Here is a 72089-nt window from a genome sequence, read left to right on the forward strand (position 1 = left end):
ATATATTACATTAAAAAAATTTCTAAAATTGTTGTTGACATCTACGAAAGGTTCTTCTATCCTTTCGGGTGGTTCTTTAGAATGTCGTGTGGAAACCGTCTATTGGAACACTAGTAGATGATGACGCCTGGCACGACCGAGGAGGAGAAGTATGACAGACAGGTCTCCTTCGTTGACCCGTATGTCGAAACACACGCAGCTGACGACAAACAAGACCGAGGAGGAGAAGTACGATAAGCTGGTTTTCCTCCGTTTACCTATCTCTCGGAACACCAGTAGATGACTGCTGGAACCACCGAGGAGGAGAAGTACGTCAGACAGGTCCCCTCCGTTGACCTGTCTGTCACAACATTAGTAGATGTTGCTCTGGCACAACCGAGGAGGAGAAGTATGATAGACAAGTCTCCTCCGTTGGTAGCATTACTAGTTGAGATCTACAACGACCTCAATTTTTCTGCTACGTTAGGCCACAACAACCCTCACCACCACATGTAACTACAAAATAGCGTCTACACGGCCAACATCTGCCTTTAATAGTAACCGACTTCATGAGTTAAACATGAAGGTGTAATGAACAATTTTGGTGTGCTGACAGAAATGTATAGAGGAAACATGGAGGAGGGGTTTATGATAAACATGGAGTATGGTGTGTTTTATGTTTATGTTTTGTGTTAGAAAAAATAGTGAATCGGAGGGTGTGTTTGCAGCCAAAATTGTTTAGTGTTTGAAAAAATGGTGAAACCTAGTGTGGTTTTTGTAGACAACAATTTTGGTTCACAAAACACCGCGTTAACACCATAATGGGACGTATATATGCGCCACGGTTGTAGTTGACTATAAAATTACAATTGTTGCCTAACGGTTGTGACCTACCGACAATAACATTCTACGCCACAGTTGTGACATAACGCAACGGTTGTCACCGACATTATTTGCGAAGGCTTTTCAGGCTTTGCAGGCTTTTCAGGCTTGTCAGGCCATATACGCCGAGGTAATGCCTCAACGTAGCGGTAAGACCGACTTTAATTTTTGCATGCTTTGCAGAGAGGTTGAATACACTTCCGACACTTTGTAGATTTCCATGTTACCCTTATACGCCGAGGTGAGTTCTTAACGCAGAGGTAAATGCCGATAGAAACCATCTATAAAACATTTAATAAACTACAAGCTAGGTGCAAAACCAGTCAATCCCATACATCACCACACCCATACAACACGATTTAATTCCTTATCCTAGACATAATACCATGCCAAAAATAATACAGAATATGGTTTCGTTGCTCAATATAGCCCGGTTGGTCCAGCGGATATTGGTGGCTGTGTAGATGTTATTTTGGAGCCTTTCTTCAAACACGGACATGATGAACATGTTTGTTCGTCATTTATAGTCCCGAGACTGAGATTGAAGGCATGCTGAGAACATTCTCGGTCAGCGAGAAGCATCGATTGGTGTGTACGTCGATTTCGAAATTGGAGCAGTGGCCGTTGTCTTCAAATTTGTGTAGATGCTATTTTGAAGTCGTTCTTAATTCTCATTTAGTTGTTTACTGTAACACTTTTAAAATATTTTGTAATTTAAAGATTAGATCTGTATTGTTTAAATTTTAAATAAAGAAATTATTTTTTATATTGTCAAACACTCTTAAAAAAAACACAACAATTATTAATAAAAAACAATCAAGGAAAGAAGGTGGCGGGACAAGGCTGCGTAGATGCTATTTTAAACAACAATATGTTTTAATATCTTGTTGTACTAGTTTTGTCTATTGTAATCGTTTGTAAATTTTAAGCAACGATTTTGATGTTTTTTTTCATGCCGTAATGATATATAAATTTTTAACAATAGTATTTTCTAATGTAATCGTTTAGAAATTTAAAACAAATGTTTTTGCCGAGCCCGTTCTATTCAATATTGGAGTAAGCGTTAAACGCCGCGTCAATAGCTTACCGCAACCGGTAACACGCTCCTGCTGCAGCCTTTTCAGACTTTGTCGATATCGAGTTACCCTCATACTTCACGTTAAAGCCTTAACGTGGCGGATAAGGGACTCAGAGACCAACTATATAACAACCGATAATCTATGGCTCAATACCACAATAAATCGTTAGTCCTCAACACCACTCAACCCATTCAATAATATAATTACTCTGCAAAATAATAACAATGTAGCCTGAAAATAGTTTCTACGCAGCCACAGAAATTTCGGCGTGAAATAAACGATAAAATTGTGGATGTGTGGATGTTATTTTGGAGTACATTATTATTAATATAAAAAACGGTCTCGTCGGTCAACTTTATGCCGGGTGTCCAGCAGATATCGGTAGCTGTGTTGATGCTATTTTGGAGTCTTTATTATTATTAATATAAAACTAGGGGATGAAGATGCCTAGATGGCCCCCTTTATAATTCACAAAAGTGTCCCAAAAACCCAAAAAGGAATTCAAATGAGGGTATCAAACATCCAAGGCCAGCTATGAATAAAGACTGGTGTCTGATATTACCATTACCTGTTGACTAGAAATTTGCAGGCGGATTTCGAAATTTAAGCAATTGTTGTTTGTCTCCGTCATGTGTAGATGCAATTTTGTTACTGCAATGTATATCTCAATGTTTAGTTTATTTGAAAACTAGTTTGCACCACCTACCCCGTTTGCTTCAATTTCATTGTTTTTTTAATTTTTTTTATTCACACAGTGAAACAAACTACTCAAAGTTTGCTAATGGGAGTATTCTATAGATTACAGTATCGTTATATATTACGTAAAAGTGGCATCTTCAAACGAGGTCATGTTTATCGGCATTTATTATTGGAATACAATGTATAGGGTTAAAAATAGGGTTAAAAATACCCAACAAATATCATATTCAAAATAATATGTTGTCATACATATTTTTAAAGACAGAACTCAGCAACCTATATCGTCTCCACTGTCATCAAATCTGAACTACAAATTTAGAAAAATATCTTTCTTTGCAACTTTTTATAGGGGTCAAAAATTTTATTATTATTTCACCCCGCGTTTATGTCTAAACAGGATGGTTAAGACCTACATTATTTTCCACATGCAAACACAGGGTTTCTCTTCAAAGTGAATAGGTGAGTTACAGGCTTTTCAGAGTTTGTAGATTTGCCCCTTACCTAAAAACGGGACGTTAAGTGCTTAATGCACCGGTTACAGATATTTAGGCAATCAATATACGCAAAGTTAAGAGCTTTACGCAGAGGTAAAGGCCGACAATATTGCATGCAAAGGCTTTTACAGGCTTATCACAGTTTCTAGAGATCCACGTTACCATTATACGGTCCTTGAAGATATTACCGTGGCGGTTAACAATTTAAAACCCAAGTTAGGATTGGCAATGGGTCGGGTTTTGGTATTCCCAAACCCATACCCGGTTATGAAAGTCTATCCCAAACCAACCCAACTAATCGGGTATATGTTACCAGGTACTCAAATTTTCATACTCATTCACAAACCAACCCAACTAATTATTTTTTAATATACCTATATGTAATATGATTAGTTTTTATCTCATATAAGAAATATAAAACAAAACTGTATATTCAGATTTTTTAGAAATGTTAAATATTACAAATTATAGACAAAATATCAATTTATAGGTGAAATATAAAAAATTATTGCCAAACAATAATTTTTTATTTTTATTTAAGTACATGTGCCAACCAAACTACTAAAAGGTTCACGAACGAGAATGGTCTTATAAATGACCTCCGTAGCAACAACATCCATCCTTATTTTCATCAACGCAATAGATTCAACATAGAGATGATTACACAATAACATTCGTCACGTGGATTAAAAGACAAAAAATCATTATTAATTAAAAATTATAAATTCCTTTTTTCTCACAGCCACTTCGTTTCACTACCCTGTTTGCAAACGGTTGATGATTGTTTTAATATAAATACGATACCTAGAAAATCATACAAACATTACAACACATTTAATCGTGCAGAATTTAAGTAACACACTACAGTACATAAAGCATCACAAACCAAGTACAATACTACTTCCAATGACAATCATCGTTTGACCTGTCAGAATCCCACACCGGATCATTTTCATATGGATCATGATAGTAATCTTCCTCCTGCTCACTGGTGTAGTCGAAAGCTGCTTTCAAAACCTCAGGGTCATAGTCATCACCCGGATCTATTTCATGCTCCTCACTTGGTCTAAATAATTCATCCTCTTGCACCAAATAAGCAATCAACTCATCTTCTCCCAATTGACATTCTTTGTCTTCCATTTGACTTGCTTCATTGTCAAACTGAACTACATTCACAACATTCTCAACATTCTCAATTTGATCCTTCTAATTTTCATCATGGCTGCAACATGACTGATAATGTGGAAAGTAAATAGATGAAACATGAAAATCTAAACATTAAACAACAACAACAAAGATTACAGTGTCCCATACTACAAATACGATGTTATCAGCTACTCCATAAACACAAACATAAACAAAGAACAAAAACCAACTAATAGCTAGCAACATCTACAACCTTGTTACTTCTTTGGTTATCATTCTTGCAAACTCATCTTTCTTGTTCATCATATTCACCATTGCTTGAATTACCTTTTCACAACTAGGGCATGTGGGATCATCGGCCCATTTTAGCCATCCACAACTCCCCTTCTGTAATGGACTTAATATATCAACAAACAAAAACCCCTAATTCGATTAACAGACTAAGAACACTAACACCTAAATTTGACCTAAGCCAAATTAAAGGAATCAGCGTCGGTTAACAGACATAAACCCTAATTCGTTAGTAATTAAAGACTTACACAGCACAGGAATCGACGACCGGGGTTTGCATCGGTCCTGGATATCCGGTAACATGTGGCGGCTCCACATGGGAATCTCACACAAAGGTCATCTGCACGGGAAGGCTTCGAAGATGACCCAGAGGATTGTTGACTAGACTTGGATTGAGACATCCCTCAAACAGTCGCCGGAAGATGGAATAATACGGGGAAGAGGGGAATCAGACGGCTGAACAAAAATATAGACTGAAAGAGGGGGAAAGCATATTTGACAGGCTAAAAATAGTGGAAGACTAACACCACGTCAAGGACTATACGTAGGGTTATTGGTACGGCACCGACATGACAAGTCGGAAAATAATGGGATAAAACCGTCACGTATAACTCTTAACGTGGCGGATAGAGATTTTATTTTTTTTCCAATTTACGAAACCAATACATTTAAAGCATCTGAACAACCCCCCACCCCCACCACCTCATAAACCATATATCACCAAAAACAACATCGTATGACACCTCTCTCCCAAACTCATTCAACAAGTTTCACCAAAACAAATACCAAACGTTTTCAAATAAACTAGGTGTGAATGTTACAAGAAAACGGGTGCGAAGACTACTAATGTTGGACGTGTGGATGCTATTTTGAACGAATGTGTCATCGTGTTCGATTGTTCTTTATATTTAATGATATTCAATTAGTACATAAAATTAGATATTTTTATGTTAACTTAATCGCACAGTGCGTATAATATGTGGCTGTGATACATCGATTTAAATATTCAATCAAGCGGTTAAATCAACTGTATCACATTCGACTCGCCAACTTGACATGATTCTAAGGTAGTCGTTTATACGATTGTCATACAAGGCCCTCCAGCCGTAAGCCTCTTCTTTTGCAAATCTCGCCCAAGTAGTAACCGGCAAAGGCACCGGGAAATCCCCTTCAAGTTGTATATAGCCAATGAGTATCTGTAACATTAGCAATGGCCAGTACCGGATGACCACGAAACAGATCTGGTCCCTCTCTCATCGGGAAAAAGGTCTAGCTGCTATGCGGCTCCATGAGAATCAGCACGCAATTAAATGCTTGAGCAACGACGTATCCATGGGCGGGTAACTGAAACCAACGGTTGCGGGGCGCATCTTGAACCGTTTCTAAAAAATCTAACCGGCTACGGGTCGTCTCAAAAAACTCCGGGTGCTCCATATTTAATATTTCCCTCCACCAATCTGGGTTCCTATCCATCTCATTCTTCATGGCAACCCTAACCTCCCTCCAACAATTTTGACCCATTCCTAAACCCTCCGCAATTGCCCGAAAACCGCAGTTACCGTCAGGCTTTACGTCTATAATCCTTGAGATGTAAGGGTAACTCCAGCTTGGAACAGGCCCTTGTACCGATTTACCGCTGCAACATCTTCCGGATAAACAACTAAAGGAAAACCTATGGCAGCTCCAGTCTCCTTTTTCTTAGACGGCCGTTTTGAAGGTTTAGGAGGGGGCATCTTAAGCTGTGAATGGGACTGCGACCGCGAACGCTCCAAGAATGAGGGGGTTTGGTCAGTGTTCTGTGAGGACGAAGTGGGGTACGAGGAGGGGATATACGAGTTGTGCCTGGCGACCTCGACCTTTTTTGTTCGCTGGTTTAGGTTTGGGCGCCCTCGAGGGTCCTCCCGTTTCTCTGGCTCTTTTTTATTTGAGTTGCCAGGAAGAACGGACCAAATCTTCGATAAAAGACTTCTTTTCTGTTTTCGATCTTTACGTATCAAAACCGTATGTTTAAGCTCTTCCATTTCTGCCTCAAAGTCTTCTTCTTCTACCTGCGGGACCACTGGATCGAAGTCAAGCTTCCTCCAGAATGGGTCTATCGATTTTTAGTGGAATAGGTACCAAAGTATCAAGGTGACGCTCCACCTCACAAGCACACGGTAACCCCATAGACGTTCGCAACTGGTGTCGGCACGTATGTCCCGACTCGATCATCTTGTCAAGCTTTCCGTACTCCTTTCCTAGTAGTGTAAGAGCCTTGATCGACACTTTATAATGTAGCTTGTAGAAAACCTGAAGGTTATGGTCTCTCTTCAACGTAATCCGGGATTTTTCAAATGTTGCTCTGATTTCAATCTTCTGGGCTTCTATAAGCTCAAGGGTATAAGCCGCAAGTGCGTGGAGGGTGTCGTTGGCCCCGTTAAGGTGCCTTTTCAAGTTCGCGTGCTGACTCTCCACTCGGTTTGTTATACTCTCGCTGAAGTTTAACCGATCAGCCATCCAGCAAGATACAAACTTTTCCTTGTCTCGTGACAGCCAGCTATCATGGATATACTCCCATACCTCTGAAAACAAAACAAAAATAAACTTATCAAATGTACTACTAGATTAACACTTATTGTATATTAATAATCAGAACGACTTACTTTCTTTCCCAATTTTGAATAACATTCCTTGCAACTTTAAGCAGTTATATTCGTATTCATCGAACGTGGGTGACTCACACAAGACCGTCCATAATAGAGCGAAATCTTCTATTGCCTTGCTGTCATAGATACCCTTCCACTTTTTCTTTATATTCTCACGTATGTGCCACCGGCACAGGTTTCTGGTAGCATTCGGGAATACTTGTTTACAAGAATTCATCAGGTCCGAGTCTCTGTCGGTGACTATGACGCGCGGCTCAATAGAATCCTCGAGCATACCTTTCAGGTGCTCGAGGGCCCATGTGAAATCCGTCTGACGTTCCCTAAGTAGCACTGCGTGCCTGATACAGAAAGACTTCGACGTCGACGTCACGCCAATAAACTGAACAAACGGCTACTTGTACATGTTTGTGTTGTAAGTGGTGTCAATCAGCAGCAAATGGGGGAACGCACGCCACATTTTATGCGACGTGTCATGACAAAAGAATGCGTCCTCTACGCGGTTTGTGGCAGGGTTATCCCGTGTGTGATAAACGAACCCGTTATCAATCAGGAAGCTTTCAAATACCTGCAACCGGTTTTATTTGACGTTAATATATTTTTTTGAACATCCATTGCAACAAATCAAATTCAAAAACGTGAACCTGCATCGGGGTATCGCCAACTATATTTTGTCTTCTCCAGCTCTCTAAAAGATTGTGTATGTCCTTGTCAATAACGCAGGCTTCGGGAAACTGTCTGCGTAACAGTGGACCTATTTTTTATGTCTTCAAGCCATCCGCGTGTAACCTCGCAACCATATCAATCATCTCGTCGGTCATTCTCCTTAGATACGCGTGACCCTCCTTAAAGACGAACAGGTCGTGGTTGTGCATCTCGTTTACGACCTCAAGCTTCCAAAAATTACCAACACGGTTGTGCCTTCCTTTTAGCTTAAACGGACAGCCCTTCTTTATACTGCATGTACGCCTGATTGTGGCGGTGAGTTTTGGTTCGCCGCCGCGATTGCATCCAAGATCCACGGCTCTTGGCCTAGACCGCTGGACAACAACAACACACCCATGCTCCCGGCTTCTTTTCTTCGCCCACTCCTCCAGCTCCTCACGGGAAGAAAATAACTGAAACAGTATTAACGTCAAATTTAAAACAAGTTCAAGCCAACTACTAATTACAAAATATTTTTATTAAACAAAACAAATTGGCTCGTACGATATCCGTTTTATATGACACCCTAGCCTCGCGAATGTAATTATCACCAACGTCGTCAGAATTATGTCTGCCGTAATCTTCATCAACATTCTCGTGGGGGGTTTCAAGAATATAGTCTGGTTCTGGTTGTGACCGATACGCATCACCTACTGGTAATGGGTACGAACGTTGACTACATGAATACGGCTCCTCAGTATTAAAATGGTACGAAGGCTGGGCAACGTAATGCGGGTCTCCTGATAAATGGTATGACGGCTGACCGTAATCATGTTCAGGATGTGACAAGTACGAACTGCTGCTAGGCGCCAAATACCAATCCGGTTGATCGTGCACAAAATATTCCTAACAAAATATATTGTTAACAAATCTAATTTCAAAAATTAATGACGACGGGTAACCCAAATAAACATGTGACGATACCTGGTTCAAATTTGGTAAAGCCGCCCCCCGTCATAATCTACAAACTCCGGCGGCGCAAGATTCAAATCCGGAATACTTGCCTCGACGTTTGTCCTCGACGGGCTCGGAAAATAGCCGTCAAACATCCAAGACATTTTCTTGAGTTGGGAATTTGGACACTTTGTATGTAATGTAGCAATTAATTTATGTTTTGCATGCTAGCTAATGTATACTTTGTTTAACTTTGTATGTAATGTAGCTAATGTATACCACCACAAGTCTGGGAATCAACCTAAATAATTGATGGTTGTAAACGCAACATTAAGGTCTAAACGCGGCGTGTTTTAGGACAACGACAGACTTCACCAATCAAATCATCCGTCGACGTCGTCAAATCAATCACGTCGAATAAACCGCCATGGTAAGGGCTAAACGCAGCATGTAGTGGGGTGTGCGGTGTGGTTAGGAGGACCCTTTGTTATTTGGGTAATAAACACATAATTAAATAACCAACGTACCAAATAGGCCGTTTGATCCATTTGTTATTTGAGTTTGCGTCTTGCACCACACTCATATAATTAACATTTTAATAAGTGTGATAAATCAAGTTAAGTTAAAAGTGTGAAAAATCATCTGAACATCTCGTTTATATTTTTATTTTTAAATACTTAAAAATATGTGAAGGTGCAATATATTAGCCCAAAAATAACTTAATTTACAAACCTTATTCTTTTACGAAACAAAACTATTCTTTTTATTTTATTTTTTTTCAAAAGAACAATGGATTATGAAAATGTCATATTTTACCTGAATTACCACATATTTAAAAACCTCCTTTTAAAATAAGAATAAAACAAAAAGAAATCTTACACTAAAAAATAACATTTAATGTGAAAAAAGATTGAATTCATAGATCATATTCATGTTTTGAAAAAAAGATAATAAAAAGTAACTCGTAAATATTTAATGGAATAGTGCGATTTTTTTATTAACTTGGTTAAACTACCCTTTTTAACTATAGCAAACTGTTTGTCTTTGATTTATACCGAAACCATGTGTATAAAACCACAAGCTCGACCTTGATAACGCGACAACGTTGAGGTATGTTGGTATGTTTTAGCTAAAAACAATCCAATATGAACATTGATCACCGGAGTAATATTTGCTTTCGATCTAAACTGTGAAATTATACCAAAACCAAATCGTTAGTAACTGTTTGATTTGGTTTAACATTTATGTAGAAAACTACAGGGGTGTGAATAGTTTTTTTTTTGTTTTTATTCACAGCTAATGACTTGGTTAAACTTTTTTCACAGCTTATAAAAAGAAACACAAATAAGTAAAGAGTTTATAATTAGAGATGACACAACCGGATTAATAGAGGTTCAAGTGAATATTAACTAATTCGTTCTACGTCATCTCCCCGATCAACCGATCGAGAGTTTTCATCACCGGTAATCACCCTAAAGGGTAGGAACCACCAATACAATGTCTCACTCTTCAAAGTAAGTGAACACTTTCTTCACTAAACACACCAATTTTTTAGCTTTACAATTCTTCTTAATCTCATTATGTCAAGATAGTGAGTCTTCACGAAATCTCTAATTAGCTCTATGTCAAGATAGAGTTCCCAACCCAATACAAAACAACATTATATCAAGATTGTTTGTTCCTTTCTTGAAACATCAACAAATGAGGAACCATCATTTGTCAAAACACAAGAACAACCTCTAATGTTGACCGATTAAAGTATACGCAAGATGTAGGTTGATAGCTTCAGAAAGCTTTTCTTTTAGCTCTAACTCTTGATAATTGAAGCATGATTACTCTTGAATTGTTGAAAAGATAAACCTTTAAATTTGTGTGTAAAAGATGTAGAGCAAAGGGATGAAGACTTAGTTTGAATAAGTCTTTTATTTATAATAAGGGGCATTTACATATATTCCCTCTCTAAGTTCATTTATTACATATTTACCCAACCCATAATAATCAATTGCATATTTTCCTTGCCTAAACCACATATATTATATATTTATCAATTTCACTAAAATTGACAAATTAAATGACTATTTTGCCCTAAAAGATCTATTTAAATATATCTCATTCCTAAAAGCATCCATTACATATATGCTCAATTTAAACCAAAACTGAGTCGGTGTTAAGACGAACATATATATCGAAACTAATAAATTCAATTGAAGTCGATTTTTCAATCATTAGCAAATATAAAAATGTATTTTTTTACCTAGTTTACCGACATATGAACATATTTTATCACATAATATTGTATGTTTCAATTCTATTGTTTTTTTCAAATAAATAAATCAGATACCATATGTATTGAACAAATTTTTCTCTAATTCAATTCTTTATTGTCGTTTTCAAACAAATATGCCAAATGCGTGTTTTGAACATACCCTATAACCAATAGTCGGTGTATATCATGCATAAAAAAGAATAAACTAATAGAATTAATGACGAACAGAGAAATAAGAAGAAGAAAAGGTTACACAACCAAAAAAAAGGTACAAAGCCCTTAAAAAGAACCATACCAGGTGGCATGGAAGACGAACATGAAGCCAGGTAGCCAACGTTGAACATAGACGAGCAGGTTTCAGGCTTCCAAGAAGAAGATCGAAAAAAGAAGTCGAAGTGTTAGTTTTTCCAGTCATGTTTTTTTAATTGTTTGGTTGTGAGTGTTGTAAATTGAACAAGGGTAACCGGGTAATTTGTTATGAAAAGGGGAAATATGTAATTGTGATTTTACGCTTGAGGAAATATGTAAATTAATAGGTTTAATAAGGGGAAAGATGTAAAAACTCTTTATAATAAAGCATGTGAGATACAAGGTTACTGGATTAGATGCCCGACGATCGATCTGATGGTCGGTCCAATTGACTGTGGACGATCAGCCCACTTCACATTGGTTTTGACAATGTGAACGTTGTGTGAAGCCTTTATCTAGCTTTTTGCCTTCTTTTACAGGCGCTTCACATGTGAGAAAGTCTTCCAATTACTTCTCACTTCTCCATGTAACATAACCCAAATATTTCACTTAATGGGTTAAGCATACTTTAGTTTCTTCAACCAAATCTTCAACTTTTGTCTTCTATGTATGAGTTTGACTTACCCTTTTGATGATGATTAAGTCACCAATGCAATGTTTAAATGCAAAACATTCTCTAAGAGGAATGATTATTCCAAGTATTATTTGAATTTCAAATAACACACATTTAAACAATTGTGTTTAAATATATATTTTTTTATAAATTGATCCATGAGTTTATAAAAGCTAACAACTTTATTAATTAAAGTTGTTCATTAATCTTTAATGGATATATCTTATAATTTCTTCATCTTCATGTTAATGTAGAAATCTTCTCATAATATTCTGTATATATTTAGATTTGTTAATTTCTTCTTCTTTGATTTTGAATGTGTAGTCTTTATTATGTGCTCCATCTTACTTAGTTGTGACTATCAATCAACTGTTAACGGACATTTGTGTAAAATATAGCATCAATGATAAACTAACACTTTTTCATGTCATACGAAACTAATTATATCATTATAAAAACATTAAAGTTGATTATGTTTAAACTATTATTTTCTGAACATTTTAGCTTTGAATTTCGATAACAGAGAGTGTTATTAGTGGTTTACTTTTTGCTTTTATCAATGATTAACCTTTTTTGTCCATGATTGTATCAGCCAAGGCCCAAATGTGATGTGAAGACCCCTCATGAGCCATACAAATGAATCCCACGTTTTTCTAATTGATGATTTAAAATTAAAAATTAAAAATAAAAAAGTTAAGGCTGAGGTTGAAACAATTTTTTTTAATGATACCAATTTTAACATTTACTGTAACTTCAATCTTTTAGTCACTTTCTTCTCTGAATGTATCACCATCGTCCCCACCATTAAATCACCACAAAAAAGCCCTAAAATCGATAAAACCATATCCATAGGAATCATATCCAACTTCATATCTAGCTAAATTAAACCTACCCTCATTGCCATAGGTGTCTACTTTGTAACACGTTGCATGAAGGTACTCAGATTATGTTAGGATAACTTTTAAGGTGACTTTACTGATTATTTGAGCCTTCAATCAATTTGATAACACACAAAACTAAATTATATTAGTGATTTGATAGCAAAAATTTATGTGAATCAAATTCATTCAATACATCACGATTTTAATGATTAAATAGTACTTTTCTAGATAAATAATGTGAAAAACTATACCAAAACTCCTTAAAAAAAACCTTATGAGCTCACTTGGACTTTGGTTTCACAAAGGTTAGGTAAAAAATGAAAATTCTATTTTGACCCCGTAACCACAGCCTTTACTCCGCCATTGGTGTTACTAATGATAATTTAGTGTGTGATTGATAAATTCATTACATGTGTTGCTAGTAACATTGTGCTAGATGTGTAAGTGAAAGTAATTGCACTTCATATGATAATGATAATAGTTCATGAATGCATTGATAACTAGACTATATTTGCTGGTTAAACTTTATTGATGTGTTAGGCAATATGCGTTATTGGTGACAACCTTAATCTATATAGGCTTAGGTTCTCTATAGATATTCAAAAATATATTTTTAAAAATTTCTAACAACCAATCATTTTATTTATTATTTTTTACATTCAGTATCATTTAAGGTTGGCTTTTGGTAGTTTTTTCAGTTTAGACGCATTCACTTATCCCAGTTATTTTTATCTCAAGTGGATAAAATTAAACAAGTTAGCATGAAAATGGCTGAATAAGGGAACCGATGTGTACTTTAGGAAAAAAAATATTGTACATAACTAAAAATAAAAGTTAAAACCCAGTATGTATCAAAACCGTTAACTTATTCTGTTTTATTTAAATCCATATAAAACAAATAAACTTAAATTTCATTTAACCCGACTAAACAAACCCAATAATAAATTAAAAACCTATCTAGAAAACACAAAGATAGATAGAGATTGAATTTATTTTTAGAGTAATGTGTTATTTTCGTGGTTAGACAAATAATGCGAATTTAGCTCAAAAAGTTTATTATTATTTTTTTTGCATAGAAGCATCCACGTTTCCTGGTTCTTGCCAGTTACATCCAAATCACTAACTCCGTTAAATTTAATTGTTAATTCAGAGGTAGACATGTTTTTTCACTCTTTCTTTATTATAATACTTATTTCAGTGAACTGTGGCTTTTGTCCCTGTGGTTTGTCCAGATTTACGGTTTTAGTGCAGTAGTTTCAAATTTGCAATTTTCTTCCCTATGGTTTCATTTCACTTGCAATTAAACTCGAATTCAATAATCTCGTTAAGTCTGGTCGTTAAACCCATCAGTGTGCCCTTCACGTGAGGGGCTGTTTTGTTCCTTCTTTTTTCCCTTTTGCCCCAAATACACCCAGGCCCTCACGTGAGGGGGCTTGCCAATTAGGATTGAGGTTTATTTGAGGAGGAAAACGACACTGGTCGTCACGTGAGGAGCACGCATATGAGTCAACGACCAGACTTAACGAGGTTAATAAGTTCGTGTTTAATTGCAAGTGAAATTAAACTACAAGGACAAAAATTGCAAACTTGAAACTATTGGATTAAAACCGTAGATTTTGACAAACCATAAGAACGAAAACCGCAGTTTACTGAAATAAGTATTATAGTAAAGAAAGAGTGAAAAGACATGTCTATCCCTGACTTAACGACTAAATTTAACGGGGTTAATGATTTAGATGTAATTGACAAGAAGTGAAAAACATTGATGATCCATATGAAAAATAATAAACTTTTTGAACTAAATTCATATTATTTGTCAAACTTCAAGAACAAAAATAACACTTTACTCTTATTTTTGTTATTTATTATAAGTTTGCCACGAGCCAAGAAGTAGCCCCTGCAATTCTCAAATGCATCCAAATAATTTTTTTTTTTTTTTGTAAGTGGTCCAAATCCTTTTAAAACACGACATTTGTCCTATTTTATCTTTTTGTATACTTACTTTTGTTAACAAATATGAAAAGGAAAGGATGCTATATTTTATTTTTCAATAACTATATGTTTAAAAAGACATATAATTTAATAAAATTATAATAACTTTATATAAACGACAAAGCACTCTTCATATTTTCCTACTTTTCATGATTCAAGTGTTTCTACTTTTAGTGACTTTTAGGATCTTGGTTAAGCACATGGATCTTGGTTAGGGGTGAAAAAAACGGTTTAGAAACGTCAGAACCGAGGAACCGGAACCGAACCGGTGCCTCAGAACCGCTAATGCGTGTACCGGTTCGGTTCTCGGTTCTCAGAATTTGCATTAAACGGTTCCCGGTTAGGTTCCAGGTAAAACCGGCGATTCTATACTTGGAACCGAAGAACCGGAATATTCAAAACGTTTTAAATAAATTTACCAACCCCTAATTTTTATAGAATAACTTATTAACCGGAATCCATTCAATCATTTTTTAATTCAAATCTCCTTTCTTTATGTTCAAGAACTATCAACCATGATCAATTTTGATTTTAACTATCAAGGTAATTTAATATAAAATGATATGATCTTCCATAATCTGTCGTTGCTAATGATTTATTTAACTTAAATACTTAGGTTTTAATAACGGATGTTCATGTTGTAATCTAAATTAGTTTTACCGTGAAAGAAGACATACAATTGTATAAACTTGTTTTGCAATTTGCAAAGTTTGCATAACTCATTTGATAAATAAATGATCGAACCGGTTCTAGCCAGAACCGCTTAGCGAGAACCGGCTTTAGTGGTTCTGGAACCGAACCGGTTTACTATAATAGGTTCCGGTTCCGGTTCTACTTTTCACTCATTTTCGGTTCCGGTTTAGTTCTCGCGGTTCTGAACCGTTGCACAGCCCTAATCTTGGTTAAGCAAACACAGACAATCAATTGTAGAAAATTAAACGAACACAAGACACAAAAATATTTTACGTGATTCAGTCTAGATGTCCTATATTCACAGGCTATAATGAATTGATTATTTCTTTATGTTCATATCACCTCTAATCATATGTATTACAAATACAAGCACATGTATAAATAAATTATAGATTAGTTTTTTCTAGTTGTTCTCCCCCCAAAAAAAAATAGTTCTGGGTTAGAAAAGAAATAAATAAAACGGGCCAATCATACCTCCTTTTGATCTTCTAATTGGTTGCTCTATGGTTCTCTAAATTGTGCTCAACATAATCGAACCTTCAAACCCAACACGTTAGATCTCTCTCAACCCCCTTTGTTCCCCTCTCATTTTTCCGCTTTGCATTGTCACGACCAAGGCCGTCTACGATAATTTATATACCTTTGTCGAGCTGAAATAAAAAGGTCATAGGCGCTAACGAGTAACGAAATATATAAGCTAGTTAATTTTAAACAAGATTAACGTTATACCAATAAAAATAGCAATAATATAGTAATAAAATCAAATATAATAATAGCTAATGGCTAAATGATGATCAGTGAAGCACCAGATAGTTGTTTATGAGACATAATTAATTAATCGAATGCAAAAGCCTACAAATCAAATAAAATATTACAATATAAGCTTTTTCACAGTTGACCTAATACTAAAAATGTAAGTCTTAATAACTAATCCAAATATCCAATTGTTCAATCGAATAGCGGAACAGCCGAACAACCATAAAATCATCACATAGTTAAAACCTTAAAATCATACCTTGATGTGGTCAGTGGTGGTGGCGGTGTTCTGATCGGTGGTGGACAACTGCATAATGGTCTTCGAGATGGTGGTGACCGGTGGCAGTTAGCAAAGAACTGAAGAAAGAGGGTTGGAAGGGGAGAACGACAAAGCCAGAGGCCATATTATGATTGAAGTTCTTTTTCTTAACGGTTTATTATTTTTTTTAGTTATTGATTTTGGTTTAAGTCCAACAACCTAAATTTTATCAATTGAATTAAGAATTAAAAAATTTTTATGTGATCAAAATTCAATTATAATTACATAATATTTAGTTTTTTAATACACACACATATATATATATAATGTTTGACCTATGAAAAACGTGTCTCAGCCAAGGGTGTGGCTCGCACACCCTCTCAACTGACCCTAGCCACGACAACCATTGTCCACCTCCCTGCTCTGCTTCCTTTGATCCATCTCCTTTCCCATGATCAAAGTTAGGGGTGTTCACGGTTCGGTATTGACGGTTTTTGGCTCAAATCATGAACCAAATTGTTATTAACGGTTTTTGTAATCGAAAACCAAAGTCGGACTGCTGAAAAATAAAACCGAACCGAACCATTACCCATACTTTGATTCCGATTTGGTTATTGGTTTAAGTTTGCCTTGTTAAAGGGCTAGTATAAAACTTTTGCTATAAAGCTTATATCACTGTTGAAAGGAACACTATTTGCTGCAAAACTATAATCACAATTCTAGTTTATATTTTTGTCATAATTACAATTCCAACAACACTAGTACAAAATGTGAATAATAATTGAGTTTCTCTCACAACTATAGAATGCAATTTCTCAAATTTTAAGATCATTTGGATCAATAAAATAATTAGTAATTAAATTTAATTATTAATCACGCACTTCAGGATGCCATTTAGTAAGTATTTAAGCATTAAATAGTCAACGAACAAATAAAATGTAATATTAAACGGTTAAACCGATGGGTCATGGGTGAAAGGAATGGAGTTAAAAATAAAGGATGGGTCATAAACTCATAAGTGGAAGATATTGGCCAACGTTCATTAAATATTTAAATTAGCTTGTTGGCCCATTTAACTTCAATTAACCCAATAGGTCGGTTACTTAGCTCAGTTTGCCCAGTTCATTTATTTAAAGCCTAAATAAAATGAATACTACATAACTTATACCTAATACAATAAAATGTTTTATAGTCTGGTCTAATTTTATCCTGCTAGTATCTATAATATATATAAATGAAAACATAAAAATCCTACGTGTCGCAATATGATCGCTCCCTCTTTTTTGGAGTCACCAGATTTGCTTGCTTTTTAAATAAAGACTTCTCATGCATTTTACCCAAATTCACGGGTATGGGTCGCATCAAACCCATATATTTCCTAAACGGGTTATAACATCTCATTAAATTAAAAACTATTGATATAAAAATCCTATAAAGTAGGGATATACCCAACATTAATATATGATTTATTTAAAAAAAGTTATATATTATTTATAATTAGAAAACCAATTTTATAGTATAAAAAATAAACGGGTCTTAGGTCTCATCAAACCCATATAGCTTTTAAACCGGGTTATAACATCTCATTTATTTATAAAATAATTTATCATCAAACCATAAGTATATTATTAACTTTCATACAATAAAAAAATAAAATTCAAAAAATAAATATTATAAACAAATAAGATAAAACAACCCCCGTAATACGGGGGATAAAAACTAGTTTTATATAAACCGTAAACCAAACTGGTCACTACAGTTTGAAACTTTTGAAACCGACCGGCCGAAAGGTACAAACAAAAACCAACCGCAAACCCAAACTAATGACCAGTTTGGACGGTTTGAAACCGAACCATAAACACCCCTAATCAAAGTAATGATAAAGGAAAAATATGGAAGTAAATGGAGAAGACACACATGTATGAAGATGAAGCAAACAAAGAAACACATGTGACGAAACATCTATAAGTTGGACTGCAAATAATGGTTATGCCACCGACATAAATGTTAGGGGTGATCAACAACCGAACCATGACCAAAAGTCGAACGGGTAACCAAAATTATCAACCGATTGGTTAAGTGAATATGATTAACCAACACAACCGATTGGTTAGGCTTAATGTGTCTTCGTTAACCGATTTTACCCGTAACCGAACTGAACTTATATGTTTGTGATTTTTCAATTTTTATATCTCAATTTTCATTTTTTATGCTTCCATTTCAAGCTTCGAACATTTAAATCCATATGGCAACTATCTATAATCAAGCTTGGAACATCATAACCAACTATAAAACCAACATATTTCAGCTTCAAAACTTCATAAATTATCTTGGATAATATCATTGGAACCACGTTCAACCTAAACAAAGGTTGGACAATCGATGTTACCGTCAAGGAAACAATCATGGGCAGACTTAGGTGATGGGTTAAAGTTGGTCCCACCCTACGAAATTTCTCTTTTTTAGCATATGTACATTATATTATAGCGATCCCGAAGAAATTAGGACAATGCACCACGTGTAATTTTGACGATGACTCCAAGAAATTTTAACACCGGTCTCGAAGAAGAACAATCTAGATTTTTAAAATTTTATAAATGTTGACTTATTATACACTAATTAATAATTAACATATGTAGAATAATTGTAAGCTAATTTTGACAATCATTTATAGCTGAAATCTTATCTTCCTCTTCTAATAAAGTAAAATAATAAAGCTTATACGTAAAGCTTACGTTAAGTTATAGCCTAATTTTCCCTCATAATCTTTTAATCTTTCATTTAATTATCGTAGTTATCCATTGGTCATCGGTCAAAACCATTTTGCCAATTGGATCATGAAATAGTCAATTTCCTCTTCTAACCTACTAATCTCTCATTTCATCCATCCTTGTTATTCATGGGCCATGAGTTAAAACCATTTTGACAATATGGTTATAAAATAGTCAGGAAATTAAAAGTAAATGTGACTAGAGATTAAACAAATAGTAATATGAAATTTAAACAAGTAGAAAATAATCAAAAACAATATTTTTCTATGGCTAGTTTATTCATTCAATGTTCAGTTTTTCCCATCCAAAGTGACTAGCAGACGTGGTCTAATAATTTTTAATATTAGATGACGATGAAAACACTTGTGATAAAACAATAAATGTTGTATATAAAGAGATTTCTCAAATTTACAAATTTAATATTCAAGACTTTTTATTGTTTGGATTATATATTTCATTTATTTTTTACTTTAATTATGTTCCTTTATTTCAAATAACGGACCTTATTTATTTATATTACTAGTCTATATACCCGTGTGACACGCGGGTTTTATAAAAAAAAAATTAACTTATTATTAATTATAATCTATGATGTACCTACATATCCTAACAATAACTATATTAAAAGAATGTATAGAATAGTCAAACAAAGAAATAAAATAAAACAAGTTTCTCAATGAACCAAATATTATGGCTCTACAATACATTAAAAGATGAAAGTACGGAAGCAATGTGCCTTTCACTTCCTTTTGTAGTTCTCGTTCTTGATTTTCCGTCAACCCAATATTCAACCTCCATCGCAATTAGTTGTTATTACCAAGTTGAAATAGAAAATAGTTTCCACAAATTTCACTTGTTTTGATCACTTGAGACCACTATCAATGCACATCTAGACAACATATTGTTATGAGTAGGGGTGTTCACGGTCCGGTTTGAACGGTTTTTAGCTCAAACCGTGAGCCAAACCGTTAGTAATGGTATCTGAAATCGAAAACCAAAACCGAACCGTTGCCACCGGTTTGGTTTCAGTTTGGTTTCACGATTTGAGTTTGGCTTGTTAAAGTGTTACTATAAATTTGCGGTGCTTATAGATTTATACATGACAATATTGTTCTAATTTCAGTAATGAAAGAATTGTGAATGATAAACAATTAATCTTATTATAAGTCAAACAGGTCAATCAGCTCAAGGCTGAAAGAGATAATTATGCAAGTATTTAGATGTTAAATAGTAAACAAACAGTATGTAAATATAAAGTGATGGGTCAATAGGTCATGAGTGAAAGAGATTAGGTTGTTAGTCCATTTTAACATAAATGAACCCGGTGGTGTTAGATCCTTAGCACAGTTGACAATTCATCTATTTCATTTCAATTAAACCCAAATGCAAAGAAGAACATAATTTGTACCTACTATAAAACATCTAAAAATAAAATATATAAATACATATATATTTATTTATCATACGGTCCGGTCCGGTTTTATATGACCGGTTTTTGGTATAAACCGTAAATCAAACCGTTTGCTACGGTTTGAAATTTTTGAAACTGACCAACCAAAATATACAAACAATAACCGATAGCGAAGCCAAACCGATGACCGGTTTGGTCGGTTTCATGGTTTCAAACCGAATCGTAAACACCCCTAGTTATGAGTAATGTGAAAAAAACAATTACCTTTTTAATGACTGAAGTGAATATATAATTCTTTTTGGGGATGAGTGAGCATGCAACATACAACCTCGACTATCAGTAAATTTCTCAACATAATGCTTTTTATCAACAGAAAGATATTGCATACCTTTGGGCAAGTGATTCAGTAGCAATGCATTACTCATTGGTGAGACGAACTTACCTGATTCGTTTTTGCACTTAGTTATGTTGAACATTCATTGATGAGACGTTCCTCTTCTGCACAAATAGGGCAGCCACATTATTTAAAGAACTGTTCATAGGTCTAGAAATGAAATATGCAATGTTGATAAGATTGGTGGCATTTATGATTAATATATCATCAATAACAAATTCACATAAAGACTTAAAAAATCCCCTTAATTTTAGTGAGCCCTAGCCTTAAATCTTTATGGCGCACGTGTGTAAAATAAAGATTAAAGGAGAACAAATTATACAAGTTTATTTGTCTGCACTTTACAGTTATCTAAACATGGGGTACACAAAATCAGCTTTATTATTTTCATGCCCAATTTTCAATTTTTCGTATATAATCATTATAATTGTAAAATGTATTGATACAATGAAGATATTAGTTTTAACTAATTAAAATAAACACATATTATTGTGCACACATAATATCATCCTGTAAGCCTACTAAAAAATCACACACATAGACACACACACATATATAATAAATCAAGTCGGCTCACGAGCTCAGAGAGTGAGGGCTAGCTCGGGCTCGACCGTTTACAACCGAGCCACATGGTATTTGGACAACCCTAATATATTGAGAAAACTGCCAGTCAAACCTACAATCCTATAAAGTCAAATGAACTTCTAAGAAATCCACATAATACTCCTAGACACAAATAATCTATTTGCAACCCACCGTAAAAACTGAAAACCTAACCAAAAAGACCTTGACCGAACTGAATCCATTGTAAAAACCATTAAAAAAAATAAGTTGAACCGAACAAAACACATCTTCAAACCATACTTAAACCCGAACAAACCAAAACTTATCAACTAACAAATGCATAATATGACATGAATAATATCATAATATGTAACTATGATTTCTTAAATGAATATACTAAAAAAGAAACATAAACCTGAAGTAGTAACCAACTTGAGTAGTGTCGGTCGATTGAGTGTCAGTGATGGCCAATTGAGCAAAACCAACGGTTGATTGAGCAGCGGCTACACAAATTTATGAAAAAGTCCGTGATTAACCAAATCCACAAAAAGAATTGAATGAAAACAACTTATTTTAATGATCCGCGTATTCAAGGGAGCTTCTAACACTTATCGGCATAACACACGACGTTCATGATAAGCTTTGATGAGGTATCAGTTCCCCATTTAACCGCATCCATGAATTGTTGAAACAGTTTCCGGCTAGGAAACGGCGTGACAGATGCCGTTGTTGGCGTACTCCCTTTTCTCTCTCAAATAAGAAGGATAGAAGATAAGGGTTTTCTTGGATGTTGTGATGGAAAGGTTTGAAATTTGAATTGGCTCAAGAGCCAAAATAAACCACCTATTGCTTTAGAATTGAAACTTTCACAGGAAGGAAGCTTGTAACAAAAAACGTTATTTACTTGACACAATAGCAAATGGCTTCTATGAATGACACATCAACTCAAACAATATTGAGAGAACAAGTGGCAATAGAGATCTTCTTTTATTATATAGAGGGATTTGACAAATCCCATGCAATACACATATTCAAAAGTTAGTTAATATATATCATTACTAATCGGGCTGTTCAATTATAATTGGAAAATCAAGCTCAAATATAATCTAGAGCCCATAAAAAACTAACTTAACAACAATTAAAAATCATATTCCCGTATCCCAATTTACAAAAGCCCAACAAAATGTGTGCGACCCTATTGTTAACTCAAGTGGTGGGTAGAGGGTGAGGATTTCATTGGGTCGAGCCCATTTATCCAACGGACCTTATTGTATTTAGAGGAACCGACTTATCATTCAGACCTTAAAGTGGTTTTATGATTCACAATCACTGTGTTTTAAACACCATATACATCGACATAATTCACCTTCATTAAAAAAACATCACATGTATCGTGGAAACTTCCATGTTAGTCGATTTTAAAAAGTATTAACAACGAAATGAAAATGTGAAATTGAAAAAAGTCAACGAATGAGTCAGGCCCATAGAGAATGAGAGATTACACAAAGAAGTTTCATTTTCTCATTCTCGTTGATTTAGTACGATCGATGTTGATGTCAGGACTGATATGGGTACATGTGTCGTGATCGTGGGGCCTAATGGATCAGGAAACTCAACGCTTTTAAATTTTCTTGTGGCTAACTTAAAATCGACACACATAATGAAGTAAGACGAAGTCAAAAGTTAGACAAATAACCCCTAATTTATAAATTTAGACTAACGTTTTAGTTATCTTAACAGGATATAATGTATGGACTTATTATAAAGGGCCAAACTGCAATCAAATTTAAGCTTTAAGAACTGTTATAAACCCATCCAAGCCCAATCATAAAGCCCAATTTAGCAGCCCAATCTAATGGTCCAACAAACATTGATTCGTGATATAAGCCGGAAAATAAGAGTAAAACATTTTGAATGAATTTGTTGAAGAAAGTTTGATCTCCCATTCTCTCTATAATAGGATTTTGCTTTCCCATACCCTTTTTTAAAACCAATTTCTTATGATTCAATGAAACATGAACAATCACCTTACAGATCTTGTATTTGAGTGTTTAGCAATCAAATTTAAGCGTCAGGGATTTATTCATCCAAACGTTTTATTTATTTTACTAAAATGGCTATGACTAGTAAACAAATTTTTGCAAAAATAATAATAATAATAATAGTAATAATAATAATTTTCTCTTATATAAATAAAATTATATTATACATAAAACCTAGATGCTACAATACCATTTTAACTTTTGCATATTTCATCCCTTAATAAGATTTGAACAATGCACCTTTCGTTCTTTTTCAAATCATAAAAAGAGGAATGTTATATTGGGTCTTTGCAGTGTCAGGCCCTGTTTTTGTCTCTTTTCTCTTAATAGAGGAAAACGTCTGATTCGGTCAGACGTAATCAGACGTGGGGCTGTTTGTTTTTTTTCTGGCATTAAGAGGTTCGGCGTCTTAATAGCATCTGAACTAGTAAGAGCTTTTAGTGGGTCTGAAAACCTCTTAACCCAAAAAAACATATGTTTGTCTTCGGCCTCCATTAACTTCTAACCCGGAGACCAGGCTCCATCTCCGACGACTAGAGGTTCGTCTCTAGCCTCCACCTCTTAATGATTCAGATTTCAGACATTTGAACCACCTCTTAACATTCAGATGTGGTATTCAGATTCAAGACTTAAATATCTAAAAAAACAAACGGGGCCTTAGATAAGTTGTTATTTTTTTGCGTTACGACAGTTTGCTTTTTTAAACAGTTTTGAATAAGAAAATTTTTCCCTTTGTTGTTAATACTTGCTAATTTGTTACAAAATTTAGTTGTGTAATAATACATAATAAATGAAGCATTATCTACAAGTTATAATAAAGATGTTAAGATAACGGAATTATAAATATAGATAATTATCGGAAGCAGGGTGTCGCAAGTGAGTTTTTAGAATACTTTCTTTGATTTTTGTAACACGTGTTTTTTATATATTAATTTTTTGGATTCCGTTCTGATACTATTACGAACCTTATCGATGTTGATCAAATTCATGTCGACTAGGCACGCATTGCCGGTGTTTTACCGATTTATGTTTTTTAAATATGTTCATTTACGAATTTAACTTTTGAGCCTAGTTATGCTACCGTAACAAACCTAATCGATACTTACATCAACTAATCATCGCAACACCCAGGTTTTACCAACGCATGTTAACCGATGCCAGTCAAACTCGCGTAGCCGCAATGCTGCGGGTTTTACCTAGTTATAAACAATGTGACTTTTTTTTTTAGAAAAAATACAATAAAAACACTTTAGCATAAACCCTAAACTGCTAAACCCCACAATAGAATTGAACAAGCACACACATAACCCCAAATTAAAACCCTAATTTACTCTCCAGCAATATTAACCACAAATCGATTACCTTTAACTAACAAACCGATTCACAGGTTAGTTTGTTGTTGGATTATTAGGGTATACGATTCCAATTTCTTGTTCGATTCAATTCGTATGCAGATTTTGTTGGTTCGATTGAGTATGGGTATTTGTGGGTTTTGATTATTAGTTAACTGGGTGTTCAATTTTGTTGCTAATTTGAAGTTTTAGTTATTTACGAAAATGCCATTTTGTTGTTGAAGAGTATGGAAGTTGATAGATTGGATGGCCGGACTGCGAATCAACGAAGGCCGGTGGTTTGTAGTCTAGGCGTACTGCATCGGGCTCATGGGTCTGCTAGCTGGGCTCAAGGTAATTCAGTTATTCTATTTGGTTTCGACCAGGGGTGTAAACGAGCCGAGCCCAGGCTCAACTAGGTTCAAGAATCGCTCGTTTTGACTTACGAGAGCTTGAGCATGAGCTTGGCTCGTTTAGTATTTATTAAATAATTATATGCATTTATAGTTGTATATATATATTTTATGAAAACCTTTAATGAGCCTAAGCTTGGCTCGAGCTCGTGTGCAGTAGAGGTGCACGTAGAAACCAATTAACTGACCCGACACGAGGAACCAAATCGGCGATAGAAACCGTAGGTTCAGGATCGGTTTATAATTCTCACTGTTGAAACCCGTCAAACCGAACCAAATTGTCCAAAAACTGATCAAACTGGTCAAGAAACTGAGCATAACCCAGTCTAGAAACCGGTTTGTACTCAACTTGGATTGTTAACTTGTTAACCAACCGGGCCCGGTTTCAACTGAACCGGTTTTTGCTTCTCTAGTATGCAGTACCGTAAACGAGCTAAAGCTCATTTCGAGCTCGGCATTGCAGAGTGAAATTAAAACAAAGAAGTCCAAAAGAGGTTTAACTTAGAAATAGACCAGGCTCGTTAAGGCTCGACGAGCCTAAATGAGCTTCCGATACAAGGCTCGAGCTTGGGCAGGATAATTGTGCTTCATTTGAGGCTCGGGCTCGAACTAGAAAAAGCTCGGCTCGTTTCGAACTTTTTATCATTTCGAGCTCGAGTAGCTCGCGAGCAGCTCGGCTTGTTTACACACCTAGTTTCAGTTTCAAAATTAAAAAATATGTTGTGTTTTTATGGCATTAGGTGAGACAAAGGTGATTGCAGCTGTTTATGGACCGAAAGCTGGAACAAAGAAAAATGAAAATCCTGAAAAGGCTTGCATTGAAGTCATTTGGAAGCCAAAAACAGGACAAAGTGGTGAGTGTTTTGTTTAATGGTTATCTGCAACGTATGCTGATTCTTTTTGTTACCATTTATTTCGCGGGGTTAGTTTTAGAACAAAATACTAAATTGGGATTGGTTTGATTATTAGGGAAACAAGAGAGGGAATTTGAAATGGTATTAAAGAAAACCTTGCAAAGCATCATTCTTTTGAATGTTCATCCTAATACAACAACATCAGTTATAGTTCAGGTTTGTTGATTTTTAATTTCTTGCCTATATATGTGTATATATGTATCTATGTGTGTGTGCACGTATATAGGAAAAAAAGTTACGAGAAAACTACTACTAACCAATCAATTTTTTTTTCTCTTTTTATTTTAAGGTTAGAATGTTAAAAAAATATTTAAAATTGCACGCTACATATGTGCACCTCGTATGAGTTACGTTTATGTAACTTCGTGACCTACACACATGTAACTTCATGAGCTACATATTTTATTTATTTACTTTTTTTTCTTATTAATGTTACATTTCTTACCTTATAAATAAAAGAAAATTAAGTAATATTTAAGAAAGAAATGATTGCTTGGTAGTAGTTTTCTCGGTTTTCTCTGGAACCGTGTGTATATACGTATATAAAGGGATTCATACGCATTGCTCTAAATGTGACATTTAACGGTTTTATTAATGATTGTTGGTTTCTTTTTCTTTTTCTTGAAATTTATGATCAGCTTGATTATTATATATTATGTGCAGGTTGTCAATGATGATGGTGCCGTATCCTTTTAATTTAAGGTGTTTTAAGTTTTCCTTTGATCGGTTTTGGTGCTTCTTGACTATATATATGTTTAGCTACTGCGATAAATGCAGCCTGTTCTGCTCTCGTGGATGCTGGAATTCCTTTAAAACATCTTGCTGGTAAGATAAAATGATGCAAATATCTTTATTTGAATTTTGATTTTTAATATCTTTTATTATTATTAAGTTATCTCGTTTCCTAGTTTATCGTTTTCTATGTTTAGTATAAACAAGGATCCAAGTTGTTTAGATCATTAGTTTTTTTTTGAGTTTAATTTATAAGAACATTGTTCTTTGAACCTTTGGTTCGTTTTATCGTCTTTGATTAATCATGAGTCTCTCGAGTCATTGATCGCTTCCGAAACTGCATCAGTTGGTATCAGAGCTTTTGGTTCTCAAATGGCTCGACGTGGTGTTGAATACTTGCTTGATCGTAGAGTCGCCGACCGAGGCAACGATCGAAGTATTTTCTATTCACGTGCTCGTGGAGAAGATCGATGTCCTACTCGCAGAGTCGCCGGCCGAGGCAGCGGTGGAGTCTGTTCCGACCCACGGGATCTTATGAAGATCCAACGATTCCGACAAAGAGTCCGCGATCTTGAAGAGATCGAACGGCTCCGAAAACAAGTCCGCGATCTCAAATTACAATGGGAGATGCGCAAGACGGAAACCGAGTCGAGCACTGCGCCTGGGACGAAGGTGCCGACGGAGAGCAGCAGCCGTTCAGCCGTCACCCACCCCGGTTCTATGAGCCGATCCATCAAGAAGAGTGTTTATTTGCGGATCCTTCTGGCGATGATTTTAGTTATGATTCACCACCCATGTTTGATAACTACAATGATGAGGCAGAATATACAATGGTTCTAGATGGTGCGGCGGCTGCTACCGGGTCTCAAACTCCGTCAGTGGTAATCTCTACGATGGTGGCTACTGGTTGTGATGGGTTGAATATTGGTGGCGTTGAGAATTACAATGTTGGTTTGGAAGCTCCATTGGTGCCGTCAATAATTGAGGAAGGTTTGAATGTTGTGATGTGTTCTACGAAACAGAAGTTGGAAAATAAGGAAAATAATGAATTTTCAAAAATTGAAGAAATACTTTATGCAAACAATAATGGTGCTTTACGTGGAGAGCCACAGATTTTGGAACTGATTGCGAAGTCTTCGGTTCAAATTAATAACGAGAACAATGTTATTAAGTATATCGATGAGGAGTTCAATGTAGCTAATAAAGGATTTATCATGTCTCCAACAATAGAGCCGCCAATCCTGGAGGTTGTTACAAAAATAATGGGGTCCCCTAATTTAATTTTTCAAATTAAGAAGATTAAAATTAAAACAAATATGGATACGCTTTCTTCAAATATTGCTAATAATTTGATATATTCTAATACTAGAGTTTCTATAATTAATGGAAGTTTAGTTGGGGCTGAAATATATGAGCAGGTTACCTCGACAGTGAGCATGAGTCGGTCCAATGTTCCATGGGACCCAGGTGGTATAAGTTCAGATTCGCGTCAGGTGTTTTGCAAAGTTGAATTGTTTAGGCATGTCATGAAGTTAATAAATAAGGAGCGCGTTGATGTTCCTTTTGATCCGGGTGGCTTTGTTTCGAAGACAAAACTCGAGGTCGAGTTTTTTCAAAGACGGGGAGTATGATGCAAATATCTTTATTTGAATTTTGATTTTTAATATCTTTTATTATTATTAAGTTATCTCGTTTCCTAGTTTATCATTTTCTATGTTTAGTATAAATAAGGATCCAAGTTGTTTAGATCATTAGTTTTTTTTGAGTTTAATTTATAAGAACATTGTTCTTTGAACCTTTGGTTCGTTTTATCGTCTTTGATTAATCATGAGTCTCTCGAGCCATTGATCACTTCCGAAACTGCATCATAAAATTTTATAACTTAAGTTGTGATTGAAATCCACAGTTTATTTTCTGTGTATTTAACGAACTTTATATGGCGTTACTGGTTATTGTAGTTGCAATATGCTGTTGTATGGCTGAAAGTGGACATGTTTTTCTTGACCCCAGCAAGTTAGAAGAACAGGTTAGTGTAATTTTTCGTTAAACCCCACGGACATTTATGGTTTTACAGATACACCCTTTAACACTCTAGTAATGGATATGTTTGATTTTGTCTTTATATTGTCAAATGTGAAGTGGTTGCCATGCTGGCTATTTTTGCTGACATGGACTTCACAGGTTAAAGTGTTTTTTATTGTTATGACAACTAAGGGGCTTATTTGTGAAAAAACAGGAGTCTGTAGGTTTTTTCGCAATATCTTTTTGACATTTTCATCGGTTTGACATTTTTAATCGGTTTGACATTTTGTGGTGGGAAGGATTTTTCGTTGAAGATTACTTAGTAAAATAAGGGTTTTCTTGAGGATTACTTTACTAACTTTGTTAATGTAAAATAGCTATTTAATATAAACCCTATGGATTTTGTGATTTCATGTATATGTCAATTAACACTTGAACTTGTAACGTGTGTCCATTTCTATCTTTTAAACGGTCGTAATTGATGTGATTACCATTTTGGTTATTTTTGCTGACATGGGCGTAGGGGTGTTAACGAGCCAAGACCTAGCTTGATTAAGCTCGAGCTTGACTCGTTAACTTACCAGCGCTGAAGCTTGATTTCAGCCTGTAAGTAGCTTTTTCAAGCTTGTAGTGAGTAGTTTTTTTAAGCTTGAGTTCGGCTAGTGAGCAGTTTATTAAGCTTGAGCCCCGCTAGTTTTATATATATTAATTAGTTTATATACATTTAAAATTATTTTTTTATACATATGTATAATTAAAATTTGCATATATTGCATAATATATATTATTTAATTATTTTTTATAATAACTTTATATATGATAATATTTGGCTTATAAATATATATAATTAAAATTGTATAATTAATGGGCTCGTGTAAGCCGACTTGAGCTCGATAAATGAAACTTGGGCTCGGGCTTGATAACTGAAGCTCTGGCTGGCGCTCCTTGATTAAACAAGCTTATTTTAAGCTCGGCTCGATTCAAAGCTTGTAGCAAGCCGATCTTGATTATCTTATGAGCGGCTTGGCTTGTTTACATCTCTACATGGGCGTAACAAGTCAAAAGATCCATTCTTGTACAAGATGGGCTTATTTACAAAAAAAGAAAGTCTGTAGGGTTTTCCTGCAATTTTCTTTTTACATTTAAAAATCGGTTTGACTTAGTTAAAGCATCTTATTAATGTAAAATGTGAAAAAGTTATTACAATGATTTTCTTGATACTTTAACTTTCTAGTACTTTTTAGTAACATTTGGCCTTCACTTGCAGAATACAAAGGCATTTGTATATTTGGTCTTTCCAAACTCGACAATGTCTGTCCTTCCACAAGGTTCCGAGGTTAAGGAACACGGGATTATTACATCCGTCACCCATGGCGTAATTGCAGGTACCGTTCAGATACACACGCGTTACTTTAATTAATGTTTTATTAAACTTACAAATATATGTATTGTATATTGTATTAGTGGATGACTACTTTAGCTGTGTGAAGATGGGACGCGCTGCGGCAGCTGAGCTGTCTGATTATGTTAGGAACAGTTTGAAGTTGAAAGCTGGGAATGATCCATCTAAAGCCGGTTGACTGCTGACGCGATTAAGAATAAGTTGTTAACATTATTATTGCCAGTTTTATGCACTTGAATTAGATGAACAGATTACAAAAAAAGTCAGTTTTGTTGTATGTTTTCTAATTTGGTGTTCTCATCTCCTTAAAGATGAAAAAATCATTGCTTCTACAGCACATCATAATCAGTATGATTAAATGGCTGTTTTTGGGTTGACCTGTTTAGCTAAATGGGTTGTGCTTAGGTTGACTTGTTTAACCCGTAGGTCGACCCAACAACCTGTTTATGACCATTTAACGGACTCTTTTACAACCCGCCAACCTTTGCAACTTGATTACAACCGGTTAACTTTTTGACACGTTTAGATTAGTGGTTTAGACAAGGTGTGTCGGGTTACATAATTTGATATGTACACATGTTAGTGCTGATTTTTTTACAAGAAAAAATAAGGGTCGTGTTTGACTGTTCGGGTTAAAGAATTCAATCTTTAATCAACTGGTTAACACCTATAGTGATATATAAATATGTATCATTACAGAAACATCCATATTGTAACAAATTATGTTCTTAACATTAACACACCAGTCACCAAATGAATGAATGTCTATTTGGTCCATTTATGAACCTGGTAATTATTGTACACGTCGCCAACACAAATGGCTGGTATATATAAATAGTATTAATATATTTTATATTACTAATCATATAGTTGAGTGGGGGCATATTGACCTACCTAAGTTTGTAAATGGTCCATGGATATATGTCTTGTTATCAAACAATGACAACATTTGTCCTCCGAACACCATTGAAAATTTGAAATTATATGATTTTAAATTATATCATTCGTGTTAAATAAGTATAAAGTACCAACCCATTATATTAGGAAGACACAATTAGTCATTTAGAATTTTAAAAGCACTAATGTTTATTAAAATCATTTTTGGGTACCTTTGCCTTGATTATCCTTGATTAATTTAGTATTTATTGAAGCCTTAGCTTAAATTACTCTTAACTTTTTTAAGAGGTTATTTAATTAGGCTATGCGTCAAATCATGCATCCATCAAACAGTGAAATAAAACAAATAAAAGTGAATAGGACATTCTTATCAAGAACTAAAGAATTAAACTTATGCATTTAATCTGTGAAATAAACAGGAACTTAACATGTATTAAAAGTTAACTTATCAACTTAGAAAAAGAAGCAATCACAAGAACATTATTATTTTATTAAACTTTTTTGGGGCAGTTTTTTCCCTAATATATCACTATTGATTAATTTAATTTTTATTCAAGTTCTTAGGTTAGTTTACTCTTTCACGTAAAATGTTTAATGAGTTATTGGATTAGGATATGTGTCAAATCAAGCATGGGTCATCTTTGTTTTTATCCATGGTATTCTTTGTATTTGTCCTCTTATTTTTGGATCCGCTTAGTGGTCCAATTAAGTACTTGGCATTTTTTTTGGATTTTTTTCAAATACTTGAATTTGTGAATAGTAAATAAATGACCCACTTATAATTGACCTTTTTGGAAGTGGCCAACAATATTAAAACCTCAACCAACAAAACTGGCATAAGGAATATGGATAGAACCACCTTTGACTTGATCTTGACAATCACCTTCAATTTCTATGTACAATGTCGCTTGATCATCACAATACACCCATGCATTGATGAGATGACCATCAATCCCGTATTAATTGCATATGTTCATTCTAGATTCGTTTGTTTTGTAGTTTGATACTCTTGCTTATCATGGGTTAGTTATGCATCGTGTGTATTACATATGATAATCATTAGGGGCCATCTATACACACACCATCTAATATCTAATCCTACACCGTTTTAAACGGTCGCTCGAATAGAGGTGATACGATCGTTTTTACCAAATATGTTTAAAGGTTGACCTTTTATGGTCATAACGTTCGCCCGGTTGTTAGCTGAACAACCTTTCTGACCAACAATTTTAAGAGTTTGAACAACCTGTGGCTAGAACGGTTGTCCGGATATTACTCAAACATCAGTTCAGTCCAAATTCTCAAAGTTTTGACCTTTTTTTTAGTCAAAACGGTCATTTGAGTTTTTTGTGGACGATCGTTCTATAATGTGAAATCAGATGGGTATGGTGTAGTTATAGCATGACCCTAATAATATATTCTAAGATTTTTTAGGTGAATTTTATCAAATCTTACAACTCCATTGGATCAAGAACTTTTAGTCCAAGATCATTGTTTCTTTTGCGTTGGGACGACTACTAGCTACATTAAATACAAATATAGTACTATATAAACCTTTGTTTGACCCGAGTTAAACCACATTTTTTTCTAGAGTTTACATAACACGACACATTTGTTTCGTCACTCGCCTAATCTTACGATACAAGTACAACTCATTTTCGTTGATGTTGTAAAAATATATTAGAAATAGGAAGGTAAATACTTAAGCATTTCATTATCAAGTAGTGCAAAATATATTAACATTATGAACTAAACAAGTAAAACTCAAACATATGTCATTTATTAAAACACGATAAAATACATTAAATAGATGCGGATGGTAGCACGGCACCTTAAAGACAATGAAAGACAGACAAAGGCGGCCAATGAATAAAACAAGTTAAGAAGACATGGACCATGAGACCAAATTTTTATTATTTGATACTAAATTTCACCTAATTTATAATATCTTGAAAATGACCAATAAGACAACATCCCATAAAATGAACCAACAAACACCATGTGTTAAACTTAACTGTTAATATCACTCAAGAACTCCACACCTCTTGAATGAATCACTTAAAATTGCTCAAAACCCTTTTCTTGATCTACATCTTCTTCAATTTCTTTTCCAATGTTTTTGCCCAACAAGATTCACCCGATTCTAGTTCTGACGATGTTCCACATCCGGTGCATCCTAGTGTTGTTATCATCATTGGGGTTCTATGTACCATGTTTTGTTTATCGTTTCTGATACTTGCGTGCATGAAGTTTTGTAACTCGGATTTCACTCTCCAGGTTCCTATTGTGATTCCTAGCTCGCGCTCACGAATCTCTGGGATTGACAAGAAAGCGATAGAATCTTTGCCTCTTTTTAGATTCTTTGCGCTTAAGGGATCTAAAGATGGGCTAGAATGTGTAGTATGCTTGTCAAAGTTTGAAGATTCGGAGCTATTAAGGTTGTTGCCTAAGTGTAGGCATGCATTTCATATGAATTGCATAGATCAATGGCTAGAAAGTCACTCTACTTGTCCTCTTTGTCGGTATAAAGTTAATTTATCAGATATTACAAATTTTACTTTCTCGAATAGTTTAAGGTATACTCCGGATGAGGGTTTGAACAATCTAGAAATCTTTGTTAAGCGGGAACATGATGGTTCTTCTAGGTCATCAAGGTTTAGTATTGGAGGTAGTTTTAGGAAATTTGGGAAAAGTCCTAAAGAAGATGTCTTGATTCAATATGGAGATCAAAGGTTGTTGGATAAGTTCAAACATAGGATCATCGTATCCGACATTGTTTGCAAGAGCCGATGGAGCGATGTGAATTCCTCAGATTTAATGTTTTTGAACTCCATGATGCTTAATGAGGCATCAAGCAAGCGTTTTTCTCCTTCAAGTAGTGAGAGATTCGGAATAGATATTGAACAAGTAACGATTTTTAAGGAGGATATGGAAAGAAGAAGATTATACGAGTCCATGATTGGTCAAACCACTAATGGTGGCGAAACATCTGTTACGGCTTCACACTTTCCTAGGTTTGTGAGAAATGAGGATTATGAAGGTATTGAGAAGAGATCCATGTCAGAGATTACAAACGTCTCACGATTCAAAGATACTAGAAGTTCGCTTATGGAGAGTAGCCGGAAAGATGACAACTTACAAAGGGTTTGGTTGCCCATGGCGAAAAGGACCATTCAATGGTTCACAAACCGGGAGAGAACTTCGCTTCAATTGAGAACTTGATCACGTTTGAGCCTTGTTTGGTCGGTTTTCATTGTTAAAAGTTCTATTTTATAGGTTTAGTTCACACAATATGAAAATGAACTAAAAACAAGATAACTTGTATCATTTACTACTTGTAAAAAGAAATGAAAGTGGACATATAGTGTTTGCAAAGATATATTGTGTAAACTTTCGAAGTTAATAGGAACAATCTCATATTTACTCATAAAAAATTCATCACCTTGCATGCGAAAATATATATTATTTTCCTTCAAAAAATTACACACGAGATCTTTGTCACATCTGTTGACAACAATTAAAGGTGTTCAAAGATATATTACCTTATCACAAATTCACAATGAATTTACTCTAAAAACTCTATTGCACCATATTGAATGTAATATCATATTAAAAATATCATACTTTAGAGGTGTTAAATGCCATAGAAAATGTTGTAGTATCTTCTTAACTCTCTGATGCATCACTAGATATCTCCTATTCGATATGTTCTTCAAACTCACGATATACTTCTCTTTAATAAAGACCGAAAACGACTCCCAATTCAAGATCTCAATTAACGTTGGACGGGACAAAAGCGTCGGATATTATTACAGGAACGCATTTGAAAAAAATTATTAACTTCATAACCTTTAGCACATGTACAATACTTGCTACTCTTCATGTATTCAGTATAGCTTATCTTGCTTTCTGAAGATTTTCATGTCAGGGTCTTTGTTTTCCCAATGTTGAAAGAGACTTGACCAGACATCACCGTGCATTCGGCCTGCAAAGAAAGCGAGAACCTTGCGTCGAGAAGGGGGTTTTCCTCCAAGTCTACCTAAAGGGTTCTCAGGTGAACGAGCGAACGTTTCGAGGGAGAGATACATCTTTTCCTAATTGAAAATGTTCTTTTATATCCGAATTGCATAGAGCCCTTATGCAACCATCCATAGATCTCCTTGTTTCGTATGTCGCCCGAATGGAATTACAGTGTTCAATCGAATACAAAGAATCTCAAGTCAATAAAAACATGCAAAACTGGAACATATTTTCACACCCGTACGTTTTTATCAAGATAGTGATTTAGAATATTACAAGAAGAAATAACATACTTCTCTTAGGTTGACCAAAGCCGTCATGATTAAAAATTATTAAAATTTGGATTTGTTTATATGAACACTGCCTAATAAGATTTTCGTTGTATTATACGGCCAATAAACATTTTCGCCATATTATATGGGCGATAGAATATATGACGAAAATGCAAATACAGTCCGTATAAAGTGATATACAGGTTGTATATGATTAGATAATTTGTTTTCTATGGCTCGTATGATTTGAAAATTTATTTTTTACGGCCCTTATAATGTGACAGATTAGCCGTTTGCGAAATACAAGCCCTAACGTTATTTAAAAACCGTAGAATGTTGTGATAGTATCAAGATGGACGTTGCTACTTGAGTTTTATACATGAGTTAACAGCAAAATGAAAACATGTCGGCTTACCCAGTCATGACAAGCAACAACAAAATGACCAGATCTATCTGTTCGATTCCAAAAATTATATATTGTCGCGATCAAATGAACGTAGTTCTTCAAGTGTTGTACCAGGTTCTTCTTATTGCGAGACCCGGGCACATATAGTTTCACTTCTAACATTCGAGAGCTAAAAGGAATGTAAAACAGATGGGCATTTATTGGGTTCCTAGTAACAAAATGTTTGCTTTCTTTAATATTCTTCATGAACCATCCCTCAGATACATAAACTCCTCTAAGCTAGCATAGCCTCCGGCTCATGGAATATCGGTTTCTCCCCTTCTTTGTAAATGTAAACCTTAAGAGTCTTTTCCATTAATTCATAGCTACTGCATTATGTCCAAGAATTTTAAATTGACGATATTCACACATATAGTTGTTAGTGTAGCAAGATGATACATTGATTGATTGAACAACACAAATATACGTGTTTTCTATTACTTTATTTGTTCAATGTTACGGAGTTGATCCAAGCATAACTTGGGTAGAGAGTGAAGTTACGAGGTTCATAATAGTGGAGGCTAAGGTCTCAACAGCCAGTTGATCACGTGGCAAACAGTCATAGGCGGTTTGACCTAGCTATCAGACCCAAATTGATCATTTGCAGCTCCGATTTCATAAGATTTTCACTTGAATTTTTGCATTTTTTTAACCATTCCATTTCTGGTGTAAAAACGAGTAAATCATTAATTGCCTTTAGTTAAAAATTAAATATATATTTATGTCTTTAATTTTAGTATTTAATTACAAGTTGTCAATCTAAAACAAGGTTGTGTTTGTTTTTGCTTACAAGGTCTGTAAGGAGCCTATGTCTGCGGGTGCGCAGACATAAGCTCTTGAAAACTGTTTGTTTTAAAAAAAAATATCTAAAAACTGCTTTTATGGTCTTAAAAAATAAGTTTTTTTCACCATCTTCACACTTCTTAACATCATACCAAATACCAATACCCAATGTCCAACACCACCACCACCCACCGTCCGTCACCACCACCACCATCCACCGTCCGCCACCACCACCACCCACCACCACCGTCCGCCGCCACCACCACCACCACCCGAACACCGTCTGCCGCCGCCACCACCACCACCGTCAATCACTCACCACCACCACCGTTAACCACCCACCACCACCAACGTCCATCACCACCACCACCCCCGTCGGCCACAACCACCGTTCACTACCACCACCACCACCACCCACCGTCCGTCGCCACCACCACCATCCACCACAGCCACCGCCACCACCCACGTCCGCCGCCACCACCATCCATCACCACCACCCCGCCACCACCACCCGCCACAACCATACACCACCACCATAGTCCACCACCCACCACCACCTATTGTTGGTCATCATCACGGTCCACCACCCACCACCACAACCGTCCATCACCACCACCCACCGTTCACCGCCTACCACAATTGTCTACCACCACCCACTTTCATAGTTCGTACACCACTACCAATTATTTTAGCAGTCTATAAACGTTAAATGACTTTTATCTACTGTAATATATATGAATGGTAACTTTTCAGCTTATGCAAACGATATCCAGTTTATAAAATAAACAGTATTATATTTTCAGATTGCAGACCTTCAGACCACATATGCAGGTGCAGACATTAAATCAGATGAAATCAGATTGTAGACAATTTTTGTCTTCAAAACAAACAACACCTTAGCAATAATTGTCACATTTAGACTTTTCTACAAAATGGACCCTAAGGCTATGTGTAGTGGAGGGGCTACAAATTGGATGAATTACGACACGTGACGCCCAGTCAGCAAAGGGTATGAATTTGTTTTTGGGGTGTAATGGTGTTATAGCCCCATCCAGTGCCACGTCACCATTTATTATTATTATTTTTTTTAATAAAAAAAACTATGCAAAAAAAAACCCATTAAATTAAATAATTAAATAAAAATACATTAAAATTAAAAAAAGAAACATTAAAAAAAACTAATATACATAATATTCGCACATTTTTTCAATTCGTCGTCGTTGCAATAATGCGGCCTCTTCGTGTAACCCAACCGCTTTGAGGGATTCGTATTCTTTACTCATTTCCCGCAATTTCAACATAGCGGCAATCTTTTCGTGTTGTTTGTTGGTTTCTCTCATGATAGCGGTGAGTTCCACGAAAATCCTTTAGTGTTGTTTGATAGTTTCTTGATGTATAATTATTTATACATCTTTATTGCATCATTTTATACCCGATTCATGTTATTTTTGTGATAATATTATTGAGAATCGGTTCTAATAAGCCTCTATTTGTTTTTGTAGGAAAAATGAGCTTAGAAAACCAAAGATGAAGAAAAACAAAGAAAAAAATCAAGAAAAATGAAAGTTTGTCAACTAATGGGCCAAGCCTTAGGCAGGCATGCCCCATTTCCATATGAAGACACATCAACTAAGCATGGGGCTGTGCCTCAGGCAGACATGCCCCATGCCTCCTCAGAAGATGACAAAATAAAGTACATAGTACATTGTCCCCTTTTTGAAGACACGCAAGGTCATGCCTTTGCCAGACATGCCCAATGCCAATCAAGTATGCCAAGAAAGTACAAATCAGTTGCATGCACATTAAATGATGATGGACCAGCACAGCCCAAGCCTAGACCAGACATGCCCCGTGCCTAGCTATATGCCAAATAGTACATCACGGAGCACGCGGTGTACTACTAGGGGACCAGCATGGGTCATGCCCATTCTAAGCATGGGTCATGCCTTGTGCACATTTAGCCTATATAAATACCATGCATGTGGCTCATTTGGGTGCACAATTTTGGAGAAAAACACACCCATTTTCACTCTCATAATCCATAGAAGTAAAGAAAGAGAAGTTGTTGAACCTTCATACAACATCAAGAAGAAGTCTTAGCATCATCATAATTATCTAGCCTGGTTAAATTATCTTAATATTAAACATGAATGCTATATTCTTCTATTTTGGTGTATCTTTTATAATTATCATGAGCTAAAACTCTTTATATCACCTTAACCCATGATGAAACTTGACAACTTTTGATGGTTGGAATTAATATATGATAATTTTATGTTAAAATAATGACTAATTCTTGGTTATCCTTTGATGAAATATTGTGTTTAAACAACTGAAAGTAATATACTAGAATTATAAATGGTACATCTTGTTATGTTGAAAGACTCTTGATTTTATCATTTATTTATAAATGTTGTTCATGCAACTTTATAACTTTTATTCTAGAAATAGTTAAAATAATTCTTGTATGGTACATGAAAATTGGTTAAACACATATCCTCATGTTTAGATTTGAAAAGATTGAACATTTGTTATGAATTGGTATTCTTGTTAAGTAATATTATAAATAATTTGTTAACACAACTATTTTAATATTACACTTGGGTTGAAAATTAATAAATCAAGGGAATACTTGAACTTAGTCTAATTTAATCAACCATAGGTGGATTAGGTGTTGTTCATGCAATCTTTCCGACCGGTTGTTAGATTTGAGTTTCGTAATTGAATGATAATCTATATCTTTAAATTTCAACATAAAAGTTCACTTACATTATAGTATGATTTGAGGTGATTAGTTTGTATAATTCATACCAAGTTTTCTAAAAAATCATTTGGATGGTTATCTATAACTAGAAACTATTCTTTTTAAAACAAAATAGTGAATTTATCATATATTTAAATTTACCATCATTAGGAGTCAAGTGGATTCTAAGTTAAGGTGATAGCTTCTTAATTCTTGTTTATCTCCATTATCGTGTTACTTGCTTTAATTTATTGTTACGAGTTTTTCTAAAAAATTAATCTTAAAAACAAATCAATGAAGCTCATTTCTCACGGTTATTATATTTGCAAAGGTTTGATATTAAAATTTACGTGTCCATGGATTGATACCCGGTTCTCGCCGTTACTATATTACCACACGACGGGTACACTTGCCTTTTGTGTGTGTGGTTAAGTCTAGGTGAAAACTATTTTTAAAACCCGACAAAGTGTGAAAAATCTTTAATAAAAATATATATATCTCGCACCACATCATTTCTCTCATGGTAGCGGTGAGTTCCACGGCATGGTTTTCGAAAGAAGGGAATGGGTGTTTCGGTTGGTTCTAGGATTCATTTTTTTTGTTTTTTTAAGAAATTGGTTTCGTGTATGTATGAAATGGATATGAGTTTGGAGAAGAAGGGTGTATGTATATATATATTGTTTGAATTCAATTGTCTTATATATATATTGACCGTTCCAACGGTCAAATTATTAATTTATTATTAATTTTCTCAATCAAACGGCGACAAAATGTTGCCCCCCCTATCGCCCCACATTTCGCCGGGGGGGGGGGGGTGCTCGCTTTAATCGCCCAAAAGTTGCCCAAGGCCATCGCCCACTACGGGTGGCCTAATGTGATGTTTTATTTATTCAGTGACACACTACTTTCTTTGAGAAATTGATCTGTTAACTTGTTTTGCTTTCGCTCGATGTTATTCTTGATCACACGAAAACATATTTCTCTAAACATAACATAGTCAAGTTTTGTTTACCTCTTAAACCTTGAAATGTTATGATAAATAGGAATAAAAGGCTTATCACTATCATTGACATGAGTATTCTCAATCAGCAACTTCGCATTTAGTAATTCCTGATCAACTGATGATGACCATTGCGGTTTCTACAAAAGAACAGTAGCAATGCTAATTAATTAATCAACAAATAATATCTCGTCGTTATTATAAGTACAGTTAATGGAGGTTGCATATATTCCATTGAATGAACTGAAGCACGATAATGTCGTAAAGTATCACGCATTTATGCGATTGTCAATATATCCACAGTAGGACTTTTAGAACTCATTATCACCGGTGGAACAATGTTCACATACGAGTCATTTGTTGACACAAACGTGTTTTTCGTAAAAGATACATATGATATTTGAAATGTGTTGTTATCAAAAGCCATTAAGGTAGCCTTTATAGCGGTAGTGTCTGTTAAACATTTGGCAAGTGAATCAATACCATAAACTTTTATTATGAAAACGACAAACGAGAAAAACTTAATAGTAACTAACACATTGAGCCTAGGGTATATATAAATCCAGGTTCAAATCCTACATTAACTCAAATACAGAATTTGAATCCAAAACAAATAGGCTTAAATAGAATAAGATTAACTTATCTTATAATAATAACTATGTAATATTAAATATCTCCAAGATATTAGGAGCCTTCAATCTGTTTTGGTATTAGACACGTTTAACAGTATCGGCTGTCATTTGTGGTGCTTGATGTTAATTGTGTCTAATACCAAACTAGATTGAAGGCTTCTAAAATGTTGGAGAATATATAATATAATAATTAGGTTATTATTATAAGATAAGTTAGTCTTATTTTATTTAATCTTATTTGTTTTGGATTCAAATTGTGTATTTGATTTAGTGTAGGATTGGAACTGTGGGTTTATATATAGCCTACGTTCAATGTGTTAGTTAATTATTAAGTATTTAACATTTGTCGTTTTCTTAATAAAAGTGTCGAGAGATTTCTACAACTCTCGTGTTCGTGTTCTTGATTCACTTGCTCAAAGTTTAACAAGTGGTATCAAAGCCTAAGGCTTGTACCAGGAAGCGAGTTTGAAGGTTGGAGGCAACCTCCACCGGTGGGTGTGTCCGTCGGTGGAGGGCGACGTGAAAGAAAGGCTTTGGTCGAAACCATAAGACTAACAACAACAATAGACGAAGATGGTGAGGTGTTTCGCGTCAGTCGTTGTCACGCGGGAGTGCCATTTGGGACGACATGGGTGACAACCGGTAATGTGGTAATGGATATATAGGTTTGTGGCCGTTTGAAGAGATATATGGTATTGGTTAAATCTTGATTGGCTCATGTGACGAAGTTGGCCATGGATTAACAAGCCATAATATGGGGTGTTAAATTAAATTACGTCCATAAAGGAATTGGTACCAGGTATTGAACACGAACACGAATATTATTATTGAGAAACTTCACAAAACTCAATTACAATCTCTAACCACAAAGCACGAGTATTTATAATCTATCCTATCACGTGTAAACTACAACTAGGATTGCTAAATAATATGACATAATAATTATAATAAAAATTAAATCTAAGAACATTTAATTGTTTATTATTATCCACTCCTTAAATCTTGTTACTTAACCTTGCATGCCAAGTAACGCACTTGAACCGAAATTCCTAACAATCACCCTCGGAATTTCGAACTCGAAACTGACAACCCTTCAAATCCAAGTAATTCCCGCATCTCCTTGAATTTGATTCTCCCAAGAGCCCTCGTCAATATATCGACACATTGCTTAACACCACTAACATGCTCGACATTTACTTCTTCACAATCAACACATTCCTTAATGTAGTGAAACCGAGATTTAATGTGTTTAGTCCTTCCATGGAAAACCGGAATCTTCACGAGAGCTATCGATGATGTATTATCGATACGTAACACCACTGCTTGAATTTCCTTGTCGAATAACTCACTTATCAAGTCCCTGACACGCGGCTGCGCTTGCCGCCATGTACTCTGTTGGTGCATTATGTCAGTAGTTCAGTATCTAGTGTCTGTAATCGTGTTAGTTTGTTTTGTTTTGGTTTAGATAGATTGTCTCACAAGTTCGCCTGATATAAGCGAACTTGTGGACAAGCGAAGTTGTCGAAGTTGTCTGTTAGGCGAAGTTGTCGAAGTCTTTATATACCTATGTTACGGCTTGTATTGAGAGAGGATTCCAGTACGTGTAATTGTGATTGTTTGTCACGTGTTGAAAGGTTGCAATACAACGTGTCTTTTGGGTATTGTAACGTGTGTTTGTGTTCGGTATTAACGTAATTTACATCTTACGCTCGTATCGTCGTACGTAGGGATTCCACACCTACGTAGTACGAGATACTTCCGTGTAGATCCGGCTGGGAACCTACAATTGGTATCAGAGCATTTGCTCGTGATTGTGTGGTTCGGGATTATCACACGAGTGTAGAAATCGTTCCGTTCGACTATTCGCGGGACGAGTTTACGTTGAAATACCGAGTTTTTGTGTCCTACCCATCTCCCACTATCAAATATTACCCATTACACCTTCGCATACCTCGCAATACGTCAAATTAAAACCTGCAAAAACCTTGTGTTCATCAGGCGAAGTTGCCGTCACTGTTCGTAGGGTTTAGGCGAAGTTATAAGTTTAAGCGAAGTTGTCATCAAGCGAAGTTAAGTAGCAAGCGAAGTTAAGAGTTTATGCGAAGTTAAGTAGCAAGCGAAGTTAAGAGTTTCAGCGAAGTTAAGGAATCAAGCGAAGTTAAGCTTAAGAGAAGTTAAGCATAACTTCGCCTACTGGTCACTGTTCATATTAAAAAAAAATAAAAAAAAATAAATTTTGTGTGTGTTTTCAAGTCGTGTTTCTTTCAGTGATGACTTCGATAAACATTACGGAACTGGTGAAAATGGAAGTTGAAGCCGGTTCAGCAACTAAGGCTCCGAAAATGCTTAAGGGTACCGATTTCGTTGCTTGGAAAGATCGGTTTGAACAGTATGTTAAATATCAAGATGCTAAGATGTGGGTGTGCATACAAGACGGATACATTCCACCAACATCCTTGTTTGAAGGTCGTGATCAAATAAAGAAGTACAGTAAGATGGATGAGGAGGAGAGGAAAATGTATGAGGCAGAGAGTAAAGCTCATGGGGCAATCACCATGGCTCTTCTACAAGAGATTCTTCACACCTTCAGGAAATACAAAACCGCTAGAGAGCTATGGGAAGTGCTAGAAAATCGATATGAAGGTAATGTGGAGATACGTGCATCCAAAATTAAGCTACTCAAAACCCAATTCTCGGTGTTCAAACATTTGAAAAATGAATCACTTGATGATATCATCACAAGATATTATCACCTGATGACCGAACTTAGAAATTAATCAATTGACTATAAAGAAGTAGAGATTGTAGAAAAACTTCTTGATGCTCTTCCACCGAAATGGGAAATGTACACGGTTTTGATGAGAGAAGATAAAGAGTTTGCCAATATTGATTTAGAAACAGCAGTCAATAAATTACGAACTTTTGAACTTAACATGGTTCGGAAAGAGACACCAACTGATCAGGTTCAGGATCCGGGAATGTATGGTGCAAAAGTTACTTCAAGTTCAAGTTCAAAGTCAGAATCCTCTGCTTATTACTCAAAAGGAGACTCAAACTCAAATTCAACTCATGATGGTCTTGTGACTCTCAACATGGATGGTGATGTATGTTTCGTAGCTGCAGGAAGAAATTCTTCAAAACCTCAAGCCACAACTGGTAACTTTTCATCAAATGTTCCAACCAACGACTACTCACAGATGCCCATGAGTGTTAAATCAGCTGAACAGCAGTTTGCTCTCTATGCATCTTTCATTGCATCTTATGAGAATTACATCAAAGATAAAATAGTCGATCCCGCAACTTTGGATGAAGACTATGATCAAATTGATGCTGATGATCTAGAAGAGATGGACCTGCAGTGGCAGATGGCTATGATAGTAAGACGGGTTAAAAGATTCATGAAGAAAACGGGTAGAAAGTTCGTTGGCGAAAGACCAGGTTTTGACAAATCAAAGGTTAGATGTTACAACTGTCAACAAAATGGTCACTTTTCCAAGGAATGTACAAATGAGAGAGTCGAACGTAGTCAGAACAGGCCTGCACAACAGAATGGGGGAGGTAGTGAGAATAGGGCTATGGTATCTAGACACAATGGTGGGTATAACTGGAATCTACAGGTTGAGGAAGTCTTCGAACAGGCAAATTTGGTGAACATCGAAACTGCAGGAAGTGAGAAAGAGACAGGAGAAAATCAAGCTTATATGGCAGAAGTGAACGATCAGCTCTCTGAGGTAAGTTCTGAACTTCATTGTATGCAATGTGAAAATCTGTCTGAACAACTGAAAACAGTAACTGATCAGTTTGTTAGTTTGGACGCTCAATTTAAAACGTTAAAAGAAGATCATCATTACACTAAAACTAGAGAAAACAGTTACTCGGTAAAAATAAAAGCCAGTGAAAAAGATATCATAAGTCTTAAAGCCAGTCTAGCTGATAAAATACAAGTAATTGATCTTAGTTATGAAGTGTTAGAGGAAAAAACCAAACTAATTGCTGAAAGGGATAAACAGATAGCTGATTACCAGGTAAAAGTGGTGGAATTAAACAGAAAAATTGAACAGTTTAGAAATTCCTCAGCAATGCTTGATCACATTATAAGTGTTCAACGTTCCCCAGTTAACAAAGGGGGAATTCGATTTTCTGAAGTTCCACTACCATATAACCATAACTATACGTATGATCCTAGTAATCAGAAATCTGTTGATGTTGAGATTAGTCAGACAGTTCCTGTCAAAGTTTCGATTAAAGAACCTGAAGTGAGTAAAAACGAAACGAGTAAGCCTGTTTCGAATGTTAAGATTTCTGTTCCTAGCTCTGTCTCATCAAATTCGGACAAGACATTCGAATCTAGTGAGATAAAAGAAGAGGTAGTGTTACTAAAACGTGGGAAGGAATATAAGCCAACTGAAAAGAACTCTCCCCTAAACCCGTTTGTCCCACCATATGTTAGACAAACGAATAGTAATGCAACCTCAACATCTGAAACAACGGTTGAGACGAAAGTTGAACACAGGAGTTGTTTCAGATGCAATCAAATAGGACACCTGATTGCTGATTGTCCTCTGAATCAGAGATTTAGAGGTATGAGGCCTCCGAAAACTGAGAATAAAACGAATAGTAATTACTATAATGGTAAGAATGCTAACTCACCAAAGTTCAGACATTGGACTAAACCAAGATTTCAAAGATATCAATCTCAGTTTTTCCCAGTTAACAACCAAACCTACCATCATAATTCGGTTAATTCACTAAGGTTTGGAAGGCCTCATAGTCAATCCTCAAGAAGGTTTCCTTTTAGGACTTACAGAAATCATTCTCAAACTGACTTTGGACAACCAAAGTATGGGATGCCGTTTAACAGATTTAATCGACCCAAGACCAATAGGTCTTGGGTCCCCAGATTTTAATCTTTTCTTTAACTGTGCAGGAACAGTTGAACAGGACTGTAAACAATCTGTGGGTTGTGGATAGTGGCTGTTCCCGGCACATGACTGGTAACAAGAATTTGTTACACGAATGGAAACCTGTTCAAGGAGGTAGGGTAAGTTTTGCTGGAGAGAGTGGCGGTAGAATTACTGGTATTGGAACTGTGACAAATGGTAAAATGAAGTTAGAGAAGGTGAACTTTGTTGAAGAATTGAAGCATAACTTGTTGAGTGTATCTCAGATTTGTGATAAAGACTACACGGTGCATTTTACTAAAAACGAGGCAATCGTCCTTTATCCTGGTTTCAAGATACCAGAGGCATGGGTGGTGATGAGAGCTCCAAGAGAAAAGAACACGTATGTAATGGATATGAGGTCAACTGAGATGACAACCGATGAATCATGTCTTTTGTCCAAGGCAACTGAATCTGAGTCAGAATTATGGCATCGAAAAATGGGGCATATACATCTTCGCAAAATGAATTACATTGTCAAAAATGGCCTGGTGCTGGGTGTTCCCTTGAAGAATTTTAACTTTGAAGATCAATGCTTGTCGTGCAAGAAGGGAAAGCAACACAAGAAACCTCATCACTCCAAGAAGGTTAACTCAATCGTCAGTACACTAGACCTGCTTCACATGGATCTCTTTGGTCCCGTGAATGTAAAGAGTCTAGGTGGAACTTCATACTGCTTGGTAGTAACCGATGATTACTCTGGATACTCTTGGGTATATTTTCTGAAGGCAAAAGATGAGACGGTTCAGTTGGTGATAAACTTGATTACCAAGGTTGAAAACATTGTTGGGAGAAAGGTTAAGTACATCAGGAGTGATAATGGGAGAGAGTTCAAGAACTACCAGAAGGAGATGTTCTGCTTACAAAAAGGGATAGACCATCAGTACAGCGCCCCGTACACTCCGTAACAAAATGGGGTGGCTGAGAGGAAGAATAGAACGCTAATTGAAGGAGCCAGAACCATGCTGGCTGATGCTAAACTTCCCGTGGTGTTCTGGGCTGAAGCTGTTGCCACAGCCTGTTATATCCTTAATCGTGTTTTAACTGTTAAAAGATTGAATAAAACTTGTTATGAACTTATGCATGGTAGAAAGCCAAACTTGAATGGTCTCGAACCATTCGGGTCCCTATGTACGATATTAAAGACAAACTCAAAATTTGGTGAGAAAGCCGACGAAGGTATTTTATTCGGATATGTTGTTGGTACACCCAACAGAAGAGTCTTTAATTTATCGAACAACAAGGTTGAAGTGGTATGTAACACGGACATTACAAGTTACAAATCACCAAAGCCTAGCACGGGACCCGCTGAAGCTTTCGACTATGATAAACTGTTCAAATCTTTTAATATGCCTTATTTGGATTTTGTAGAAGTTGATGAGAAAATTGCTACACAGATTTTGTATGATGAGGAAGAAAATATTGTGCAACGTCCGAGATACGATGAAAGTCAACCTTCCTCGTCAAGTGCTGTTGATACTCCTGCTGCCACTACCGAGGAAGAATTTTACAACCCATTTCATTCTCAACAACAATCACCTATTGATGAACTCTCTTCGAACTTGGAAAACAATCTGGAAGTTAGTACGGTTCCGACTATTGGAGTTCACAAAAATCACCCTTTGGAGAACGTGATAGGTGATCTGTCTGACGGTGTACAAACTAGACGAAGCTTGAATGAGCACACTTGTGTTTACGCAAGCATTAAAGAAACGGGTATCGTTAATGAATGCTTATACACCTGCTTCATATTGAACCAAAGATCTATTAAATGGCTCTAAAGGACAGCTCGTGGGTCGAAGCCATGCAAGAAGAGTTAGCCCAGTTCGAGAAGATGGAAGTGTGGAATTAGTTGCAAAACCGAAGAATGTGCATGCTATTGGCACCAAATGGGTTTTCAAATATAAGAGAAATGAGAAAGGGATAATCATAAGGAACACGGCGAGGCTAGTAGTGAAAGGGTTTAAGCAGCAAGAAGGAATCGACTACAATGAAGTGTTTGCTCCAGTGGCAAGATTGGAAGCGATTCGACTATTTTTGGCATTTGCTGCACACAATGAGATGAATGTGTTCCAATTAGACGTGAAAAGTGCTTTTCTAAATGGTAAAGTCGATGAGGTAGTGTACGTTGAACAGCCTCCGGGTTTTCCTGACCCTGACTTTCCTGATCATGTGTACAAGCTGAGTAAAGCGCTATATGGACTACATCAGGCCCCTCGTGCCTGGTACGCAACCTTATCAGATTACTTACTTGAGAATGGGTTCGAAAGAGGAAAGATCGACAGCACGCTGTTTGTCAAGAGAAAAGGGCGAGATTTTCTACTAGTTCAAGTCTACGTGGACGACATTATATTTGCTGCATCAAAAGTCGTCATGTATCAGGAGTTTGAAGAAGTTATGAAAAAGAGGTTTGAAATGAGTGCAATGGGTGAATTAACTTTCTTTTTGGGATTTCAGGTTGATCAGAAGAAAGATGGGATGTTCATCCATCAAACTATATATGTCCAAGACGTTCTCAAACGCTTCAAGATGGAGGACAGCACTCCATTTGATACTCTGGTTTGCATCAACCACAAACTGGGTGCTGATTCGGACAGTGATGAAGACGTGGACCCCACCCAATATCGAGCAATCATAGGTTCTTTAATGTATTTAACTGCATCTAGACCTGATATTATGTTTTCAGTTTGTCTTTGTGCTCGATTTCAGGCAAGCCCGAAGGAATCTCACTTGAAGGGAGTGAAGCGGATATTGCGGTATCTCAAAGGCAAGCCTAAGCTGGGTTTGTGGTACACGAAAGGGGGAGACCTGGACTTGGTTGCTTACACAGACTCTGACTATGAAGGTTGCAATCAGAACAGGAAGTCGACAACCGGTGGATGCCAGTTTCTGGGAGGAAGATTGGTGTCATGGCAGTGCAAGAAGCAGACCTCAGTAGCCATTTCCACCTGTGAAGCAGAGTACATGGCAGCATCAAACTTCTGCTCCCAGGTTCTTTGGATACAACAGCAATCGCGCAATTACGGTCTGAATTTCACTCAAAATCCTATTTACATTGATAACACTGCTGCAATCTCAGTAACTAACAATCCCGTAAAACATAGCAAAACTAAACACGTTGACATTCGTCATCATTTTATACGGGATTGTGCTGAGAAGAAATTAATAGTGCTCGAAAAGGTTGATTCGTTAGATAATTTCGCTGATCTTTTTACTAAAGCGTTTGACCGAACTCGTTTTCAAAATCTTGTTATGTTTAATGGGATGATCAATCCCGAGTAACCGTATTTTTTTCCGTTTTTATTGAAAAAAAAACGTCATTATCGCTTAAAATTATGTTGGTTGCTTCAGTTTGAAGGACACATCTTCGGATATGTTTGGTCCTTACTTCTACTAGTAGATTATGAAGATAGCCATTGACCAGATGACTGAAAGTGACCGGGGCGGTTTATGATAGGTTTTGTTCTTTCGCTGAAAAATAGTCGTTCATACTTAGTTAGAAGGACACATACTCGTATGTGGTCGGTCCAGCTGATCCATTAGATCTTCAGGATAGCCGTTTACCTGAAGACTTTGACTTGATCGGGGCAATAGAACCTAAAATTTTTTTGGGAGATGATATAATTCTTCAAGTCTATAACTTTGTAAGAAGTTTCAATACAATGTTTTTAAGAAAATTGATCCAACCTTGGGAAGTGATACACAAACTATTTCTGTGTGCTTAAGTAGTGAAGTTATTAGGCCTAAAAGACTCTAGAACAGTCATTGTATGTTATGGTAGCTTTTTATGGTGCATAAAAGTAGAAGTGATACTAACTAAATCTTCTCGATCTAAAGTGGAGACTCATTCAGAGTTGTGTATGTCTCCATATACATCTTTCTGAATGATAGGCAGAAAAGCAATTACCCAGTCATGCACGAGCCCGTGAGTGTTCTGATGTCCGAGAAGATAGTGTGTCAAGTACCTGCAGTGATCCAGATTCGGGACTTGCAGCAGTCTACTGTTTGAAGATATGTAAACCTTTATTAAAAAAAAAAAAAATTTAAGCCTTCTGAAGCATATTGTGTTGTCATTGTCAATCAAGAGGCAAGAAAGAGAACGGGAAGAAGACTTTAAAGATCAACATGTACTTACCTGTTTGATCAGACACTACGGGTCGAGGTTAACTCGGGGTGACTTGGGGAAAGCCGAATACGCTTTGAGAATAGATAGGAGGCATCACAATCTCTGAGGAGATGTCCATCTAAATTTTGAGCTTAATTGAACCTAATCCGTATCACTGAAGCGATGAAAACCATACTAAGTTGTATACCTGCTTACAACCTGTTTCTTTATGTCGTAATACCGCTGAACATGGATCTCTGTGACAGCCATTTAATTAGTATGATTCCTGTTCGGATCTTTTCTAAAACATGCTGGTCCCCGACAAGACTGAAATTTGATCCCGTGTACTTAATTACTAAAATTTTCATGTATATTTCGTTTTATGTTTCAAAGCTTGGTTACTTGGTTCTTTGATTATAAAGTTTAAATCTTTCACGGAGGATTTTAAAAGACAGTTGCATTTTGTTCAAATGTTTGAGGGCTGATTTTGTAAATTTAAGGCGAAGTTGAAGGGCGAAGTTGTCACATGGGCGAAGTTATGGATAAGCGAACTTAACCATAACTTCGCCTGAGCTTTTTCAAACATATATAAAGGACTTTTTGGTCAACCCCTTTGCACATTTTCACAAACCCGGCGAACTTATACTCTAATCACCCTCGGCGAACTTATTTCTTCGAATCAACCCTTGTTATTTTTCGTTTCCAATCCGTGTTAAAGGTGTGTAGGGTCGATATTACGTATAATTCTTGTCAATCATGTTAATTAGATGTCGTTTTGGTCCGATTTGGGACCTCGTTCATGCAAACCTTTAAACTCCCTCTTTTCAAACTCTTTTTAACGTGTTCGTAACCAATGTGATCGTCTAGATCTCTTTAGTAACATGTTTTTAATGTCCACAATCACCAAGTTCACCAACAAACCTCGTCTGGCCTACTGAACTGTCGCCGTTTCAGTTCAGGCGAAGTTAAGTTTAGGCGAAGTTGAGAACAACTTCGCCTTAGGCTTAACTTCTCCTGCTGCTTTAATCTTTAACTTATCAGGGGCGAAGTTGTTCCAGGAGCGAAGTTATGGTTAGGCGAAGTTATCATTAACTTCGCCTTATACCTAACTTCGCCTGGTTCTTTATATTATTTAAAAGCTTATCTGTTATCAGGCGAAGTTATAGTAAAGGCGAAGTTGTACTCAACTTCGCCCTTTCCCTAACTTCGCCTGTACACCAGAAGCTATCATAACTTCGCTCATGGTAATAGGCGAAGTTGTGATCTGCTTTGACAATTTTCTAACTTAGACCGGTTGTTATGCAGATATGGCAGCTGTAGCAGGAGCCGGTGGTGCTGGTGGTGACGAAGGTGGTGATAACAACCGTCAATTCTTTCCGGGTCACAATATGTACATCACTCTGGATCCGGATGCTAGCGGTGTTGATGATTATCGCGAGATCATCACTTTCCTTATTCACTCGCGTATCTTCCATGCTATTACTACAACGCTGCCCATTTCTCTGCCGAACATTGAAGACTTCTGGCAAACGGTAGAATATGATTGTAGAGTCGAGCCCCCAGTCATGCGCGCCATAGTTAACAATCAGGAGGTGCAGTTCTCATCTGAGCAGATAAAGGTCGCCTTGCAGTTCGGGAATGAAACTAGAGATGATCCTACAGACTTTACTGCTCCATTCAGATATGGTACATTTTACGAATGGGCTATTCCGGTCCATTGGGTGACACTTAGAGGCGTAATGGATTTTTGTTGGATCAATGGCGTTTTCTCATGCATGTGATGATCGTGTGCATGTCGGGTCGTAAGGCTGGTACGGACGGGATGGGTGCGACGATGCAATCGGCAATGACAGCACTGACTTACAACAAGCCTTACAGCTTCAGTCAGATGGTGTTTTATGAAATAGACCATCAGAGACGTGCGGTAGCTCGTGAAAGATTCTTGATGTATCCAAGATTCTTACAAATGATCTTGAATCATGTGGCTCCTACGCTACCTCAGCGTCGTCCCATTCGATATGTAGAGCGTGTCAGTAAGAGGATATTCGCACAATGCAGGTCGTCGAGTGCTCGAAGTAAACCAGAGCTTCATCCTTGGCATACTCCGTTATTTGGGTATTTGATAAACCCGGCGTATGTTGCTCCTCGTGGAGACGAGTTTCGGGATCTGGCACCGCAACAGGCAGTTGTTTCTCAACCACCACCTGTGGTACAACAAGCATTGCCTGCTGCTCCTGTTGTGGCACCGGAGGAACAGGTAGACCTTGAAGCTGCTTTTGGTGGCCAAGGGTTCTTTGATATGGAGCGAGTTGATCCTGAGGCAGAGATTCAGGTCTCAGTAGCGGAGGTTTCTGGTGTTGATGTGTCGTTGGTAGCTACGTCTGTAGCTGATTCTGAAAGAACCGACTCTGACTCCTCAGCTGATGATATTGCTGAAGCAAGACAGATTCTGGTCGCCCAAGAAAGAATTCATGGAAAAAGAAAGAAAGACACAGATGACAGTGAATCGGACTTTGAGTAGGAGTTAGATCGGTTGATTCGTCGATCGAAAAGGGTCAGAACGGGTGAAGGCTCGGGAGCTGGTGAAAGCTCGAGGGTGGTTCGTTTCTCTCCACCCGCCTTATCTGGTATGACTATGGTCCCTGCTTTGATGACTGTGACATGACCGATCACCTCGGGTGTTCCCGTGATATCTACATCATCTTCCTTTGGCATTCCACCCACTACTTTTCAGTTTTCGGCTCCAGAAATTGTTTCCTTGCCACCTCCTACTCTTACTCCATCGGAGGTTGTGGCAAGATTTGTTGAGTCGACTTTGGTTTCCACCGCGGGTTTATCTGTTACAATACCACCTGCGGTTACTTTTCAGCCTGTTTCTGATGTTCCGGCTACCTTGGGAATCCCTCCACCGTATGCTCAAGACATTTCTCATATGAGATTTGATTTTGATGCAACTTTATCTGACTCAGACAGGATAGCAGCTCTTGAAAGGGTCGTGGCAGAACAATCAAGAATCAACATGATCCAGACTCACGCCATTCAACGCCTTGTTGCAGAAAATCAGATTCAGTCGTCCCTCCTGGTTGAGCACGGTAAACTTTTTGATGCTTTAAAACAGTTCTTAGCATCTCAGGGGGAGACGAGCTGCAAGGGCGATGAGTTGAGGACGAAGAAGAGTAACGATAGAGACGATGATCCCAATGCATCGAAAGGTGCAGGTGGTGAGTTGCCAAGAACTGAACAAACTCTTGGGACTTCCACATCTCAGGGGGAGTCAAATGGTGCAACAGGTGGATCGGGGGGTGATGATGTGGTGGTAATGGATGATGAGGAGATGTTGGATGACGATATTGTAGGTGACGACGATGTGTTACCGGTTGAAGAGATTGAGAAGATAGGAGCCGAGATTGTGATTGACAGTGAGATTGAAGAGGGAGAGATTGTGGAGGATAATGTAGAACATGAAATTCCAGATGTTGATAAGTCAAATGTGGGTCAAGATATGGGAAGTGATGAGACTGAATGGGAAGAGCAGCCGAGATGGAAAGAAGGCTACGCTCAATGGTTTGTGAAGACAAAGTAGCCAGCGGTTCCAACCATGTTTAAAAAGAGTTATAATATCAAAGGGTATGCTGAATCAAAGAAGGGGATTATATGCTGGTTGTATGATGAGCAGTTGAGGCTATTTGTGATTAAACGACACGATGGGATTCAGTACTTTAAGAGGTTGTTGAGATCGTTGAATACCTTACCTGAATGTGAGGTGAAGGATTTGGCCAAGTTGGGGTTGATAAACAGGAGTGATGATAATATGGCTAGGATTATTGGGAAGATCGTGTGGAAAGAAAGTATAAAAGAGAAAAAGTTCGAGTTGTTAAAGCCGCAGAAAGGGAAGCTTGTTGAAGATATAGACAGAGGAATGAGAGTTGATGGCAAACCTTGGATGGTAATGAAGTATAAGCCTATCCGGTGTTTAAAAGAAGTGCCTATGAAACAAATGCCCAAGGATGTCTTAAAGAATCTGAAATGGTGGTATGTCGATAGTCAAACAGCTGAAGCGGTTATGGAGGAAGAAGATGAACAAGAGTTGCTGAGAGTGTATGATCGGATCATACACTCTCAGCAACTCTTGTTCATCTTCATTCTCTATAACCGCTTCAGCTGTTTGACTATCGACATACCACCATCATAATGATCCTATGCACTTGGTAAATCTGTCTCAAGCTGACTTGCAGGTGCTAGATGAGAAAAAGATATTCTATATTCCTACATGGAAAGATGAAGCCAAGAAATATCAGAGAGTAGTTTCCGTTTGTGTCAGAGAAGGCTTTCATGCTTGAAGACGAGTGACTCGAGATTTTTTGGATTACAAGACAAGTGATTGAAGATAGAGATATGAAGCTACTGCTAAGGGGGAGTCTGTTGGTGCATTATGTCAGTAGTTCAGTATCTAGTGTCTGTAATCGTGTTAGTTTGTTTTGTTTTGGTTTAGATAGATTGTCTCACAAGTTCGCCTGATATAAGCGAACTTGTGGACAAGCGAAGTTATTGACAACTTCGCCTAGTCTGTTAGGCGAAGTTGTCGAAGTCTTTATATACCTATGTTACGGCTTGTATTGAGAGAGGATTCCAGTACGTGTAATTGTGATTGTTTGTCACGTGTTGAAAGGTTGCAATACAACGTGTCTTTTGGGTATTGTAACGTGTGTTCGTGTTCGGTAATAACGTAGTTTACATCTTACGCTCGTATCGTCGTACGTAGGGATTCCGCACCTACGTAGTACGAGATACTTCCGTGTAGATCTGGCTGGGAACCTGCATACTCTGCTTCACATGATGAGAGTGCAATTGTACTTTGCTTCTGAGAACACCAAGTAATTGGTGAAGACCCAAGATAAAATACATGCCCCGTAGTTCTTCTGCTACCGTCTTGGCAATGTTATGGATACTATCACTATAACCAACACGTTTTTCCGACAAGTGTAAGAAATGCCAGAACCGAGAGTACCTTGAATATAACAGAGAATTTGCTTTATAAGAGTTGCATGAGATTGCTTCGGGCTTTTCATGTACCGACTTACGACTCCGACTGAATACGCCAGGTCGGTACGAGTTTGTAAAAGGTTCCGGAGACACCCGATAATCTTTCGATATCTCGTAGCATTTAAATCTTTTTCTTCTTCAAATTTAGAAACTTTTATACCCGGATCCAGTGGATTTGAGCAGGATTGCAAATCTCCATTCCCGCTTCTGCTAAAATTTTCTTTGCATACGCTTCTTGCTTAAGTTTTATCATCCCATCCTTGCTTTGTGAAACTTCAATTCCAAGATAATAAGTTAGCCTTCCCAAATCCGACATCTCAAAGTTTACAGCCATCTTGTGCTTAAACGCAATTATTAAGTTTAAATTGGAACCCTTCACGATTAAGTCGTCAATGTACACACCGACTATTAAGAGAACAGTTCCAATTTTCTTTCGGCATACCGCTTGTTCTTGTATGCACCGGTTTCGATTTTGTATCATCAAAACAAACCGGTTCATCATCAGAAAGAAATAACAAATCTTCATCAATTATACTCGAATTCAAGACATAATCATTAAAATGTACCAGGGTAACCGTGGCTCGAGATGATCTCTAAACAACCGGCTCAACTGTAACCGTGTTGCTTGTACCAGCCAGGCTTGTTGGAGCATTTTCGACTATCGTTTCTTCATCGTCTTCTTCACCCCTGTCACCACTTGAACTCGTAGAGTTTGACTCAGGGCTCGACCCGATGTTTTCGGCATAAACGGTTCCTTCTCCAGTTTCAACTTCATCACCAAAGTTAACCCAAAACATGTGAGGTGCTCGATCATGCTTGTAAATTGTTTCGGTACTTTTACCCCAATTCCAAATTTGCTTTTCATTAAACATCGTGTCACCCGCTCGAATCACAAAAATTTTTCCTAACCGATGGATTGTATAAACGATACGCCGCCGAACCTTTCTCACTTACGAGATAAACTAAACGGGTCGAATGATCGTCTAATTTTTTAATAATTCCACCAAGTATATTTTAATACGCAACACATCCAAAAAGTTTAAGAAATCCAAGATCTGCTTTCTTTCGCTTTAACGTCTCAAACGGGGCTTTTTATTTTAACGATCGATTTGGAATCTTATTAATCACGTCGGTCGAATGCCTCACCGTTTCACCCCACATTCAATTCGGAACTTGTCTAGCGTTTAATATGCACCGAGTCATATCCAATATCGTGTGGTTCCGCCTCTCCACAACACCGTTTTGTTGAGGTGCATATAAAACGGTTAAATAACAAATAAAACACTTGTTTTTAGAGAACCGATTGAAATCACGAGAAGTAAGTTCTCGCCTCGATCGGTTCGAAACGTTTTAATTTTCTCACTATTTCCCTTCAAACATGACTTTAAATCCCTTGAAGTTATCGAACACTTCACTTTTTTCCTTCAACAGAAAAGTCCACATGAAACGAGAAAAATCATCAATCAAGACGAACACATACCTATTTCCGGTTATGGTACTTGGAGTAATGGGCCCGCATAAATCTCCATGGATTAGTTCCAAGGCTCGGGTTGCTCTAAAAGTCGCCAACTTCGGAAACGATTTCCTCGTTTGCTACCTGACTAATCACGAGTCAAAAATTTTTTTTCTTGATCAACTTTTGGCATTCCAATGACCATATTATTTTTCACTATTTTTTTCATAGACTCGAAATTTAGATGTCCCAGTCTCGCGTGCCAAAGTCAATTATCGTTATCAATCTGGGCTTGTAAACACGCGGGTTTCCCCGTCTTTAATTTAATCGTATAAAGACGATTCTTGGATTGAGTAACCCACATCAACAATTTTCCTTGATCATCATACATCAACAAGTAATCGTCTTTCATGCGAATATCACAACCACTTTCCGTTGCTTGCCCAAGACTAGTAATATTACTTTGTAAACTAGGAATATAATAAATGCCAGCCAATAATTGTTGCTCCTCCGTTTTACCGATTAGCAATATCGACCATTTCCCTTATATATCAACAGAAGACCCATCTTCAAATTTAACCTTGCCACCAACACACTTATTTAACTCACAGAAAAAGGATAAATTACCCGTCGTATGGTTGCTCGCTCCGTTATCCAAATACCACAAGTCTTGTTCGTTCGAACCATCCCCGTAATCTTTTGGTATAACCTTTTGTTCATTCAAGTACACTTTTTCTTGAACACATTGCACCATATAGAGGGACGGATCTTTTTCTTTTGCGTCGGCCAAATGTGATTGCCTCTCTTTCCTTCGTTCCGGACACCTCGAAACGAAGTGACCAAATTCATCACAACAAAAGCATTGAACTTTTGAGTAATCCTTTTTACCCTTTCGTTTATCCCCTTCGTTGGACCCTCCTTGTGAATCACGGTTTTGATTGCCACGTCCACCACCACGTCCATTACCACGTCCTCGGTTCAAACCTTTCCCGCGCCCCCTACTCAATTCACGTGAAGACTTCTTCGAACTCGAAGAGGATTCTGAATTATTAAACAAAAGATTACCTTCTTCAGAACGCAACACGTGCCCTTTGATACGCTCCTCATAAAACTTCAACCTCCCGACAACATCCTCGAAACCTACTGATTTAAGGTCTAAGACTTGCTCGAGGGATGCTACAACTTGGATAGACCGGCTCGGCAGGCTTGTGAAGAATTTCTGAACTAGCTTCTTTTCTTCCTACAGGAGCCCAAGTGTGGTTGCTTTAGAAGAGATCGTGGTTATTCTCGAGGCATACTCGTCAATGGTTTTGATTTCTTTCATCATCAAACCATCAAATTCGTGTATTAACGTATGAAATCTAGCATCCTTCACACGTTTCGCGCCGATATTTCTTGACTTTATGGCATCCCACATCTCTTTTGCCAATTTAAAATTACCGATTAGAAGAATTTGTTTATAACAAACCATAAAATAAAAAGTAAAGGAAATAAAAGAAGGAAAATTCCATCCCACACTGGTGGAGGAAAGAAAAGGAGAGGATTCCACCATGGTATAAATAGGATTGTAAGTCTTTGTCCCACATTGTTAGATTATAAAACTAGTGAGCTCTGTATAAAGAAGAAAATTTATATATTAATGTTCTTATAAGACATATCACACCCAGTGGTCCTAGCGGAGGGTGCGAAGCACCCGAACGCGCACGCGCACGGGCTCGGGCGAAGTGCGATGGTCGCAATGTGGCGCTTTGATGGCGCACTTTGCACTTCGCATCGCCGCATTAAGGGCCGCCTTAGTATTTTTGTGGAAAATTAAGATTTTTCCTCCCATCGTGATACGCGACAGGTTTGGGTTAGCCTCATCGCGTACCGCGATGACGTAGAAATTATCCGATAAGTATTGCGGCGTAGCGATACGCGATGACCTGTCAAGGTAACCCATCGCGTATCGCGACGTGGAGGTTACTCAGGCGGGACACGTCGCCTGCCACGTGGCGTTCCACGTAGCAGGCCTAGGGCTGATTAGGCAAGGCTATAAGGTTCTTCGCGATACGCTACGCCTTTGCCTATGGCCATCGCATATCGCGATGGGGTCCAAAATCAGCTATAAATAGGAAGCAAACGGGACATTCACAATTCGCACAAAATCTTTCTTTCTCTCTGAATTCACACACACATAATAATATATTAATAGTATAATACCGAGTTATCGCAACAATATCCTATCCGATCGAAAGAAATATACACGAATCCAAAAGCTCTGCCAGTTAAGGTATGACATTGTGCCATCGTGTAAAGTTTCTACTCTCGTGATTATCGTTATGATTATTGGTTTTATACTAATCTAGGTATACTACATTGTGTTTATTCTAGGTTCTTAATACCAAGAGGCGTTCTTTAATTATAAACTTGCAATGTGAGACATTCGAGTTTTTAATCCACTCACATTTGCGTGAGACAACTGTTTTTCCGACATTGTCATGATAATTTCAAAACCTATAAAACTCATGGCAAGTGGTCTAAATGTTTTCAAATATATTTTAAAAGTATTTTAAATACATTACAGTGATTAAATCTCTGTAGACTTACGGGATGGTTAATACTGGTATTGTGGGGTTTTGTATACAAGGCTTGCCTACTGGGCTATTACACGTTACTTATTGGACAAGTGTTAGCCAATAAGTAATATGACCACAGTCATAGATACGGTCGAGTGACAAGTAACTTTCGGTAATTTGTAAGCAGGCAGATGTAAAAACATCTTAATGCTGTAAATGTAAAATGTGTCATTTATAAATGAATGTACTCACCAGTATTTCTTGCTGATCAAATATTTTAAACATGTTTCAGGTGACTTGTTAGAGACAAAAGAATGATGCCTGCGGGCTTCCAGCTTAAATAAGTGGCTTGTCACCAGAATAAAGAAACGTGTTTTGTAAATTAGGGTTTAACCCTATAAAACTTATGTTTGTATTAAAAAAGGGAGTAAATTCCCGGTTTATCATAATAATAATTATAGTGTTTTTATAACTCTGATCATTTTTCCTAACTACGGTTCAGATGAAATATTCCGCTGCAAAATAATTTAATAAACACCGATACCACCAATCAATGTTCACGGCTTCCCTCCCAGGATATAGGGGTCGGGGGCTGTGACATTGTTCCTCGGGAATTGACTGAAACAGGAGCGTATTCGGGATGTTATTTTTCTTAGCGTCATTAGATCCCGAGTTAATTACATCCCAAACTCCATGAAAACCTCCATATGCATATTCCAAATCGTGTAGTTCGTTTTCATCAAACGCAGACACTGAAACGACCCGAAGATCGTTTCTTTTCCTGTTTGGTTCGCGTCACCCATCTTTTTTCTTCGGCTGTAAGTTTTCGAACAAGACCTTGGTGTAACTGGTTCAATTTTTCTAGCCTACACGAATAAGCCCGGTTCCAAATCTGATCCGAACACTTCTTTCAGTTTCAAAGAGACACAACTATTAATGGATAAATAATAAAAGGTTCTGTATTAATCCACAATTGGATTATGATCTATCCCAGGCGATGATGTCACACTCCACCAAATTGTTTGTAGATAGTATGCCTGCTACCAAAGTAGTGATTCACAAATTCCAAGAATCATCCATACTTCATATCAATAACTACTTATAATTTTAAGACGTCCACGTAAATTTTCAAAAGTCTTCTCCAGATCACTTGACAAGAAGAATTCACCTTTATTCTTTTAACTAACCGCCAAAACAAAGAACAACCCAATAAATTACGATTGGATAAAATTTGGTTTTCTTCCTGGTAGCATCTTCGATCACCACTCAGATTATGAGATTAGTTATCAAAACGGAAACGAACGTCGGTGGGAGTTCCCTCACGTCACAGGTTACTCCGACCTTCAATTGCACATACCCGACCTTCACGCCGGTTCCCAGGTACTTCGATTTAACAACGCTCTGATACCAGATATTGAACATGTACACGCACACGAATATTATTATTGAAAAACTTCACAAAACTCAATTACAATCACTAACCCCAAAGCACGAGTATTTATAATCTAACCTATCACGTTTAGACTACAACTAAGATTGCTAAATAATAGGACATAATAATTATACTAACAATTAAATCTAAGCACATTTAACTGTTTATAATTATCCACTCCTTAAATCTTGTTACTTAGCATTTCACGCCAAGTAACGCATAGTCCAACCCATTCTTTTACTTCTTGTTCATATAACAAAGGTAAGTAGCGTTTGATTTTTTTGGAACGGAAACGATCGCGGTAAATTTATGATGGATGGGGTGTCCAGGTTTCGATCACAGTACGTTATCAATCGAAGGTGTCTGTGTTCGGATCGCAGTATGAATTCAATTTGAGTGTTGGCGAGAACTTATTGAGATGATGATCGATTTTTGTTATTGATCAATTTATGGTGAATACGGCGTCCGATTGTATGTATAAATAAGATTATGATAAATAATAATTATGATTCAATAATTTGGTGAATTGTCTTCAACTAGTGAACATTGGCTGCATGGTAACATGGGTTTTTAAGTGGTGAAGCTTTTTCAATGGCAAGTTGGTAACTGTTAGAAAAATTATTTTGTTTGTCAATAATATTCTAGTTCAGGTTCTTTGTTTTTTTATTCGAATAAAGGTGAAAAGCTTTCCAACTACTGTTAGTCGGTGTTTATGTTTTGTGTTATTGATCTCCACTTGAAAATCTTAACGTCCGTCGGTATAACGGAGTGCAACGAGGTTGTATGTCAACTTAGTTTTGGTGTTCATCGAGTTGTTGAAGGTTTCACTGATGATGTGACATTATCGTGTGTCGGGATGGTTAAAACTCCATGTGTCAGGCAGTAATGTTGTGCCATGATCGTGTGTCGGGATAATAATATATGTGTGTTAGGTAGTTTAGGGTTGGATCGATGACCCTACAGTCCTGTGTAGTAGCGTTGCGGGGGTATCTAAACGAGATAGAAACATCAGATTTTCGGGTTCGGTTTTATGACCAAGTCATGGCGTACGGAGCTGCCTCAATTCGAGGTGTTTGGAAGTCGCATGGAACCTCTTATGGTGTTGAAATCAGTGGTCAAGTGGTACCAAATAGTAGCGGTTTTGGGCAGCAAATTAGGACCATAAATGGGAGACCACGTTCAGTAATTTCGTTTGTGATATTGGGGGCTAAATCGGCGTGTACGAACAATGTGTTCGAATGTGAGCGTCAAAGATGATTTAGGCAACATGTGATAAGTGATGTTTGGAAGTGAGAAATCCATCGCAGAGGTGGTGGTGGTTCATAACCAAAGACCGAGGCGAGTCACGAGTGGTGTGGTTTGGACAACAGTTGTGAAGGATGGAGAAATTTGGTTACTGTTACATTCTCGAGAAAAATATTAGTGGGCCCAGAAGGCCCACGTGAAATGGATCATGTATTCATGTGATTAGCATGTATGTTCATCAAGAAGCAATTATTGTGTGTTCAAGTTGCTTGGAGCCAAATTCTTTTTATTCCTTTTGTTGGTTAGGAAGAAGCCAAAGAAACAAGTGTGTTCTTGTTGTAGTTGTAAGATGGAGATGATTATACCAAAGGTTCTTTGTGGGTGTTTGACTAGATCAACATATACAAGCCCATTGCCACATAATGGAGTTAAGCCAGACAAAGTGGATGGAACAATTAATTTGGTAAATGATAAAGTTGGTCTATATGACCATGAAACAAATTGGATGATCAAAGGAAGGCGTGCAAGAATCAAGTACAAAGAGATACGAGTATTGTGGGCTGGGAAAGACCTTGGATGAACAAGTATGAACCTAGAGGGAGTGTTGGAATTGAACACTTGAGCCGAAGCCAGAAGACGTGACCTGTTGCGTTGTGTCACGGGGTGTTTCGAGTCGAAGTGCTTCATGTGTGTCATGATTATAAGAGGTTTGATGTTGAGAGGGAGTGTTAAATGCGTCTAACACCAGACCAAATTGAATGCTCCTAGAATGTTGGAGAATATATAATATAATAATTAGGTTATTATTATAAGATAAGTTAATCTTATTTTATTTAATCATATTTGTTTTGGATTCAAATGTGTATTTGAGTTAGTGTAGGATTGGAACCGTGGGTTTATATATACCCTACGTTCAATGTGTTAGTTAATTATTAAGTATTTCTCGTTTGTCATTTTCTTAATAAAAGAGTCGCAGAGAATTTTACAAATCTCATGTTCGTATTCTTGATTCACTTGCTTAAAGTTTAGCACTTGATGGCTGCTGAAAGAATACAAGGAAAATGTAACACCAACGTATGGATATTCAAAGTACTGCCTCATAGTTACCACACCAAAAACCACTGCCAATAGCCAAACTAATCTCTTGTGCTTTAATTTATGTTGACTTTGATGACCCATTGCTGTAAAGTAATCAAAGCTTATGTATTTCCACCTGCAAAGGGAAAATTAAGTGCCTTGATATGTAAAATAGAGAAATTAATAAATTTGAAAATATTGTATTATTTAAAAGGAAACATGGTTGAATTTATGGTAGATGCATGTGCCAATGGGCAAGTGTGAATATATTTTATTCTTAACTTGATTGGAAAACAATGCAAAATCCTTTGTATATACGCGAATGATAGACAAAATTGCAACTAGTCTTTAGTTTTTAATATCAACTAAGTAGCTATACCATTAAACATGTGTAGTGGTTTAACTAAAAATTTAAAAACGTCTCATCATGTTAATGTTACGTAGAACGTACACTCACTAATATTTTACTAAAATATACGTAATAATTTAACTAAAAACACAGTTATTATTTAATCTTTTCTTAATATAAAAAATTGTGAGTAGGGAATTTTAATTTGTTAGAATTGATTGTGGCCCCACTCTTAAGCCGCTTTGCCGTTAATACAAAAGCGCCCATATGGGTTGTTTCCATTTTGGCGGCCTTGGTTGTGGGGTTGGTTTTTGTTTTAAACTTTGGAAGGCGCGAGTGTGCATGTGTGGCTTTAGCTCCGATGTTTTTAACGCCCACTATCAACGGTCTTGTTATAAATTGAATCACAACAAAATCAATTAATATAACTGAGACTTACTTGATAGTTGATACCATATGGGTTTTAGATTAAGTTATAACATAAGTGCATACTCAGATATATAAGTAGAAAACAAATTCGACTTGTTGGTTGTTTGCTGTTTGAAAAAAGGCAGGGGTTGAAATATGCACTAAATATTTTGTGAAACAGTTCAACAAAATTAGGACTAATGTTAGTTTGTTTTAATATGATGATCAGGTTATATTTATGAAATTACAAAGTTGAGGGATTGTACCAATACGGGCTTGAGTCATCCAGATACAAGTGTGAGGGCTTAAGGGACAAATGCTTATAAGTTATAATTATCAAAACAAGGTAGATTGCCCCGTACGTTGCCAAACGTGAATAGGGACTACAATTGTATTAATGTTGACTTGTAATAAAGCAAGCGAAATCCATGCGATAATAGAACGTAATTTGGTATTGGGTTATAGTGCGGGAACTATAAAAAATATAAGTTCATTTACTTTTATTATTTCGGTATCGGCTTATGGCATCGAAAATAAACTTCAACACCTAAATACGAAAAAGTCGCATATTTAAAACCAAAACCATGACGAACATAAAAATAACTGTGTGTTGTGGTGACGAACAAACACGAATTTGGCCGGAATCAACGGTGCAACACTTAGTATATAACAAAATGTTACAACTAAATTTGTTTTAAATAAAAAAACAGAAAAACTAAATGAAAAAAAAAATAAAATCAAAATTTTGTTTTTTATAAAATAACAAAAAATAAAAAACTAAATGAAAAATAAAAAACAAAACTATAATCAAAATTAAAAGGACCAAACTGGTGCCACAATGAGAACCAATTGGCCCTTTGCTGCACCAAACCATCGTATTTAAACTACAATATATAACAACTTTTATTATAGTAATGCCAAAGGGTGTAACTTATTACAATTTTATAACTAGCTAGATTAAAAATCCCTAAACAAAGGAACAAATTATCATAGGAAACTTAAGGGATCAACTTAATAAACTCCACCGCGGCTTTGACAGAATTGTTAGCCGCAAGAGTGATGAACGTATCCGCCTCATTGGAGTGTTCACCTCCACCCGCTAAGTCAGAAAGTGCCCTAATCACAATGAATGGCACCCTTTGTTGGTATGAAATGAGAGCCACGGCGGCACTTTCCATCTCCACGGGACTAATGTTGAATTTTTCATAAATGAAGCTTCTGTAGGCGGCGTTGTCTAGGTAAATGCTAGCACTTGTTCCTCGTTCAACTGTAGTAACCTTTGGTGGAGTAGATAAGCATGTTGTCACATTCAAGCATCCTTCTAACTTCAGCGACGACTATATATGGTTTATGTTTCCATAAAAGTGTGTTAGTATCTTCTAAAATCAATTAATCGTCATTATTTAAGGTTTAAGTTAACTACCTCTAGACTTTTTGCTAGATTGAAGTAACTTGAGTCAACAGGTACCCAAAACGCGTGTTGTCTTTCCTCCCGTGTTCCATCCACCGGAAAGATTTCTTCTGGTTGATACCAAATGTTGTTTAGTAAATTATCAGACTTAATATTGGTCGAATAATTTGCAATGTGTAGGTAGCCGATGTCTCGTGTGTAATCTCCACTGTCTTCAAGGGGTAATTTGTCTTCTGGACCATTTCCATATCTCTACAATATATAAAAAATATGTTCCAACATAAAAAATAAATAGATCTAATTATTATCTTAACTCATTATTTTTTGTTACAATTGACAATATAAAAGTTTGTAATTTACCTGCCAACTCCAGAGAGCAGAATGAGACCAATATTGAGGAATTGCAACATCTCCAATATTAAGTGAAGGGTTAGCATTTCCAGCTATGCCATAATGTACAATTCCTTCTATGTCAAACAAACTTAGCAATAACTGTGTTGTAACTCCTGCATTAAGCTATTGTGCATGCACACAATTAAATATAATTAAAATATGCATAATTTTGAGTTTTTAAATCACTCTATTTTGTATTTTGTTTCATAACTTGTCCCTATCTAATCAATCACAGAATTCAAATTCCACATTTTTTTATAATTAGAATGAGTGTTTACAAGATTGAAATTATTTTATAACGAGTAGCATGCAAGATTAGGAACATCTTGTTTAGTAGTCATCAAATTCAATATATGATGATAACTTGGAAAACATTATCAATCTACGTACCATGCCTAACCCGGTCATAACCAAAACAACTCGTTTTTGGCCAATTGATCCAAACCGGAATCTCCTTCCTACACAAACAATACCAAATCAAATGAGCAGCAAACACCTTAAAGGTATGAATGTCAACGTCTTATCAGTCAGGCAAAATGAATTTTGACACCAGAACTCGACGTCTTCACAAGTTTAAATAACTTGACAATTGCGTTATGTGATGTCAAAAACACTACCATGTATACCTACACTTTTACAATTTATGGGAAACCTTGTGGTAAGTCAATCATGAGTGTTTATAATATATGCATACCTCCTACATCGATGACGAGTTTACTAAACTTGTACTCGGGATAATTGAGAAGAGGGTTCATTTCAAATAGGTTAGGGATCACAATGCCTATATATGGTCCCTTTCTGTTAGCTTTGTGGATCAACCTTTTGGTTTCTCCAATCCTTTTACCATTTCCTTCTTGTGGCAGCAAAACTATAAGCAAAATTGAAACAACAAAAATAGACAAAGTAACATTTCTCATCTTTTTAGAGATGAAGTTAGCTAGTGAGGACTTGGTACTTGAGGGATAAGACTGAATCATATTTATAGAGTTGAGGGCTTCTTAATTTCTTTAGTTTGAATCATGATTCACACATGCATGTGTTGTTTAATAAATTATCTCCAATCACTTAAAATATTAATCATAAATGTATTATTACGCGATCGATACAACTATTAAACAAAGAGATTTAGTCTTCTTGAAAAACATGGCAGGATCTTAATTTGTATGCGTGTTTACTATTAGAAAATATGATAATTTCTAGGGTGTTGCTATTTGGATGGCATTCCCCACTTTTATAGACACTTGCATACGAGTCCTATACATACGACTCGTCTGAATTTTCCATACCTGACAGCATACAAGACGTGTCAGTTTTGTTGTGACGGAGCTCCTATAGGGGTCCCGAGCTAATGATAGAGGCAAGAACACTTTCTAGCCAAGTCCCACAAATTGTTTATGACCTGTATAGGGTCATATGATTCGTATATACAAGATCTTTATTCGAGCCATACCAAGATTCTCATAGGTTCGTGTGACGGAAATTATTTGACACGATATAATATTCTACACAAACAAATAGATGTGTGTGTGTGTATGTATAAGAAAATATGTTTCTTCATTTTTTCATGTAATTATTGTTGCCTCTGGTTAACTATAGTAGTTATAGACTCAAGTTTATATTAAAATAAAAATAAAAAAGAGTTAGAGATGATGTATTTTGACGATGATGATCGAGATGAAATGAAGGAAACTAAATGGAATATGGCAATGGATAACAAGATAGTAACATTAAGGGTTTTCTTTTATTTTGTACGGGAGAAGTGATCAGAGTGAGAGAAAAAATACCATTACTTAGTGATCTCCGTGACCATGCTCACGCTCACCTCGTCACTAGCGAGACGGAGGGGGGGGGGGGGGCAGTGCGGTGTTCGTGTGAGACCATTCGTGCCATGTGAGCATCACTAGTGGTGTATACACATAGCTTTATAATAAAAAAAATAATAATAAACGAAGTTTTGAGTTTTTTTTCCGGTTAAATTTCAGTATCAATTGTTCTTCATCAACCACCCTTTATACGAGTCAAATATCCAAAAACATGGATAGTTTGACGCATATATGAAATATTAAGGATCAATAGAGTTAAACCAATAATGGATAATCTATTGAAAATTATGGAGATGCTTCGTATAATGCAACATTGTTTTTAAAATCAATCATACACATTTTCACACCTCACATTTTTCAATTCACTAATAAACATAGTATGTACTATTAAGTGTAAAATAATATAAGCTTGCAAACGAATCAAATCGTTACCGATCAAAAAATGATGCAAGCATCAAGAAATCATTAAATAAGTTAAACTTGTAACAAGGCTAAGGTTCAAAGGAACGACCATCTGTAATATTGGAGCATTATAGGGGGATAAGCCATTACATCATCCCTTGGGCATTATAGAGGCACGGGTGTTTTCATAATAAAATTATATGTGACTTTAAATGGTAATGATTGAATAGACATTAACCATTAGATTGATTCTTGGCTTAAAATAATGATGACGTGACGGAAATTGTCCCTTAAAGAGCATTAATTATTACGTATGGCCTAAAAATAATCAGGAATAAGTGGCTTCAAAGCTAGGCAGGTTAGATGCTAATCATGCTTTAATGAATAATAAAACTATGCAGATGAGTCATGATATTATTCCTACAAGTTTTAGATCGATATAATATTTTAGTTTTGCTCATTTATGCGATTACCACGGTAACTATATACATAGGTTTTCCGCCCCTTTCTAATACTAGTATGTTTCATTTCCTTTTCACATCCTTCTCGTTATTCTTTCATGCTTGCACAAAAGTGGACTAACACAGTAGCGTACATCAAGGTTTCGAGTTTTGACAAAAATAAACGAATTTATGATATGTGGGTTATTGATGTAGGTGTCAAATACGGGATAATTAGAGGGTATGGAAAATAAACCAAAAGGTTAGCAAAGGGCTCTCTCCTAAAACTGTCTCTAAAACTCTAAAAAACAACTAATTTCATGTTCTTTAAACGCATATAACAAACAAACGTGTTACTCAATAAAGACACGTACATGTTCAAAAAATTAAAGTAAACATATAATATGATATATGATCTGTCATGCTCAAATTTCAATATACAATCCGGATACGTATTACGCATGTTTCACATGAAAAAGACTCGACTTAGGTATTTGTTTTTTTCTGAAAAAGGTTTTTTCAACCTTTTTTGTCTATGTCGTGCTGACATTGCCATTTGCAGATTATTTGTTTTCTCGAAAACGTTTCATTAAAATACGTCTGCGCAAGCTCTTCTTGATGCAGATTTGGCTCATCCACTTCTGAGATCTTATAACGTCTGCAAAAGGTTAAAACACAACACTCTACCAACAGCCGTTGTCCACCATCACCACCACCCACTGTTCACCACCACTACCACCACCACCTACTACCACTGTCCTCCACCACCACTGCCACCCATTGTTCGCCACCACCACTGCCACCCATTGTTCGCCACCACCACCACCCACCGTCCGCCACCGCATCATCCACCACCCACCACCACTGTCGGCCACCTTCTACCAACACCGCCGCCTTCTACCACCACCGCCACCATCCACCACCACCACCCAACGTCTGCCACCACCACCGTCCACCACCACCCACCACTTTCCACCGCCACCACCGTCTACCACCATCGTCCACCACCCACCACCGCCACCCACTGTCCTCCACCACCACTGCCATCCATTGTTCGCCACCACCACTGCCACCCATTGTTCGCCACCACCACCACCCACCGTCCGCACCGCATCATCCACCACCCACCACCACTGTCGGCCACCTTCTACCAACACCGCCGCCTTCTACCACCACCGCCACCATCCACCACCACCACCCAACGCCTGCCACCACCACCGTCCACCACCCACCACTTTCCACCGCCACCACCGTCTACCACCATCGTCCACCACCCTCCACCGCCACCCACTGTCCATCACCACCACAACCACCCACTACCATTATAACCATCCAGCACCACCACCACAACCACCCACTACCACATTTCATACACCACCAGCAGTTCATTTTAGCAATTTACAGACTTTAGCATTTATTTAAGCAGTCTACTGATGTGTTCTATCCATATTACAAATGGTCATGTATGTTTCTGCTAAAGAAATAATGCTACGAGATTTGACGAGATTGAAAGGATTGGACATTTAGGCTTTAAAATATGATGAATTGGGCTTGGGTTTTGTTGACATCTAATAATGTTTTTGAATATAATATTTTACTTTAAAACAAGTTTCTTTGTATTTTTATCTTTGTTGTATATTTTTATATGTTAGCAAAATAAAGAATAGATATAAAAGAGAAATTGTTCTCAACTTTCACAATTTACCTTCAACATTGTTTTAAACACGTCATCTATCAAATAACATTGTTTATGCAAAGTACGGAACAAGTGATTTAAAAAAGTGTTATTGTGGTTTTATAAATATTAGTTCAGTGTTGTTTGACTATTATTTAAATTTCGATGTTAATGGACTTTTTGATTTAAATTCCAGCTTATTTAAAAATTTATGTTTGATTTTAGCATTCTGCAGACGTTAAAAAACAAACAGTCTTTTTTTTACAGACTGCAGAGGTTGTTTGGTCCACCTCTTTTGGTACAGATACCTACAGATGTGGTCCACCGAGTGCAGACATTGGACTTCTTAAAAAACAAAGAGCACCTTAGTTTAATAGATATGTTATAGATGCATGATCAAATATATTATTATTATTATTATTATTATTATTATTAATTAGGTTTAGTATGTATATAGGTTTTGGCTGGTATCAGTTCACTTCTTTTAAACATAATTACTTGAATGAATGTGATATACACAAGTGAGCAAATTAAAAGATTTTATAAAAATAGGTAAAGAAAAACAGTCTTACATTCCAAAGATGCCGAGGTACTAACGTATAGACCACAAATTTAGGTGTCTAAGCGTATTTCAAAGGTGCATGAGGAAGTGTGTTTAGGCTATGAGGTTGCTAAAAAGTCAAAAAATATTAGCGTATAGGTGACAAAGGTGTCTAAGCATATTTCGAGATTGTATAAAGTAGCGTATTTGGGCTCCATACGTGTATCGGTTACAAATTAGGCTCCTAAGCATATTTTAAGGTTATATATGGCAGTGTTTGTGAATAATCACTCAACGAGTTAAGACTTTTACGACTTTTGTTCGTAATACCAAAATTTAAGATCCTTTTGAGATATTTATGAAATTGTTCATTCTTAAGGAAGTAGGTAGCTAGTTTGGTGGTGACCTGGTCATGGCCCACCTAGATATTATTTTTTGGGAAAATTTCTAAAATAAGTGTTTATAAATACGTTTTCAAGGTTTTATGTGTCATTTCCAACAAATTCTTAAAATATGTATTATAAAATAGTCGTGACGAATAGTTTATGATTACACACGAGTAGTTTGTATAACTAATTAAAACTTTCCGCGTGTCTATAAACTAACTATAACGATCAGCTTCACTAATCATCTACTCATAAGAATTAAATAAGTTTAAAGCCTCGTAATCAACGCCCACGAGTAAATAAGAAATCCTTTAGTCGCGACGAGTAGATACTAAAACTTTACGAGTCACGAGTAGTTTATCAAACTAACCACGACGATGCGTTTGATAATTATCAAATGCATCGAGCCGGTTAGTTTTACAAAATACTAACCGGAATGGTTAGTTTGATTGGCTAACTAGTCGTTACGAGTAGATCCTGGTCATCGACTAGTTTACATTCACCATATGAGTATTATATTTGTAATTAACTCGTCTCGATAAGGTTACTTAGTAAACATTACGCATACAAGTAGTTTGATAGTTTCAGTAATAGTTTCATATTTAACCGATTTAAAATCAGTGTAACTTTTACAAAAAGTTATTTGACATTTTGACAACCTACAGATATAGTCATAGCTGCATAATTGCTTGTTAAATTTCTAAGTTATTTTAAAGCTTCTAATTTTATATACTCGATCAATAAGGTTATTTAAATTCTTTATTTTTGTACCAAGTTGGCTTTTATAATACATGATACATTATATCAATTCGTTACATGTGTAATATGTTAAATTTTACATAACATTACAAAAACATTTAGTCCAATAGTATCTTGATGTGTTAAATACTCCTTTAAAGATCGAGTCACACTATGAACTGTGTAGTAGAAGAGTAACATAGATATGTTTGGTATGTCGAATGTGTATGTATGTTTGTGTCTTTAATTGCATGTGTCAGTATATCTGAATTCCGATTGCATCTTTGCATATGTATATTTCTACGTATGTTGTTTTGTATGTATGTATGTATGTATGCATGCATGCATGGATGGATGGATGG

The 72089-nt window shown here is 36.5% G+C and overlaps 3 protein-coding genes and 2 pseudogenes across 3 annotated transcripts; 2 read left to right on the forward strand and 3 right to left on the reverse strand.

The window, feature by feature from the left end:
- The first annotated feature begins 24954 nt into the window (after positions 1-24954).
- Positions 24955-30740, forward strand: LOC143600081 (exosome complex exonuclease RRP46 homolog). Its single transcript, XM_077077868.1, has 9 exons — positions 24955-25089; positions 25279-25387; positions 26187-26300; positions 26416-26516; positions 27024-27046; positions 27115-27185; positions 29051-29118; positions 30382-30499; positions 30579-30740. Exons 2-9 carry the CDS (start codon positions 25282-25284, stop codon positions 30692-30694), a joined length of 717 nt encoding a protein of 238 aa, XP_076933983.1. The 5' UTR covers positions 24955-25089; positions 25279-25281; the 3' UTR covers positions 30695-30740.
- Positions 30741-33169: 2429 nt separating this feature from the next.
- LOC143600082 (E3 ubiquitin-protein ligase ATL42 pseudogene) lies at positions 33170-34824 on the forward strand (annotated as a pseudogene).
- Positions 34825-34967: 143 nt separating this feature from the next.
- LOC143600083 (putative glycosyltransferase At5g03795) lies at positions 34968-40968 on the reverse strand (annotated as a pseudogene).
- A 16425-nt stretch (positions 40969-57393) lies between these two features.
- Positions 57394-63263, reverse strand: LOC143600086 (uncharacterized). Its single transcript, XM_077077871.1, has 2 exons — positions 63192-63263; positions 57394-58089 (listed from the first exon to the last, which is right to left on the reverse strand). Exons 1-2 carry the CDS (start codon positions 63261-63263, stop codon positions 57394-57396), a joined length of 768 nt encoding a protein of 255 aa, XP_076933986.1.
- Positions 63264-64916: 1653 nt separating this feature from the next.
- On the reverse strand, positions 64917-66648 carry LOC143600084 (bark storage protein A-like). Its single transcript, XM_077077870.1, has 5 exons — positions 66417-66648; positions 66113-66180; positions 65690-65845; positions 65342-65581; positions 64917-65255 (listed from the first exon to the last, which is right to left on the reverse strand). The coding sequence occupies exons 1-5, from the start codon at positions 66637-66639 to the stop codon at positions 64917-64919; spliced, it is 1026 nt and encodes a 341-aa protein (XP_076933985.1). The 5' UTR covers positions 66640-66648.
- Between the last annotated feature and the right edge of the window lie 5441 nt (positions 66649-72089).

The sequence above is a fragment of the Bidens hawaiensis genome, unplaced genomic scaffold (genome assembly GCF_021521415.1).
Source record: "Bidens hawaiensis isolate Kalapana, Puna unplaced genomic scaffold, B.hawaiensis_p1.1 tig00053337_1, whole genome shotgun sequence".
Classification (NCBI taxonomy): domain Eukaryota; kingdom Viridiplantae; phylum Streptophyta; class Magnoliopsida; order Asterales; family Asteraceae; genus Bidens; species Bidens hawaiensis.

What these genes read in the sequence shown, in the direction of transcription:
- LOC143600081 (XM_077077868.1), top strand. Translation starts at nt 25,282, where the DNA reads ATGGAAGTTGATAGATTGGATGGCCGGACTGCGAATCAACGAAGGCCG. An exon ending in GTCTGCTAGCTGGGCTCAAG is followed by an intron (nt 25,388 to 26,186) that starts GTAATTCAGTTA and finishes TTATGGCATTAG; the next exon opens with GTGAGACAAAGGTGATTGCA. An exon ending in GCCAAAAACAGGACAAAGTG is followed by an intron (nt 26,301 to 26,415) that starts GTGAGTGTTTTG and finishes TTTGATTATTAG; the next exon opens with GGAAACAAGAGAGGGAATTT.
- LOC143600086 (XM_077077871.1), bottom strand. Translation starts at nt 63,263, where the DNA reads ATGGGTCATCAAAGTCAACATAAATTAAAGCACAAGAGATTAGTTTGG. An exon ending in TGGCAGTGGTTTTTGGTGTG is followed by an intron (nt 58,090 to 63,191) that starts GTAACTATGAGG and finishes GGGCTCCTGTAG; the next exon opens with GAAGAAAAGAAGCTAGTTCA.
- LOC143600084 (XM_077077870.1), bottom strand. Translation starts at nt 66,639, where the DNA reads ATGAGAAATGTTACTTTGTCTATTTTTGTTGTTTCAATTTTGCTTATA. An exon ending in TTATGACCGGGTTAGGCATG is followed by an intron (nt 65,846 to 66,112) that starts GTACGTAGATTG and finishes CATGCACAATAG; the next exon opens with CTTAATGCAGGAGTTACAAC. An exon ending in CTGCTCTCTGGAGTTGGCAG is followed by an intron (nt 65,582 to 65,689) that starts GTAAATTACAAA and finishes TATATATTGTAG; the next exon opens with AGATATGGAAATGGTCCAGA.